Here is a 72,089-nt window from a genome sequence, read left to right as displayed (position 1 = left end):
GGAGCGTTCACCCACTGCCAAAGGAGAAGGGAGCTGTGAAAGCAGTATTCATTTACTTATATCTAGAATTTATATTATTAAATGTAACCTCTATATTCTTTTGTGTGAAATTTTTGCTATGTATTTCTACAAGTGCTAAGCAGAGAGGGGGTCTGATGAATGGTTTCAAAAATGTTTTTAGGAGGGACTGTTAAAGATAAGATTCTAAAATCTACTAAAAAACATTATATGAAACTCTGATGTATGCGAAATATCTATACTTATATTTTGTTATATGTTATCAATCTTGTTTTGCATATATCTGTTATATTGGATATCATTTAGTCATATATACCCTCACTTTAACCCCTTAAGCCCCGGAGCATTTTCCGTTTTTGCATTTTCGTTTTTGCTCCCCTTGTTCCCAGAGGCATAGCGTTTTTATTTTTTGGTCAATATGGCCGTGTGAGGGCTTATTTTTTGCGGGACGAGTTGTACTTTTCAACGCCATTACTAGTTTTACCATATCCTGTACGAGAAAACAGGAAAAAAATTCCAAGTGCGGTAAAATTGCAAAAAAAGTGCAATACCACAGTTGTTTTTTATTTATTTTTTTTACCACGTTCACTGAATGCTAAAACTGACCTGCCCTTCTTATTCTACAGGTCATTACGAGTTCATAGACACCAAACATGTATAGGTTCTTTTATATTTAAGTGGTGAAAAAAAATTTCAAAATTTGGTAAAAAAAGAAAAAGAATAGCGCCATTTTATAAGACCCGTAGCGTCTCCATTTTTCGTGACCTGGGGCTGGTTGATGGCTTATTTTTTGCGCACCGGGCAAACGTTTTTATTGATAACATTTGGGGTAGATCTGATGTTTTGATCGCCCGTTATTGCATTTTATTGCAATTTTGCGGCGACCAAAAAACGTAATTCTGGCGTTTAGAATTTTTTTCTCATTACGCCGTTTACCGATCGGATTAATTCTTTCTTTTATATTGATAGATCGGGCGATTCTGAACGCGGCGATACCAAATATGTGTATGTGGGTTTTTTTTTTATATATTTTATTTTGAATGGGGCGAAAGGGGGGTGATTTAAACTTTTATATATTTTTTTTTTTTACATATATTTTTAAAAACATTTTTTTTTCACTTACTGAATGCTTCAATAGTCTCCATAGGAGACTAGAAGCAGCAGTTGTCTGATCGCCTCTGCTACATACAGGGGACGAGCAGGTCCCCTGCATGCAGCAGAAATGGTCCTGTGCTATGAGCGCCGACCACTAGGTGGCGCTCATAGCGACAAGATCATGACAACCATAGGCGTCTGCTGCAGACCCTGGGTTGTCATGCACGCCCATCGGCGACCCGCGATCACGTGACGGGGTCGCAGGTGGGCGGGGCTTATGACGCGCTACCCGAAAGCGCGCGTTAAATGCTGCTGTCGGAGGTTGACAGCGGCATTTAACATATTAACAGCCGCGGGTGGATTGCGATTCCACCCGCGGCTGTTGCGGGCACATGTCAGCTGTAAGAATCAGCTGACATGTGCTCCGTTCAGTGAGGGCTCAGCGCAGCAGCCCTCACTGAACGGGCAGTACGCAAATATGCGTGCTAATACGTCCCCAGTAAGTAAGGGGTTAATATATATTATGAGAACCTTGATATATATATATCAGATATCTGTACTCGTGTGTCACTATATATATATATATATATATATATATATACCCTGAAAGGATTAGTTGGAATTAGTTATAGAAGTGAACTTTCAAATTGTTTACAAGAAGGAGACGAGACAAAGGATTCAACATGACACCTCCCAAGAGAATATCCTGACGAATGAGGAGAATATCTGGGGGGGGGGACACTTAACCCCATAGGACAACATAATGAGACTTATCTATACCATGGGCCAGAGACCACTGTGATTGCTCAATTGCCTCAGGGCGACACCCTATTGGGACCTTCCTCCATACTGAACATATATATGTTATGCTGGAATAATAAACACATCTTTCCTGCGCCATCTCTCTTCAAGAGAAGTTCAGTATCTGACTCTGTCCGATATCAAAGCTTCACGTATACACTTGAATAAGTTCATTTGGCAAGGGATAAGCAAAGGGTTGGGGTCCTTTGAACCTCACTTCCACAATATCACCAACAACTCGGGGTATTCTGGTGCGGCCAAACATTTTACCATAATACATAAAGGGGACGCCTCGTGTTTATCATTTTTCAGACTCGAAAAGGTCAATTTTGTGGCCTGTGGTGGCAGCTGGAAAAAGCAGCCGGCCCTGAGGGAGGCGTATTGGATCTTGACTTTAAACACAAAGTACCACCATGGTGTGGACTTCAAAAATGATTTGTTTTTCATCTATGAACATTTTCCCCGTTTTTCGGGTTGGCGATGTATATTTAATTTCAATTTTACATCAAAATACTGTGTTTCCTTATTGAGGAATGTGGACATTTAATCTATATAATGTCTAATGATCAGCTGTGATTCACTATATGTATTCCCCAGTAGCACCCTGTGCACACGTTCAGTTTTCTTTTGTAAATGATGTATCTGCTTCCTGTGAATCACTATCTGATTCACCATTCACACTTGTATTTTCTCCTAATAATTCTCTGCCAATGCGTTTAGTAAGAGATGATAAAACTCCCTTATGGACTTTGTATATATTTCCATCTGTGTCTATCGCAGTAGTGTAGACGGCCGGTCCATTGGATCGTTGGCTTTTGTTGTTTTACAATTGTTCACATTCATTCCACTCACCCGCGGCCAAGTTGCAGCATTCAGTTACATTGTCAGCCACGTCTGCTGCAATGGTTCATCGATCAGGACTCCTGGGACCAGTTGTTCCTCAGAGGTTCCAGTATGGTGCCGGCAGATCCGTTCATCCAGGCCACCGGTATAGATTGCTATAATCATTTCACTCACATGTGGCGACGTTGTGGCATTTGAGTTGCATCGCTGGCCATGCTCGCCGTGTCCACATTGGTGGACGTTGTTCTGGGACTGCTGGGACATGTTGTCCTTTAGTGCTTCCATCGCAGAGTCGGTGTATTTGGATGTAGCATCATGTGCCCCTATAAACCGCACTTTATTCCTCGTTGGCTTGGAGTTAGTTACCCTAATCTATACCGCTGATGTCAATACCATGTAGTCTTTTCTTCTAACATTGCTGGTTCTTCTAGTTCATTCTTGGAGTGTAACATGGCGTTTGGCACTTGTGTTGCAGTGTTGGCCATGTCTGCTGTGCTCGTAGTTGTAGACGTCTTTCCGGGATTGCTGGGACATGTTGGTCCTTGGTGTCTTCAGCGGGATATCGGTGGTTTCGTGTGTGGTGCTATGTGCCTCTTTGAGCCGTGCTGCTTCTCTTGGTAGTTGTGAGTCAGTCAGCTAGGATCCATACTTCTGGTGTTAATACAATCTGCCCTTTTTCTTTCCTAAGATCACTAGTTTCTTTAGTCCATTGTTGAGTGTGGCAGGGTGTTTGCTTTTCTCTGGTATCCAGTTGTGTGGTTTTTGGGCTGGTGTTAGATGGTGCTGTGTTTCCCTGCGGTAGTCTTTTTGTTTTTATTTAATATATCTATGTCATTCATGTCAGCTTATAACTAGAGATGAGCGTTGTTCTACTCGAACTGTTCGCCAATCTCAAATTCGAGCTGTTTTGGGCGGTGTTCGAGCCGGTCGGCGAACACGAACAATTTGAGAAAAATTCGGCTGTTCGAGGTTATGTTCGATAACTGTTCGTGCACCAAAATCATAACTGGATTTTTTCTCAGTAATGATGAAAATTAATGTTAATACGCAGTTTGAGTGTACAGCGGGGCGGGGGGAGGGGCAGGGGATGGATCTCTGCAGGAACAATGAAGATCTCCATTTTTTTTTCTCTTTCCCGCATTTGCAGTGGGGAGGTGCAATCTGTCAGCCTATCAGCAGCGCACACACGGAGCGAAGTGCTTTTTTTCACACAAGCAAGGGCATGTGTGATTGGCAGTGTATGTCACATGTCCTTGCCCTATAAGACCAAGCCATTTTCCCCGTCGCCACCATTTTCTCACTGCTGCAGCTGCGTGTTAGACGGCACCGCTGTTGCTGTGTGCGCTATACCTTGTTAATTTCAAGCCAATTTTCGCACAAATATACAGATAGCTTGGGAGTAGGGAATAGTTGTGATTGCAGTCCTTTTAAGGACTAGGTTACAGCATTTCCTACGACTTTTATCAGGCAGGTCTGTGCTCTTAAATAGATAGATTGTGGGAGTAAAGACTAATTGTAATTGGAGTCCTTTTCAGGACTAGGTTACATCAGTTCCTATCAGTTTTTGCCAGGCAGGTCTGTGCCAGTGCTGTGCAAGTTTTTTTCACAGCATTTGGCTGAATCTAGCAAAGCTAATCCTTTTTGGCCTATTGCAGAGTGTGTTAGTCAGTGGAGTAGCCTATCTGTGTTGCAAGATATACCACCTGTGTATAGAATACCAATTTTTTTACTGCACCTAGTGAAGTAAAATCTTTTGGGCATAGCATCATTCTATTAGTCCATCTATACTGACCTCCATCAGGTTGCAAACTGAATATATTTTTTTTCTGCATCTAGCTCTGAAAAAATATTTGGGCTTCTAGCAGTGTGTGGGACTTGGTCTATTAGTCCATCTATACTGACCTCCATCAGGTTGCAAATTAAAAATAATTTTTTTCTTCATTTATCTCTGAAAAAATATTTGGGCTTCTAGCAGCGTGTGGGACTTGTTCTATTAGTCCATCTATACTGACCTCCATCAGGTTGCAAATTAAAAATAATTTTTTTCTGCATCTAGCTCTGAAAAAATATTTGGGCTTCTAGCAGTGTGTGGGACTTGGTCTATTAGTCCATCTATACTGACCTCCATCAGGTTGCAAATTAAAAATAATTTTTTTCTGCATCTAGCTCTGAAAAAATATTTGGGCTTCTAGCAGTGTGTGGGACTTGGTCTATTAGTCCATCTATACTGACCTCCATCAGGTTGCAAATTGAATAAAAAAAATTTCTGCATCTAGCTCTGAAAAAATATTTGGGCTTCTAGCGGTGTGTGGGACTTGGTCTATTAGTCCATCTATACTGACCTCCATCAGGTTGCAAATTAAAAATAATTTTTTTCTGCATCTAACCCAGCCAATAGTTTTGGCCTAATACCACAGTTTGGCCACTCAGCTCTGCTCGGTTACCATCCATTGTTTTTTTGTGCAAACAACTCCAGAGTTGTGAATTAGTTAACCACCAAAATGAGTGGAAAAAGGCCTGCTGCTGGTGGAAAGGGGAATAGGCGTGTTGGGAAGGGGAAAAAAGGTTGTGTCCGTGGGGTAGGTGCAGAAGAAAGACCATCTTCCAGCCAAACTAAAATGTCTACTTCTTTTAGCGGACAATGTGATAAGATCCCTTTCTTACGGCCACGCCAATCGCTACAAATTCCAGATGAGGCACAAAAACAGCAGGTGCTTCAACGGATATCAAGTGCTCCTTTAAGTGGGCTCTCCTCCACATCAACTTCAACATCACAAATACTCCAGTCCTCAAAGGTGTCACCCAAATCGCACTTGCTTCCTCACAGCTCCCAAATCTCCAGCTGCCCGTCTGAGTATGAGGTAGAACAGATGGTTGAGTCTGCAGAGCTGTTTACTCATACTATAGCCTGGGAATCAGAGGTCGACTCCAGCGCTTCTGTGAATCCAGACGAGGAAATGATTTGCACTGATGCCCAGAATCTTTATGAGTCGGATCCAGGACCAGACGCAGAAGGTTCTGACCATAATGTAGACCCTCATTCCCAAACTGTAACTCCTGTTGGTGGAGACAATGAGGAAGACGATGATAAGACTCAAATACCTGATTGGAGCGACAACTTTAGTTTTTTGTCAGGGCAGGAACAGGTTGGCTCTGAGGACGACGGGTGTGATAACGCACAGGGTGATGATGATGAGGTCGGAGATCCCACTTACTGTCAACCCACAGTCAGCCAAGAGATGAGGTCAGCAGAGGAGGTGGAGGAAGATGCTAGTGACGACGAGGTCAGGTTGCGCCTTCCTCGACAGAGACGTAGTACTGGAAGCACGTCAACAACTGCATCCTCAAACACAACTCTGCCTCTCACCACAAGTCGTGGTGGCTCTTCAGGTCGCATGGGTGCTAAGCCTTGCATAGCCTGGGCATTTTTTCAGATCGATAAAGATGACCCAACTCGTGTTATCTGTAACATTTGTCAGCAAAAGCTAAGTAGAGGCCAAAAAATACATAGTTTGAGTACTTCATGCATGAACCGGCACATGGACATGAAGCATAAGTTGCAGTGGGAAGCTCAGTGTGCTACAATGCGGTCTAGCCGGCCGGGCCAACCACCGTCTGCCATATCTTGTGCATCCGCGGCCTCTTCATCCTCTGTGACTGGGGGGACAGCAGTCACACCTGTTTTGGGGCGCAGACCTGCCACCTCTTTACCCGCAACAGCCAGCGTGATTGGCAGGTCATCATTTTCTTTGGAGGTGGTAACACCAGCTGGTCTTGAGCGCTGTCCGACATCGATAGCACCACCTTTGGATCAAGGCAACCTAACATGTCCGCCTGCATCTTCCTCACAGACCGGCAGTTTGCCGGGGACACCCTTATCAACCCCGTCTAAGCACAATAGCCAGCCCTCGGTCCCTCAGATGTGGACAAGTAAAAGACCATTTCCTCCTAGCCATGAGAAAGCTAAGAGGTTGAATTTCACCATCTGCAAGCTCTTGGCTACAGAAATGCTGCCTTTCCGCCTGGTGGACACAGAGGATTTTCGAGACCTTATGTCCGTCGCAGTGCCCCAGTACCAGATGCCCAGTCGGCACTACTTCTCAAAGAAAGGTGTGCCTGCGCTCCACCAGCATGTCGCACACAACATCACCGCTTCTTTGAGAAACTCTGTGTGTGACAGGGTGCATTTCACCACAGACACTTGGACGAGTAGGCATGGACAGGGGCGTTACATGTCGCTGACTAGGCACTGGGTAACTATGGTGACAGCAGGACAAGGGGCTGCTGTCCAAGTCTTGCCGTCCCCACGAGTTGTGCGTCAATCCTCTTTATGTCATTTTTCCTCCACTGCTTCTGCCTCCTCAACCTCCTCTCGGTCTTCCACCTGCACCCAAAGCCTGTCTGGTCATGCCACAAGCTTTCTAACTGCGCAGAAGGGATCCTGCACACCTCCTTACTATGCTGGCAGTAGGGCTCAACGTCATCAGGCGGTTTTTACATTGAAATGTCTGGGAAATGTGAGTCACACAGCTGAGGAGTTGTGGTCAGCTCTGGAGAACCAATTTCATGAATGGTTGTCTCCACTGGACCTGAAACCAGGGAAGGCCGTGTGCGACAATGCTGCAAACCTGGGTGCGGCCCTTCGCCGGGGCAATGTCACACACGTGCCTTGTATGGCTCACGTGTTGAACCTGGTTGTCCAGCAATTTTTAGCCCACTATCCCAGACTAGATGGCCTTCTGCAGAGGGCACGGTCGCTGTGTGCTCACTTCCGCCGTTCGCATCCCGCAGCTCAGCGACTTACATCTCTACAGAAGTCGTTGGGCCTGCCACTTCACCGGCTAAAATGCGATGTGCCTACCCGGTGGAATTCAACTCTGCACATGTTGCAGCGACTGTGGCAGCACCGACAAGCCCTGGTGCAATACGTTCTGACGTATAGCCTGGGCCAACGAGATTCAGAGGTGGGGCAAATCACGCTGGAGGAGTGGTCTCAGATCAGGGACCTATGCACCCTTCTGCACAGTTTTGAAATGGCGACGAAGATGTTTAGTGCTGACGATGCCATTATCAGCATGACAATTCCGGTGATTTACATGCTGGAGCACATGTTAAACAGAATTCGGAGTCAGGTGGTGGCACAAGAGGAGGTGGAGGAAGTAGAGGAGGAGGAGTTGTATGCGGAAGGGCTAACATCTGCAAGGTCCAGACGGTCGGCAGCACCAGGGCGGCAGGCATGTGAGGGTGGGGGAGATGATTTTACCAGGGCGCATGGTAGCAGCCAAACTAGTGAGGAAGGTGCAGGAGCCCAGGAAGAAGTGGAGGACGAACTGATGGAAGACTCATCAGATGAGGGAGACCTTGATCACATTTCTGTTGTGCGAGGTTGGGGGGAGAGGACAGAGGAAGGAAGCATGATTGTTACCTCGCCACCAACACAACAGGGACTTGGTGCTCCTGGATGCGCAACACACATGAGTGCCTTCTTGCTGCACTACCTGCAACATGACCCTCGAATTGTGAGAATTAGAAATAATCCTGACTACTGGGTTGCCACACTGTTAGATCCCCGGTACAAAAGTAAATTTGCAGAAATTATTCCTGCCATAGAAAGGGATGCACGCATGCAGGAGTATCAGCAGAGACTGTTGCAGAATCTTACATGTGCTTTTCCACAAAATACCAGTGGTGCACGTAGTGAATCTCACAGTTCCAACTTGCCAACCGTGGTCTGTATGGAATTGTTCAATAAAGGGCCCAAAATTAAGATAACATAGATGGGAGAGGTCTCTATGAATAGGAATTCCTAAGTATTTGATACCCTGTGAGGGCCAGGCAAAGGGAAAGTTGGACTGGATGGAATCCTATATGGATTTAGGGAGGGAGACATCGAGGGCCTCAGACTTCGCTGCATTGATTTTAAAATTTTACCATGTAACAAAGTGATCTATTTCAGCCATAACAGCAGGGATGGATATATGTGATTGAGTGATATATACTAGGACATCATCAGCAAATAGAGAGCACTTGTACTCGGTGCCTCCCACCTCAATCCACCTAATATTGGGGTTATGGCGAATTGATGAGAGCAGGTGCTCCGTCACTAGGATGTATAAGAGAGGGGACAGAGGACATCCCTGCCTTGTCCCATTGGTGATTGTGAAAGGTGATGAAAATGTTCTGACGCACCCCCTGGGCCTTGGGACACCCGGAGCCGGACCCTTTTTGGTGGATGCTGGTGGTTGTAGTCTTCGTGGCGGCGATCCGGTTCCGTGGCTCAGGGCGGTCAAACCAGTGGCGGAACTATTTATGTGGTTTTGATGTTTAAATGTCTGACTACGCCACCCGTGGATTGCGGTCAGAGTGAACCGCCGCTACAGGGCAGACCGCTAAGGCTGGTGTTGTGGGTGCAGCAGAGCGTAGCATAACTCCCCACGGGAGGAGTATAGCCTCAGGGCAGTGTATGCGGAGGATGGGGGTGATGGTGCAGGGCAGCAGCAGTAACGACACGGAGTCAGTGATGCAGTTCAGGGCCTTTACTCACAGTTCTTATTATCCAGACCACGTCTGCAGGTAACGGCTGCCCACGTCGTACTGTGCTCACCAGGTGAGGGGCTCAGACAACTCCCAGATAACTTTGGAGCGCTTCACAGGACCCCCTTTGTGTGTCCTTTGTCTGGCCTTTCTTACCAACACTTCTGTCCGGCTGCCTCGGGCCTCCTCTTGGTAAACTTGGCGCCAGTTTCCCTGACCCTATGTGGTGCCTTCCTAGCGGGTGGAGCAAGGGGCTGCGCCACATAAAATGTCAGAGCCTCCGTTTTGTAGCTGAGGGTCGTTTCCTGCCTCCACTAGTTCGGGGACCGGTCTCCCCCTTTGGCCTGACCCCTCCACGCAGGTGGATTCGGGCGTGCGGTGGCGACTCGCCCGTCCACACCCCTGGGATCCCTTCATTCCTCGTTCCTGGAGCCTTCTCCGCTCCTCTTCCTTCCTTCTCCCTCTTGCAGGCCTGGGCCTCTGTTACTAGGCCCGCCTCCGGAGCAGAGCTCATGCAGAGCCCCTGCTCCCTGCCACTTCTGCTCAGACTTCTCTGCACTGAACTAAGATGGTGCCCACCTTTTATACTCCCTTCTCAATGCACCCAGGAACTGCTTCCTCCCTGCTCCTGCACTGCAGGGTTCCCCTTCCTCAGTGTTCCCTCCCCCCACTCCAGCCAGGGACAGGGACTGTCGTGCCCATCTCAGGGGCATATTGGTCGCCCTGCCCCACGGCAATGTGGTGTAATGCATGCAGGTGTCGGGTCCTGATCCACACTCCATCCTTATCTGAGAGTGAGATATCACACCTCTGGGTGAGGTGCAATACGTCTGTAGCAACCGAGCCCTCGGTGCTACAGTTCCATTTATCTTCAGCCTAGGTGACGTATTGTGATACAGGGCCGTGATTTTGGCTATAAAAGGGTCCCCTAGACCCCTACCCCAAGCTTTTTAAGAGAATCATATATGGCGTGCCAGGAGACTCTATGGAATGCTTTCTCAGCATCCAACGAGAGTATCTACTTACAAATTTTTAACTGCATCTAGCCCAGGAAATACTTTGTGCCTAGTAGCAGTGTCTGCTAGTCAGCGGATTATCCCGGCTGTTAAGCAAGCTACACCACCTGTAGTTTGGACACTTAATTTTTTCAAAGGAAATGCTTCGGGACCACGGGATACTTAGTGAAGAGCATCAGGAGGCACCCCAAGGCATAGGGGCTGGGACTGGCACTAGGATGCCTTGCGGTGGACAGCCGAGCACGATCCTTATAAAAGCTTTTTAACTGCAGCAGCTTTAGTGGACGCTACTGGAGCTGGAATTACGCGGCTTCTGGCATGAGACTTGCCCTCCAATAGATCCTTGTAAATGGATTTAAAGTGTATTCATTCAAATTAGAGGGACAATTTAAATTAAAAAGCTTAGAGCTGCCTCCACCACAGGGGGGCTCTCTCGACCCACCAGCGGACAGGCACCAGTATTGGGAGAGGGGGGCTGGCCGTCAGGGTTCACCGCGGCTCTGGCACAAACCCGGCGACACGGAGGTGGCACGGGCAGGAGCGGACTGGCCGTCTCGGCTTCTCACTTTTTGGATTTTAGAAGGGCATGACATGCCTATATCTGTGTCTCCCCCTCCTTTTACTCCTCCACCTCTTTTCTTTTCGCATGACTATATGTACTTGTCACTTTTCCATGTGTTAGTTGTGTCTTCTGAGCAGTTTGTCAGCTTTTGGACACCTTTGAAGGTGTTTTCTATGTGTTTCTATGTGTTTTTGTTTGCCTGCCATTGGTTTTAACGGTGTTCGAAGGTGTTCGACGAACAGTTCGACGAACAGTTCGGCGAACACACGGGTGTTCGACGAACCGAACCGAACTCGAACACTACGGGGGTGGCTCAACACTACTTATAACGCCATGTACTCACATTATGTGTATGCAAACACCTGATACCTCAGTATTGATTAATTCATTATCCAGTCAATGGACATTGTTCTTTAAGATATATAGCAGCATTTATGTGTTACCTCTGACATCCTATGACTAAGGGTGCGTTCTGCACCTGAAACGCATCAGGATTTCCTGAGGTTTCTGAATTTATTTCCATGATTTAACTTTTTTCTTCAAATAAAATTTTTTCCCTTTTATAAGTCCTGGTTGGATGTGCCGGTTCTACTTTTTTTTTCTCCATTCATGGTCTGTAATCACCGATGGGTGCGGCGCCCTCAGGATTTCTCCAGCTGAAGTCATTCCTTCTCTCAACATAGTAAGCCTCCACCTTCCCTCCTTCCCTATCCATTGTCTTTTCTCTCAGTCTATCATGTCGAGTCTAATGGTCAAACGGAATGAACCAGGAAATAGAGCAGTATTAGGGATGTTTTGTCTCCTCTAATCAGGAAGACTGACTGGAATTTTTGCCCCTTACCGAGCGTGCTCTAAATAAACATTCCTCTAAAGTTATCGGGACTTTGCCTTTTTTTTAGCTGCGGTAGTTTTCATCCGGTGTTTGGGAATTTTTCAGGATTACAGTCCTCCATGCCAGAAGAGGAGAGATTTTGTTCCCAATTAGTCCACTACTATTAACATTGCCCCTATGGATTTAAATAGTGGCAACAAGTCTTTTTGTAAATACATTGCTTGTTCTTTATTGCCTGTGGGTGGCGCTATCACCAGGCATCACGTGACCCCAGCTGCAGCCGGCTCCGACATCCGCTGATGTCACGTCAAGTTCCGGCTGCAGTCGGGCGTGAGCAAGTGACACACTCCCCCTTGATTGATGGGCTGTGGACGGGATTTCACCGCACGTCACAGCCCAGCATCCACTGCGTGCTTTACCAACGAAAGCAGAGAGGGAAAGACCGCGACACCAGAACCACCACACCTATGAGGGGCAATTATTCTGCATGGAGGACTTTGTGGGGCCCATTATACTGTATGGAAAGCTATGTGGGGCCCATTATACTGTATGGAAAGCTAAGTGGGGCCCATCATACTGTATGGAGTATGGAGGACTATGTGGGGCCCATTATACTGTACACTGGTTGTCTGACGACTTTGTCCACATTTTTCATTTTGGCCGTCTGCATGTTTTGAGTTTTATATCCCTGATGTAGAGAGTCAGTCTGGGTAAATGTGCATGGAAATGGCAATAATGGAAAGCTGCTAATTGGACTTTGCCACAAGCCTCCTAATATAGCTGAACACTTAGAGGATGATATGCTGCAACAAATTAAAAAGGCAACAAAAACATGTCATGGTCAAAAGTGTTGGATCCCTTGAAATTCTCCCAGAAAATTATTGCAATTACACGTTTTGTTATACACGTTTATTTCCTTTGTGTGTATTGGAACAACACAAGAAAATAGAGAAAAAAGGCAAATTGAACATAATTTCACACAAAACCACATAAAATAGGCCGGACACAATTGTTGGTAACTTGCCAAACTTGTGGGTAAATAACTTAGTTTCAAGCATGTGAAGCTTCTTAATATGCAATTGCGGCAAGTAACAGGTGTGGGCAATATGAAAATTACACCTAAAACCAGATAAAAAAGGGAGAAGTTGATTCAATCTTTGCATTGTGTGCATATGTATGCCACACTAAGCATGGAGAAAACAGATAAAGTAGAAGAGAACTGTCTGAGGAGTTAAGAACCAAAATTGTTGAAAAATATCAACAATTTCATGGGCCATCTTCAGAGATCCAGATGTTCCTTTGTCCATGGTGCGCAACATAATACATTTACAACCTATACAGTCAAATATGGTGGTTCAAAGATGTTTTGGGATTGGTTTGCATCATGAAATCTGAAGATTAGCAAAGGATTTTGGGTCACAATGTAGTGCCTAGTGTCAGAAAGCTGGGTTTGCGTCCTAGGTCATTAGTCTTCCAGCATGACAATGACCCCAAATATACTTCAAGAAGCACCTAGAAAATGGAAGGAAACAAAGTGCTGGAGATTTCTGACCCTCAATGAGTCCGGATCTAAATCCCATTGAACACCTGTGGAGAGATCTTAAAATTGCTGTTTGGAGAAAAATATTAAAATTTGAGAGTCATCAGTGGTTGATACCATCTTTTCAGTTAGCCATTAAAAGGTAAGAAATTTCAAGCTTTCGAGACTACTCAGGTCTCTTCATCAGACATAGCATAACACAAAATCTGAAGAGTCACATATTTATACACAACAGGGCACAGGAATAATGCAATAGATAAGACAAGTGACGTGAAGCAGAACTAGGAAAAGGGAGAAGCAGTTGTGGCTGTAATTATTAGAACAGTTCAAAGATAAGGAGTATGAAAGTTTTATTGTCCTATGTCTGAGGTTTGGTTCATGATTGTGATGCCCTTAAATGGTCTGAGGAGCACATACCTTAGCTGATGTAAAAAGACAAATCCATGTGACACATTCATTGCTGCTCTGTGTCAAAGGTTGTCATAACTCTGTCTCGCTGAGATTTGAAGTTACCTTTTAATACAATTAGTTTCATGTCCATGATGCTGTGATCAGGGATACAAAAATGTTTGGTAACAAGTAGGTCTATACTTTTATTGTGTGGCGATGAGAATTCATCCTTGTTCGAAGTTTTTGCCCCATCTCCCCTACATACAGACCCCAGTTGGACATTTAGTACATATAATTAAGTACACTACATTAGATGTGATGCATCTGAAAGTCCCTGGGATCTTGTGGTCCTGATGTGAGTTGGGAATCTTTATCTTGTCCGTGGTCATTATAAATGGACAGTTTTGACATTTACAGTTGGTGAGGATGAATTTTGTAAGTTTCACCACAAAGGTGGAACTATCCTCCCGGTCAGTTTTCTTTCCCTCCCAGTACCTTTTCATTCTAACAATGTTAGGTTTCTGGGAGATTCTACTTGTTCCTTTTATTTTAGGTTCTCCTTAGCTTGCCTTCTTTGCCCTATATGAATGTGTTTTAGGTTCTCACTCAGGGTTTTCATATATTTCTTCATACTTTCCTTTCCCCTTGTTCACAGTGTTGCGACCTCCCCTCTGGTTCCTCAGGAGGCACGAGAAACTCATCAATGGCCAATTAGGGAGTTAGGTCCATGGTGGCGTTTTTAGTTGTGCAGCTAGTGCCTTTCTAGTCTGTATAGAGACTAGTTGGATGTGGCTGCAGCATTCTTACCTGGGTGGTTTCTCCGGTGGCTATCAAGATGCCCTTACTGGTTAAAACATTTTCCACATACTGAACATGAAAAAAGCTTTTCCCCTGTGTGGGTTCTCTGATGTGTATTAAGTTGTGATTTCTGTACAAAACATTTTCCACAATCTGAACATGATAAAGGCTTCTCCCCTGTGTGAGTTCTCTGGTGCTTAACAAAATCTGATTTCTGGTTAAAACATTTTCCACATTCTGAACATGGAAAAGGCTTCTTCCCTGTGTGAGTTCTCTGATGTTTGGTAAGATTTGATTTCTTTGAAAAACATTTCCCACATTCTGAACATGAAAATGGCTTCTCCCCTGTGTGAGTTCTCTGGTGCCTAACAAGATCCGATTTCTGCTTAAAACATTTTTCACATTCTGAACATGAAAAAGGCTTCTCTGCTGTGTGAGTTCTCTGGTGCTTAACAAAATCTGATTTCTGGTTAAAACATTTTCCACATTCTGAACACGGAAAAGGCTTCTTCCCTGTGTGAGTTCTCTGATGTTTGGAAAGATTTGATTTCTTTGTAAAACATTTCCCACATTCTGAACATGAAAATGGCTTCTCCCCTGTGTGAGTTCTCTGATGTGTAATAAGATTTGATTTCTCTGTAAAGCAGTTCCCACATTCGGAACATGAAAATGGCTTCGCTCCTGTGTGGGTTCTCTGGTGCCTAACAAGATCTGATTTCTGGTTAAAACATTTTTCACATTCTGAACATGAAAAAGGCTTCTCCCCTGTGTGAGTTCTCTGATGTGTAATAAGATTTGATTTCTCTGTAAAGCAGTTCCCACATTCGGAACATGAAAATGGCTTCGCTCCTGTGTGGGTTCTCTGGTGCCTAACAAGATCTGATTTCTGGTTAAAACATTTTTCACATTCTGAACATGAAAAAGGCTTCTCTCCTGTGTGAGTTCTCTGGTGCCTAACAAGATCTGATTTCTGATTAAAACATCTCCAACATGTGGAACAAGAAAATCTATTCTTCGCTGTGTGAATTTTTTTATGTTTATGAAAACACTTTTTAAGGGAAAAACTATTCCTATATTCTGAACCTGAAAATGACTTATTTGCTTTAGGAGCAGTTAGTTTTTTAATGCTTATTTTGTGACTTTCATTTTCCTGAGTAGTCTGTAATGAATCAGAAGATAGAACCTGTTTCAAAGGATCAGATGACAGATCTTTGCTGTGAAGGGATGATGGTATATCTGGAGAAATGGCATTAATTTCAATTGTATTCTGTTGGATATCAAAATTATCTGATTTGAAAATTGAAGATGTCAGCTGTCCCTCTGATCTCCTGGTACAGACATCTGCAAATAATAAAACCAATTATTATTTTTTAATAAAAAATTGTTGAATTTTATATTTTTGAACATCTCTACTTAAACTGTCTGAAAAAATGGCAAGTTTTGCAAAAAAATTTACTCCTCACCTCGACAATGACAGTTCACAGTCTAATAGACAACCTCATAGCATGAACCAGTAGAGTGTGGTGTTCAATTGTTTGTTCATTCTGCCTCCCAAATATGGAATAAAAAGCCACCAAACAATGTTATGTAGGCGAAAATAATACCAATAAAAACTTCTACTCATCTCACAAAAAAACAAGTCCCCACTCAGGTCCATCATCTGTCAATGGAAAAACAGAGGTTTCCACATTATTAGTGGCTCAAAGGCTTTTGAAAAGCAACATGGCTTCCATTAACCAATCCAGCAATATCCACTCTCCCAAAGTCAGATCTCCCCCTCGCTTCTGAGCCTTGCAGTGCGCCCAAACCACATTTAGCATCTATGTATTCGGCATTACTATAATGAGAAGAACCCACTTAATTTACGGTTTGTGTGTCTCCTAAAGCACAATCTGGACACTATGTGTTGGGTTATAAAACGACAAATGTGCAATTTTCACTCTACAACATCCGCTGCGTGCTAATTTCAAGAAAGTGACTGTGGAGTCAAAATAGTCACTACTCCTATAGATTATTTCACTGAGGGTTATAATTTCCAAAATGGAGTCACTTCATGGTGATTTATACTGCTCTGGTTTTCGGCCATTTTATAACATTAGGGCTTCTAAAAATGGTGTGTGTCCCATCTCCTCTGGGATCTCCTTGTGCGACGTCTGTTTCTGTCACCAGGAAGCGTCTTATTCAATATGTAGGCGGCGCTGGAGGAGACATCAGAAAAAGAAGCTCTGGGCGGTGCAGGCTCTGTTCAGCCACTAATAGCCCTAGCCCCCTGAGGAAGCCAGACATGGCGAAACTTGTTGGGGAGGATATATATATATATTTTAGTTAGCACTATGGAACCTGTGTATGTCCTAAATAATCTGACCAACCAATCTATGAACTACAGGCATAGAGTAAGACTATAATAAATAAAATGAGCTCATGATATCAGATGTATTCTAATACTATACAGTTTCAAGAGACTTATTATTATAGTAAGGAAAACAAAAGCAGTTGGAGTGCCAATGGGGAAGAGCCTGACGTTTGGGGGGGGGATGAAGGGGGAGGATGTTGTGACCACTCACCTGGTCCTGTTGTGTAAAGGGGCCCCGCACAACAAGGGAAAAAGCTTCCAGGTGGGAGTCTGTAAGATGACCACAGCTTAGCAGAGACTGCTGTAAGGAGTTTCTGTCTGCTTCAGCGGTCACATGACCGGGACCATGTGACCAAAGTGGGCGTTCCACAATGACATCACGGCAGGTCCTGTAGTAGGCTAGTTGTAAACAGAGCAGCTTCCACCGCTCTCCAAAGGGGAGATTAGCAATCAAGAAAGAAGGAATTGTGCGGTGTTAGGGAAGCGCTAGAACAACTAGACAGGGGATTAGGTTATAACACACAAACCTTTTATTGTTTAATACGCTCTCTAACGCCACGACGCGTTTCGATAGCAGAAGCTATCTTCCTCAGGTAGATCAGATAGTATCTAGCTGAGGAAGATAGCTTCTGCTATCGAAACGCGTCGTGGCATTAGAGAGCGTATTAAACAATAAAAGGTTTGTGTGTTATAACCTAATCCCCTGTCTAGTTTTTCTAGCGCTTCCCTAACACCGCACAATTCTTTCTTTCTTGATTATTATAGTAAGGGCACAGACAAACTAGTGTAGTTTTAATTTACTTCTTTAACACATTTTAGTAAAACAGTAATAAAAGTAATGATTTAATATACCCCTCAACCATGGTTTTTTTACACTCTGGGTAATTTGTCAATATGTACAGTACAAACCAAAAGTTTGGACACACCTCATTTAAAGATTTTTCTGTATTTTAATGACTATGAAAATTGTACATTCACACTGAAGGCATCAAAACTATGAATTAACACATGTGGAATTATATGCTTAACAAACAAGTGTGAAACAACTGAAAATATGTCTTATATTCTAGGTTCTTCAAAGTAGCCACCTTTTGCTTTGATGACTGCTTTGCACACTCTTGGCATTCTCTTGAAGAGCTTCAAGAGCTTCAAGAGGTAGTCACCGGAAATGGTTTTCACTTCACAGGTGTGCCCTGTCAAGTTTAATAAGTGGGATTTCTTGCCTTATAAATGGGGTTGGGACCATCAGTTGTGTTGTGCAGAAGTCTGGTGGATACACAGCTGATAGTCCTACTGAATAGACTGTTAGAATTTGTATTATGGCAAGAAAAAAAGCAGCTTAGTAAAGAAAAACGAGTGGCCATCATTACTTTAAGAAATGAAGGTCAGTCAGTGCGAAAAATTGGGAAAACTTTGAAAGTCCCCAAGTGCAGTTGCAAAAACCATCAAGCGCTACAAAGAAACTGGCTCACATGAGGACCGCCCCAGGAAAGGAAGACCAAGAGTCACCTCTGCTTCTGAGGCTAAGTTTATCCGAGTCACCCAGCCTCAGAAATCGCAGGTTAACAGCAGCTCAGATTAGAGACCAGGTCAATACCACACAGAGTTCTAGCAGCAGACACATCTCTTCAACAACTGTTAAGAGGAGACTTTGTGCAGCAGGCCTTCATGGTAAAATAGCTGCTAGGAAATCACTGCTAAGGACAGGCAACAAGCAGAAGAGACTTGTTTTGGCTAAAGAACACAAGGAATGGACATTATACCAGTGGAAATCTGTGCTTTGGTCTGATGAGTCCAAATTTGAGATCTTTGGTTCCAACCACCGTGTCTTTGTGCGACGCAAAAAGGTGAACGGATGGACTCTACATGCCAGGTTCCCATCGTGAAGCATGGAGGAGGAGGTGTGATGGTGAGGGGGTGCTTTGCTGGTGACACTGTTGGGGATTTATTCAAAATTGAAGGCATACTGAACCAGCATGGCTACCACAGCATCTTGCAGCGGCATGCTATTCCATCCGGTTTGTGTTTAGTTGGACCATCATTTATTTTTCAACAGGACAATGACCCCAAACACACCTCCAGGCTGTGTAAGGGCTATTTGATCAAGAAGGAGAGTGATGGGGTGCTACGCCAGATGACCTGGCCTCCACAGTCACCAGACCTGAACCCAATCGAGATGGTTTGGGGTGAGCTGGACCGCAGAGTGAAGGCAAAAGGGCCAACAAGTGCTAAGCATCTCTGGGAACTCCTTCAAGATTGTTGGAAGACCATTTCCGGTGACTACCTCTTGAAGCTCATCAAGAGAATGCCAAGAGTGTGCAAAGCAGTCATCAAAGCAAAAGGTGGCTACTTTGAAGAACCTAGAATATAAGACATTTCAGTTGTTTCACACTTTTTTGTTAAGTATATAATTCCACATGTGTTAATTCATAGTTTTGATGCCTTCAGTGTGAATGTACAATTTTCAGTCATGAAAATACAGAAAAATCTTTAAATGAGGTGTGTCCAAACTTTTGGTCTGTACTGTATATGACCGAAAATACCCAAAAGTGACACCATTCTAAAAACTGCACCCCTCAAGGTGCTCAAAACCACATTCAAGACATGCATTAACCCTTCAGGTGTTTTACAGGAATTAATGGAATGTGGAAGGAAAAAAACATTTAACTATTTTTCACAAAAAATTTAATTTACACCCAATTTTTTTTAGTTTTACAAGGAGACAGGAGACAATGGTTGTGTAAACATAAATCCTCTAAAACGTATAATTTTTGTTGAGATACTATTAAAAATACCAAACCCATGTGATCAAAGGGATAAAAATCATGTCACTGTATGGTGGTCCTACTAAAAAAACAGTGTCCCCATGGGACTAAATAGAGTCAATGTAATACATAAAGACATGAACACAAGTGTACTATATATGATAATCCCGTTAACTTGCCTTGTCTGTAGCCTGTTCTGATACTGCCTATCATGTGGGTTGGCACCCTAGAGAGCGAGTGTGGCGCCCTCGTTCCTCGGCGGTTGTCCCTCACTATCCCTGTCTTGCCCTGATGGAGTGAGCTATATACAGGAAATGAGTGACGGCCTGCTCTAATACATATATAACACTAAACTAGGGCATAACAATAAACATATCCAGATAGTAAAACTTATCTCTTATTCTGGAAATTTCCCCGTTCTGTCGGTTCATCAGGAGGCCATACAGTGAGTGATCCAGAGAGATGTCAATATAAATGCATGGTAGAAGGCAAGCTATATTGATTTGATGGAAGGCTGTGTTTAAATAGGTTAATCCATCCCTCTTTAGTGAGTCCCACATGCTCATTCTCTCTAGCTCTCCCCCTTTAAAAAGGCAGTCTTCTGTCCTCAGATGTGGACTGCGCATGTCACATACCTTTGGGCACTAGAGGCTGCAAATTCAAAAAGGTTTTAAGCGCGTCCATGTCACTTCCGGTCCATTCCGAAAGTGACTGTTGCATCTCACATTGGCGTGCACAGAAGAGATACTGCGCATGCACTAGAACGTCACCTCCACTCCGGAAGTGACCCGTGTGTCTCACAATAGAGCGCAGAGAGAGGTAACACGCATGTGCCATCGCGTCATCTCTGGGATGTGACTTACCAAAAGTGGGGTCCGGATTAGACCAATGCCCCGCATTTGCATACACACCCCCCCGATGTTAGTACAATTTCTCCTTATTTGTAAGAACTGGCCTTTAGGATTACCCTGCTTTAGATTCTCAAGATGATGACTATTCCATTCAAAAGGCTACTTGTTGCAGTAGGTTTGCGATACGTGCATGTGTCTATGGAACCATCCTTCTCCTTTTTTACTTTAACATCTAAGAATATTATGCTGTCTTTATGGCATTCAGATGTAAACCTGAGTCCAAAGGAATTTATGTTGATGGCTTCCATAAATCGCCTAAAGCCGGCCTCTGGCCAGACCAGAACACCAGTATGTCATCGAAGTATCTGGCCCAGCGGCCAACATGGGAGTGCAGCCATCTCTCCTCCTCCCCAAAAATTATGGTTTCCTCCCAGCAGCCCAGGACTGACGTACGTGGGGGCACAGGGGCTCCCCAACACTTTGCCCCTGAGCTGGTGGAAGTACCAAACACTAAGTAGTTATTGGTAAGTGTGAACCGCAATAATTCCTCCACCAGTCTGTTGTGATTGTAGCACTTCACTGCCCTCAATTTTAGGAAATGTCCAACTGTCTGTATCCCCGCCTCATGAGGGATGCTGCTGTAGAGGGCCTCTACATCAATGGAGGCCAGATAGGTGTCCTCCTCCACAGCAACACCCTCAAGTTGAGTAAGCAGGAGAGGTGTATGTCGAACAAATGAAGGCAGGGAGATCTCAAAAGGACGCAATATTCTGTCAATGTAAATACCGATATTTTGTGATAGCGAATCTATTCCAGCAACCATAGGGTGGCCTTTTAATGGACTGAGGACCTTATGGACCTTCGGGAGGGCATAGAAGGTAGGTACTGTTGTTGTTTCAGGTTTGAGATATTCAAATTCATTATTTGATAATAGACCTCTTTTTCTGCCCTCTTCTAAGTTATCAAGCAAGATAACACTTCAGGTGTTTCACAGGAATTAATGGTATGTGGAACGAAAAAAAAAAATGAACATTTAACAATTTTTTACAAAAATTTTAATTTACACCCAATTTTTTTTAGTTTTACAAGGGTAACAGGAGAAAATGGACACCAAAATTAGTTGTGCTTTTTCTCCTGAGCACGCCGACATGGGGGAAACAACTGTTTGAAGTATGGTGAGGACCTTGAACCCCCATGTTCTTCACAGAAGAAGTTTATAATGTTGAGCCGTGAAAATACAGAAAATCTAATTTTTCCCACAAAAATGATTTTTTTGGCCCCAAATTTAGCTTTTTCACAAGGGTAGCAAGGAAAATTGCACCACACAATTTGTTGTCCAATTTCTCCTGAGTACGCAGATACCCCATATGTGGGGGAAAACATGCCACGCCTCAGAAAGGAAGGAGTGACGTTTCTTTGATGGAATGGTCTGTGGGTGTCATGTCATGTTTGGAGAGCCCCTGATGTGCCTAAACAGAGGAAAACCTCCACAAGTGACCCCATTTTGGAAACTAGACCCCTCAAGAAATTTATCTACCATATTTTTTGGACTATAAGAAAAATTAGTTAAAAAGTGTGTGCGTCATAGTCCGGAGGCAGCTTCCTATGATGGATGAGAACGCTGACACCGCGTTCTCCCCGATCACAGAGAGAGCAGCTGTCTACTCTCCTTCTCTGCACTAATCTATGTGATTGCTGCAGAGCAGGAGAGAAAGCTTACGGACAGAACAGAGGCGGCAGGAGCTGAGCAGCTGAAGTACCTTCTGCAACAGGAATTCCACACCTTTCAGGTCATGTGACTGATCACATGTCCTGAAAGGTACTTAACTTAATAAAGTGGAATGCTCTGCAGATGCTCTTCTGTTGCAGCCTCCGTACAGGACCCGATCAGGAACTGCAGGATGTGGTAATGTATAGTGTGTGTGTGTGTGTGTGTGTATATGTGCATACAGTAGAGCTGTTTGTGTGTGTGTATATGTGCATACAGCAGAGCTGTTTGTGTGTGTATATGTGCATACAGCAGAGCTGTTTGTGTGTGTATATGTGCATACAGCAGAGCTGTTTGTGTGTGTATATGTGCATACAGCAGAGCTGTTTGTGTGTGTATTTGTGCATTTGTAAGAGAATGAGAAGTCCTAATATTCTGAACAGCCATGCTAAACCTAGCAGCCATCTTGTTCAGAAGTTTGAGAACTGAGTTTTGCAGCTAATGAGATACATGTCCTACACATGTCCTAGTCACAATGGCGCCATAAAATCATGTCAGTGCCATTAGCAGGTATAGTGGTATACACAAAGGTTAAAGGGAACATCTGCAGATCATTGTGAAAGTAAATAAGTGGTGTTATAGGGTAGTAAATAATGTTATTGTAATTGTATAGAAATGAGGACAATATAGTTGTCAATATGTTATTTCTTAAGTAAGGACATGGGAATTTATGGATTTAATGGAGTTTGGTAAAAATACTCATGAATATTGTCATGTTGCATTATCACATTGTTGTTCTAAAATGCACGTCCTCCCTGCAGTATGATGTTATCATGTATACGCCTTTTGCCGCAATATGTAGTTCCTTTGTTTAAGCTATGCATAAAAAGGCTCTGATACTGTTGTTCGGGGCCATTCTATCGGCAGTCTACAGGCAGTCCATCGCCAAGGCCACACCATGGCCAGACCATCGCCAGATATCCCAATGCTGTTTTGCTTATCTAGACACCTGCGTGTGTCCAGTGTATTCTCCCTGCCTGTATTCTGAACTGTTCTGCCGCATTTATTCCATGGCGCTTTACATGTGAAAAAGGGGTATACATAGCAAATACACTTACAATAATCGTGAACAAAATGAGTTAGCGACTGGTACAGGAGGAGTGAGGACCCTGCCCGCAAGGGCTCACAATCTACAAGGGATGGGTGAGGGCACAGTAGGTGAGGGTAGTGCAGCGTATGGTGGAGCGGTGGGTTTTCTTTTTTCTGCTGTCTAAAGTTGAGGTGCATCTTATGGTAAGGTGCGTCTTATAGTCTGAAAAATGTGGTATATGTGTGGTGAGCACCTTGAGCCCCCAGGTGTTTCACAGAAGTTTATAATATTAAGCTGTGAATATACAGAAAATTAAATTTTTCCCACAAAAATGTTTTTTAGCCTAAATTTTGGATTTTCACAAGTGTAACAGGAGAAACTGCACCATGTAATTTCTTGTGCAATTTCTTCTGAGTACGCCGATACCCCATATGTGGACGAAAACTAATGTTTGGGGGCACGGCAGGACTTGTAAGGGAAGAAGCATCAAAATTGGCTGGAATAATTAGCGGATGCCATGTCGCGTTTGGAGAGCCATTTGACTTGTCCAGAGCCTCTGTGCTTCCAGTAACGTGGAAGCTCCAAAATTTCCATTGACAGATAACGGACCTGAGTGAGGGCTTTTTGTGGATTGATTTGAATCTTTTATTAGGAACATGTTACATAACATTTGGGATCACATTTATCCTACATTCTACACTGAGCACTTTCATCGGGGTTTCCATCTAAATCTCTGAGTGACGGGATTCAGATGAAACCCCCAAGGGATCCATTAACTATAATGAGGCAGCATATTTACTCTGGACTCCGTCTGGCGTCTGTTCAGCGTCATCCCTTCTTTTCAGAAGTGTACAAAACGGTGGCCGACCATACTTTTATGCACGACTAAATAGACAGGATACTGCTGGATCATAGGCTAGACTGCATCCACAGTGCCTTCATCTGCCTCATTACAGGGTGTCTTCCGCCGAGAGTTCTGTCTGAATCACATATTTCAGAGATTTACATGGAAACCCTGGTATAAGCGCTCAGCGCAGGATAAATGTAAGCCAAGCTTTACGGCAATCTTTGAGAGGCAGAATGAACAAATCAGCAGCAGATGAAGAATTGGTTTTATTTATTTTTTACACCGTTCATCGTGCAGCATGAGTGACTAGGCGACATTATTCTTCGAGTCGGTGCGATTACAGCATAACCATATTTATATAGTTTTTTTAAGTTTGGCTTTTGTCACACACTAAAAGATGATTTTTTTGCAAAAACTAGTATCGCCATATTTTTAAAGCTATAATTTTTTCATATTTCTGCCGACAGAGTCATGCAATGGCTTATTTTTTGCAGAACGAGTTGATTTTTTTTATTGGTACCATTTTTGGGCACATAACATTTTTTGATCACTTTCTATTGCATTTTTTGGGAGGCAGAATCAATAAAAAACAGAAATTCAGGAATTGTTTTTTTTTTTAATGTTGTTCCGCATGTGGTAAAATTGATAAGGCAGTATTATTCTTCGGGTCAGTACGATTACAGCGATACCACATTTATTTCTTGTTTTTTATGTTTTGGCGCTTTTACACAATAAAAACTATTTTATAAAACAAAATATTATTTTTGCATCACTTTATTCTAAGAGAGCTATAACTTTTTTAATGTTTCCACTGATGGAGCTGTCTGGCAGATTGTTTTTTGCAGGACAAGATGATGTTTTCAGAGATACCATATTTATTTACATTTGTATTTTTGATCACTGTGAAGAAACAGCACCAGGGGGGCCCCGAGGAATCCCGCTGTCGCAGCTTCTTCTGATGGATCCACACCCCGCCATCCACCTGATGTCACACTACGCCAGACCGAGCACATGATACGGATCTACCCTTTGCACCGTGATGTTCCGCACCCCCCTCAGGGACGTGTAAGGTCAGATCAGCACAGTTCTACACCGTCACCTCCTGTCCACGCGGGTACAGAGAGGCACCAGGGAGTGGGACAAGGTGGTCCACGCAGACGCTGATGTGGCCCCACACCCTCCCACACTCTTGACAGGCTGAGAGGCTCTTTCACTACTCCAGTGAAGCAGAGCCTTGTTGGCCTGGATAGAGCTGCCACCAGTTTCTATTTGATATAACAGACTTATATCGAGCTAGAAACCAGCCCGGTAGTGCATTCGTCGGACCAAACAACAGACGTAAGGTTCATGGTTCGAGATAAAAGAACAGCCCAAGATTAAATTATATATTTAATCGCCATAAGGGCTCACTAAACAATCTACTATATACATCAGGGTTTATATATAGAGTGGGCAGAGTTACAAATACAAAAACATGGTACATCAAGCATAACAGATCTTAAAGTCAACTACCGGTTAGATGGAAAGCATGGCTCAGGGATTGGGTGACATGGGGAAGAATGTGTGCCCTGCTTGGTTGCTGGACTTGTCTCTCAAGTCTGCATGTCACAAGCTTCCCCAGGGAAAAGACAATAGGCTTTTGCTACACAGACCTTCCAACTCACTGGGAACTCCCATTACCTGTCCCTGTTCATCCCAAGTCTCCACCCCCTGTTCCTTCCTGACTAAGAGACTCCCAGAACTAACGTGGCCCATACCTCCGTACTGGATGGTCCCAGGGAACCGATTCTGCTGTCAACGGACCCGGCCGGGCCCCTGCTACGTGTGGATACCAAACAAAGCAGTTGTAGGAGGTTCCAAAAGGCTAAGACGTGCATCTCCTCGTCCCTACACGCTAGAGTGGGCTAGGAAGCAGTCTCGCATTCACTATCTTCCCCTGAGCTAGAAAATCCATTTTGTGAAGAGCTGGGACCTATAGTTCTTCCACTCCACAGCCTGGTATTGAAGTATAGTACCTTACACAACATAGTACATGTTGAGAACAAAGAGAGGATCTCGGCAGGAAGCCTGCCTGTCAGCTCAGCTCAAAGCTGCCAGGGGAGGGGGATTTCTCACCCCCTTTGCTGGCTGCAAAGGAATTCAAAAGAGTCGGATTACACTATGCCTGGAGACCTGACAACCAGGGCACATGTGATTATTCTAGAATATTCTTCACAATCACATTTTACTCCACTTTTTGTTTGGCAGTATGATGATAAAACATCATTTTTTGCCTTGTTTTTTTTAAATTTTTTTTACAGTGTTCAATAAAGGGGTTAACTGGCGGGAAGTTTTATAGGTCGGGTCGTTCCAGACGCAGCAATACCAATTATGTGTACTTTATTTGTTTATTTTTTTATCATAAAAATATTTATGTACAAAATATATATTTTTTGATTTTTTTTTATATTTTTTATATTTTTACAATTTTTTACTTTGTCCCACTATGAAACTTTCACTTTTTGCAGTCTGATCGCTTATAAAAAATAGCAATGCAATAGGTTTGCTATGCTTTACAAACTGTCAGCGCTGCACTGGCAGACAAACTTGCTCTCAGCATGGTGTAATAAGTTTGCTAGCTCTGATGACCCGGATGTCGTCATGATGACATCGGTTCAGCATGACGCGGGGGGCGCCGATTGGAGGGCAGAGGGGGTTCCCTCCTAAATGCTGCGATGGATATCAATAGCAGCTTTAAGAGGCTAAAGTAGCAGGAGCGGTGCATTGAGGGCCGGGTGTCAGATCAGTTATTAACTAATTGTAATAAGGCAAATGATCCCTAACTCAAGATTCTCTATTAATATATAACGTTTATTTACCAATAACAATAAAAGAAAAATTGTGCAATTTTTAAATGACAGTGAATGTGTGGTCTTTATATAGTCTTGATGTAAAGCATTCTAATTTATTGATTTGTCACCAGTGAGAGAAACTATATTATTATCTTTTCCACGTGTTCATTGATAATGAACACATCCACTAGAGGACATCTCCTACTAGTTTGACGTTGTCTCACTGCCAAAATGTATGATTTTTTTAAAGTATGATTGTTTTGCACATTCTGCACTTTAATATTATATTTTATATTGGAGTTCTTGTGCATGCACTATTCACTTTATGTATTATATCTCATACATCATGTTGCACTTTTTGGATCATGTCTAACCATTGCACTATTCACTTTACGAACTGATCTAATGAACACTCAGCTATGCATATCTTGAATTTTTCTTTCATATATTTTGCACATTTAAGTGTCCCTTATCTTATAATTGCACCATAATGTCTATTCTTCAGGCAGTTATGTACGTGATGAATTCTTCTCAAATGCATTCAGTTTATTTGTATCATTCGCTCACTCTTTTGACATATTTGGGCTGGTTTCCCTGGCTACGTGTCCTGCTTTGCCTCTCTCCTCCCGCATTGTGTTTATTGTGGGCGGCTGAGGGGTGACGCAAGTTTATCCCCTCCTACCTGGCCGGGTTGCCATGCTCTGTGTGTCCCTGTCTTTCCTCTCCCCACCCACATTCGGATCTAGTGCGTGGGTGGTATGAGGTGGCTTGGGTCACAGGTCCATTGCTCCCTGCCAGCTGAGCTTCTGTGGTTAGGCGTCCCAGCTTTGCCTCTCCCCGCCCGCACTGTGGTCACGTGTGTGGGAGGGCGGAGGTGACAGATCGCCATGGCAAAGCATCTCTACCTTGTCTCTCCCCGTCCACATCAAAATTTCTTCCGGTGTGGGCGGACGGAGGTGACATGGGAAGCCGACCCTGGTTGTTCCAGCGTGGGATACAGGCAACGTGAACATCTCAAACACCTGTCATTGGTAAGCCATGATATATAAACCTTCTCCTGACACCTTTACATCACCCCTCAGAGGAAGCTGCACGCGAAATGCGCATCAGGGGTGTCCCTTTGGTAGCCACACAGGTCACCTTATCTCTTCATATTTTAGGTATACTCTGGGCCTTTTCTTTACTTGGATTCATCTATATAACATATTTCAGGCAGACATTCAACTCTTTTTACCTAAGTTCCTGTGTCACAACATTTGTGTGTTGTTAAGGACACACTGATTCCTTGCTTTATTTTATTTGACTCACTCAGGTCAGTCGTATATCATGGTTTGGTTTAGTGCATAAGGAAATCTCCTTTGTTAGGATTCATTGCCACCATTGAATTCATTCATTTCTTTATAAGCATGAATATGTAGACCATGCATAGTGTTTTTTTGGGAATCATTGTCTATGACTATGATTGCAGCATTTTTTCCTTCATGATGCTGTTGGTGTCCAACATTCTTCCTGAGTGACATTGCCTATGTCTGATACTCTCTTTTTACCAGTAATGCATTGTGTTATTTGTGTTAATAAACAGCCTTATGTTTGGCTTATACTCCTGTGTATTTATTATGATTTTGTAATCTTTTAATCCCAGGGGGTAGGTGGATCCTCCAGGTTCTAAGTTGTATAGAAAAGGGCTTTCAATGCACAAAGTCATTCGAACAGTTTTGGGTGGAGGAGAATGTTGTGGTCTAGAGGCAACATGGTGGTGCAGTGGTTAGCACTGCAGCCTTGCAGCGCTGGGGTCCTCGGTTCAAATCCCACCAAGGACAACATCTGCAAGGAGTTTGTATTGTTCTCCCCATGTTTGCGTGGGTTTCCTCCAGGTTCTCTGGTTTCCTCCCACACTCAAAAGACATACTGATAGGAAATCTAGATTTTGAGCCCCGATGGGGACAGCGACGACAACGACGATGATGTATGTAAAGCGCTGCGGAATATGTTAGCGCTATATAAAAATAAAGATTATTATTATTATTATTATTATTATGGTGATTACACGATTGTGATACGGCCGGACTACACCACCGATAAAGCATCCAGAGCCGGTGACTGAGAATAATCTGTAAATGTTTTGGATTTTCAGATGATTATGAATTTCAGAAATACCTTATGACAGTTTTTCATTAATACTTTTTATGTTTTTGTCTGATATTTGTAGTTTTTATTTTTTTGTGTTTAAGCTGCAGTACACACTGATGACGGTCTTGAGGACCAAACCGTTTGTACCTGTGTTAGACTGCAATTAAATACTTTAAAATTATGTCTGTTTGATTGCCAAGTTTCATTTGCTATTTGAATGGTTTTAGACCCTACTTGTGCACCTATTCCAGCAGTGCTGCGGTTTTCTACACTATTATCTACTCCAGTACGTAAGCACGCTGAAGTGTCATGTCCTCTTCCAAGTTCTCGTATAATGTTGAGGAAGCATCCAATATCATTGCACAATCTAACCTATTGTGTGATTTCTTAAAAGTCCCTCCGAAGGAGATGCAAGGATGGAACTTAAAGTGAGAATTACGCTACCTCACCAGCATTGAGTTGCATTGTGCCACATTGTTGGAATACTTGAGAGTACAAAGGATCCCAAGGGAATTGAGGGTCCCAATTTGTCCAACCCTGTTTAGCGATCAGTCTGAGTACTGCATAAAATTTGAACATATACTTAATAAATGTTCTTTTGATATTATTACCCTAACAATTGACTACTTACAGAAGGCTATTGTATCTACCAAGGAACAGGTAAAAAATATTGAAACTCAGCTTGCTGCTACTATCTCTACTCAAGAACTCATCACTCTACAAAACAAGATGAGCATCGACGAGATACGGAGAGCAAAAAAAGGAATAAGTTTGCGAGATACTGAAGATTATGAGCAAGACTGGTCTATAGATGGCAAGACAGATACACCTCAAGAAATTATCCTCCCAGATTTGCGAAATCCACTACAGATCCTTCTACCTCCGGTTCGGACACAGACAGGAGGGACCTTTTCACCACTTCTGCTCGTTTTTTTTAGATAAATGAAAAAGATATTCCCAACGCAGAAGAACAGAAGAGGTGGTCAACACAAGGGGAAACACGGACTTCATCTGAGTGACCCACTCCCAGAAATACAGCACCATTGGTGGTAAATATCTCCTCTAGGACTTTGAGTATTGCACAACTTTCTGTACCACAGAAGGGGTTATCTTTTTGTCCCACTAACAAGTACAAAACGTTCAATCTTGATATGGAGTTACAGCGATTTTGTCGCTCACTACGCCTTAGGACACACTTTACCAATGACACACCAGGCAATACCTGGTCTATTCCCTCTACCCTCTCTGATGTTAATACCTCCATCATGGCGCCAGTCTCGGCCTACGCTCCAAAAGTGCATACAGACCTCCACATGACTCACATGCGCTCGAGACTTTCATTGGTTGCGTGGATAGTGCCTTTACAGACTTACATTCCAAGGTAGACAAAGGGCTGCTTCATTACCAGTCCAATCTTTCTCCCCTTGACCTTCAGGCCCTCAGAAGCCTTCAGGAAGAGAGTAATCTTATCATCAAACTGGCAGACAAAGGGGACACCATAGTAGTGATGAATAAAGGGGATTATCTCCTGGAAGTCAATAGACAACTTAACGCCACATACTGTAGACTACCCCATGACCCAACACACCAAGTCAGGACTGCAATAGCATCTGTGTTGGAACATTTTCTCGCCAGAGGAGTGATTGATAGTAAGACACGTGATTTTCTCACTAAGCAACATCCTATCACACCTGTCTTTTATGTACTCCGCAAAATTCACAAAAGCCTTGACCATCCTCCCGGTCGTCCTATAGTAGCCTCGACAGACTCGCTTCTTTAACCTTTATCAATTTTGTTAGAGAAAATATTGATACCATTGATTAAAAAAGTCCCTCCTTTTTACTAGATACAGGAGCTTTTCTCAGTTTTAATCACTGACCTAAAATGTGTCCCCCCTGAATCAGTCTTGGTTTCTTTTGAAGTAAACAGACTCTATACGTGCATTCCACACTCTGAAGGTATACGTGCTTTACACAGTCTGTTGCTTGAGTCACAGACAGATCCCCTTATCATTGAACTTTGCATTGAACTCCTGACGTTAGTTCTTACCAAAAATAATTTCTTGTTCTAAGATACTTACTTCCTACACACTAAAGGGACAGTGATGGGCTCTAACGTGGTCCCCCTTATGCAAACTGTTATATGGCCACCTTTGAGGCCCTAGTAATTTACTCCAATCCATTTTTTGCAAATGGGGGTGCCCACAGGAATCTCTAAATGAGTTCTATGACCTTCTGAATTCCAGACCTGGGCTTTACCATGACTCACAGTTCTCATCAAATCAGTTTCCTGGATACCATGGTCCTCAAGGACCAACTTTTACACAAAACCTACCGATCTAAACGGTCTCTTACACTTTACGAATAATCACGCATTACAAATGAAACGGTCAATTCCAAATCCCAGCTCCAGCGGGTAAATAGGATAGTGGCAATGATCAATTACGCTCAGAGAGGCAACAGGAAATGTGCCACAAATTTGAGAAAAGGGGCTAGTCCCCCAAAATCTTACACCAACATAACACACCTTCAGCCCACACCCGTCCTAAACCCATGAACCGGATTCTGTTTGTCCACACTTACCATCCGTTCCCATACATCTTGCACAAAACCATCCTGAGAAATTGGAACATCCTACAATCCGCTTATCCCCACATCCCAGATTTCCAACAACCATTTTTTCCGTGTTTCAAACGGGTGCCCAGTCTCAAGGATTCATTACTTCGTGCCGATGTGGACCCCACACGTACAGGGGTCAAACAACGTTTTTTACTAATTCCTAAGAGGGGGACCTTCCCCTGCTTGCAGTGCCACCAATGTAACAACGTCGTATATGGGAAAACCATTTACCATCCCCATACCGGTAAACAATACCCGGTCAAAGGGTGTTTTACGTGTTACACCAACTTCGTAGTATACCTCATTAAATTCCCTTGTGGTCTGGCATACATTGATGAGACAACACAACCACAAGCATAAGTCCACAATTAGATGTAAGAATCTACTACTACTCTTGCTACAACATTTCTTTACATTAGGCCATAACATATCTCAACTTAAGTTCCAGGTCATTGAACAGGTGCTTCCCCCTACATGAGGAGGTGAACGTGTACGCCTACTGAAGTAAGGGAGGCCTTTTGGATCCATGACCTTCAAACCCTTACCCCCAGAGGGCTCAATATAGATTATGTTTTATTGTCATTCCTGTGATAATTTTAGGGAGAACTGCATAAGACGTAGCACATTGTTGTTGTTAACTTTGAGTTTTTCACTGTGGAGTGTACATATATGTGTTTTGAGATACAGTATTTGCATGTCATTTAAGAGAGATTAACTTTCTTTCATTATCATGGTCTTTATTTTGTATTCTTTATGTTGCAGAACGGCTTCTCCTTATTGTAATCACTGATTATTATCCTCCACTGCCCACAGGCTGCTCTACTTACACCTGTTCGCCTCCGGTCACATTTCCAGGCTTATTATTCTTTTCTCCACTTCCGGGAACGTTGCACTAGCGGTTCACCCTGATTGGTCTCCTGGGACATTAGGTCCCGCCCTCTGCCCACATATACCAGGCTTTCTCCTCCTTTGACATGGCGACCTTAGGAACCAGTGGCGGATACCACGTTCCCTGCCTGTCACACTTCCTACACTCACTACTGGGTATGTTTCTACATATATCTGCTGGTCCCTATTGGATAATTTCCTATGAGGCTGGTGTTCTTATGGCTGTCTCCCTAGATCCTGTCTTTCCACTGAGACACTGGAATATAGCTAAAGGTGAAAGCATGAAGGACACAAACAGTCTAGTAGGTCACACTTATTATACCGCTATTATGTGCTCTCTATTGCAATGTTTTGGATTTTCAGATGATTATGAATTTCAGAAATACCTTACGACAGTTTGTTTCTAGTACTTTTTATGTTTTTGTCTAATATCTGCAGTTTTTCTTTTTTTGTCATTATGCTGCAGTACATTCTGATAAAGGTCTTGAGGACCGAAACAATTGTACCTGTGTTGGACTGCAATTAAATACTTTAAAATTATGCCTGTTAAGGCCCCGTCACACTTAGCGATGCTGCAACGATCCCAACAACGATACGTCCTGTCAGGGATCGTTGCTGCGTCGCTATGTGGTCGCTGGTCAGCTGTCAAACAGGCAGGCTCACCAACGATCAGGGGAGCAGCGACATCATGGAAAGAATGTTTCCACGATGTCCTGCTCCTGGTTGCCAACTTGCTGAAGCAGGAGCAGGCTGGTAACCATGGCAAACATCGGGTTACTAGGGGCACACGCGCACCTAGTAACCCGTTGTTTATCATGGTTACCACTCTGCTACAGTGAGCGGGAGGTTACCGCTCACTTTAGCAGGCTCGTAACCATGATAAACAACGGGTTACTAGGTGCGCGTGTGCCCCAAGTAACCCGATGTTTATCATGGTTACGAGCCTGCTAAAGTGAGCGGTAACCTCCCACTCACTGTAGCAGAGTGGTAACCATGATAAACAACGGGTTACTAGGTGCGTGTGTGCCCCTAGTAACCCGATGTTTATCATGGTTACCAGCCTGATCGCTGCTCCCGCTGGTCACACACAGCGATGTGTGCTCACCAGCGGGAGGGCAACGACCAAAAAATGGTCCAGGACACTTTGCAGCGATCAGCGACCTCACAGCAGGGGCCTGATCGCTGCAAAGTGTCACACATAGCGACATCGCTGGTGAGGTCGCTGTTGCATCACCAAAACCGTGACACAGCAGCGATCTCGCTAGCGATCTCGCTATGTGAGACGGGGGCTTTAGAGTGGCAAGTTTCATTTGCTATTTGAATGGCTTTGGACCATACGTCACCTATTCCAGCAGTGCTGAGGTTTTCTACACTATTATCTGAGAAGAATGTGACTTCTCTGCATTTAGTGGTTACTACTCACCTGGGTAGTCATATGTCGGAATCTCCTCTTTACACCGCTCATCATCCCTCACATATGTCTCTGTAGTATTAATATGGGTCAGATCTTCACCCTGAAACAAATATTATAAAAGTCACAGACAGATGGAGAAGTCCCATCTATGATCAGCTCTAATCCTGCCATCTCCACCGTTCTCATTACACAAGTATAAAACATAATACTGGTGGATAAAACAAGACTGAGCACAAGACCTTCACAGCCGTCTACACATCATAGGGGAGATCTCATGACATCTTCTCTCCATCTACCTGATGATCCTGGGGAACATTGGGGTATTCTTGTTTACAGTCCTGTGGAAGAAGAGGACGGGGACATCTCTCTGGTGTTGTCCTCTTACTGAATAGAGCTGGAGGAAACACATACAGGGACTGAATTCATTCTTTACGTACAGATAATTATAGGCCGTGTGTATTTAGCCCTTTATATTACCTGGTGATGTGAGGGGCTGGAGAACCTCCATCATGACGTCCTTGTACGGATCTTTGGGTCCTTCTAAATAGTCCCACTCCTCCATGGAGAAATAGACGGCGACATCCTGACACCTTATAGGAACCTGACACATACAATGATACCGTCATCCCCCCGATCCCTTCATAGCGTTGCTGTATAATGTCCCAGCATTCCCAGCAGTGTCACCTATCCAGTCAGCAGCTCAATCATCTTGTAGGTGAGTTCTAGGATCTTCTGGTCATTGATGTCCTCATGTATCAGGGGGTGTGTGGTGGAGGCCCTGTGACTGGGCTCAGGGGTCTTCCCCATCCCTCAAACACAGGGTCCTGACAGCGCTCACTAGAGGTCTTCTTCACTACTGTGTAATCCTGGTTATGGAGAGACACATTAACAAAACTCCCTCCAGACATTTCCAGAGTCCTCACCTCTCCAGTTCTGTTCATCTGTTATTCCCATAGATAAAAATGATGTAATATGACGTCATCAGAATCTCTCACCTCTCCAGTAAGCCGGAAGAGGATCTCTAGGGTGAGGTGTAATATCCTCTCCGCCATCTTGTCCCTGTCCATATCCATGCTTAATGAATGAATCAGAAAAATTTTCTTATTTAGGGGATCCGATATTGTAGAGACCTGAATAAGAAGATGATGAGCCGATGTAAATTCATAAAAATCTTGTGTAATAATTAGTGTTGAGCGAGCATGCACAACACTGCTCGGTACTGTTATGATCTGCAACATAAACTAAGGAAAGAATGGGAAAAGCTGTCCCTACCGTAAGACTAAGCTGAATCCCTATGATGTAGCGGGCAGCCTGTTCCTTGTGAACAGACCCGCATTCGTCCTAGGCTAGTCTAGAGACCTATAGAATAAAGGGAGGGGTCTCTAAAGAAGTAAGGACTGGGACAAAAAATGGGACACTTCCTAACAGAAGTTGTTGCAGAGCAAAAAGACAAACTGACAAAAAGTACTAGAGGTCCCAGAGGACCAGGCAATCTAGACAGAGATGGGCACCGAAGCACCTGGCTAGAGAAACAGGCAAAAAACACTGAAGTCCAGCAAAGCCAGAAGGGCGGAGCTGGAATATATAGGCAGCTGGTCATGTGACCGCAAAACACAAGATAGCAAAAACTAACAGGAGGGTTCTAACTAGAGATGAGCGTTGTTCGACTCGAACTGTTCGCCAATCTCAAATTCGAGCTGTTTTGGGCGGTGTTCGAGCCGTTCGGCGAACACGAACGATTTGAGAAAAATTCGGCTGTTCGAGGTTATGTTCGATAACTGTTCGTGCACCAAAATCATAACTGGATTTTTTCTCAGTAATGATGAAAATTAATGTTAATGCGCAGTTTGAGTGTACAGCGGGGTGGGGGGAGGGGCAGGGGATGGATCTCTGCAGGAACAATGAAGATCTCCATTTTTTTTTCTCTTTCCCGCATTTACAGTGGGGAGGTGCAATCTGTCAGCCTATCAGCAGCGCACACACGGAGCGAAGTGCTTTTTTTCACACAAGCAAGGGCATGTGTCATTGGCAGTGTATGTCACATGTCCTTGCCCTATAAGACCAAGCCATTTTCCCCGTCGCCACCATTTTCTCACTGCTGCAGCTGCGTGTTAGACGGCACCGCTGTTGCTGTGTGCGCTATACCTTGTTAATTTCAAGCCAATTTTCGCACAAATCTACAGATAGCTTGGGAGTAGGGAATAGTTGTGATTGCAGTCCTTTTAAGGACTAGGTTACAGCATTTCCTACGACTTTTATCAGGCAGGTCTGTGCTCTTAAATAGATAGATTGTGGGAGTAAAGACTAATTGTAATTGCAGTCCTTTTCAGGACTAGGTTACATCAGTTCCTATCAGTTTTTGCCAGGCAGGTCTGTGCCAGTGCTGTGCAAGTTTTTTTCACAGCATTTGGCTGAATCTAGCAAAGCTAATCCTTTTTGGCCTATTGCAGAGTGTGTTAGTCAGTGGAGTAGCCTATCTGTGTTGCAAGATATACCACCTGTGTATAGAATACCAATTTTTTTACTGCACCTAGTGAAGTAAAATCTTTTGGGCATAGCATCATTCTATTAGTCCATCTATACTGACCTCCATCAGGTTGCAAATTGAATATAATTTTTTTCTGCATCTAGCTCTGAAAAAATATTTGGGCTTCTAGCAGTGTGTGGGACTTGTTCTATTAGTCCATCTATACTGACCTCCATCAGGTTGCAAACTGAATATAATTTTTTTCTGCATCTAGCTCTGAAAAAATATTTGGCCTTCTAGCAGTGTGTGGGACTTGTTCTATTAGTCCATCTATACTGACCTCCATCACGCTGCAAATTCAAAATAATTTTTTGTCTGCATCTAGCTCTGAAAAAATATTTGGCCTTCTAGCAGTGTGTGGGGCTTTCTCTATTAGTCCATCTATACTGACCTCCATCACGCTGCAAATTCAAAATAATTTTTTTTCTGCATCTAGCTCTGAAAAAATATTTGGCCTTCTAGCAGTGTGTGGGACTTTCTCTATTAGTCCATCTATACCAGGGGTCTCAAACTCGGCTGGGTATATGGGCCGCACATGGAAAAAATTTGAATTTGGGGGGCCGCATTCTTTGTTCAATGTGACATTTTTAGTGATACCATTTTTTTTGTATACACCTTTTGAACATTTTTGCCGTGTTTATTTTTTTATGGCTTGGGTCGTTATGGATGTGGCGATAATAAACGTGCACTTTTTTGTGTTTACTTTAGTTTACATATAAAACAGCATTTTTAGTGCCCAATATTTTTTCATGCTTTATTTTATTTTTTATTTTTTTTACAATTTTATTTCCCCCAATTGGCCACATACAGTAATATTGTCTTACAATTAGCATCATATAGTAATAATGGAAAACATCTTGTAGTAATGTTCCCCATCCAAGTCCCCATCTTGTACTAATGTGCCCCATCCAGGTCCCCATCCTGTGGCAACGTTCCCCATCCTGGCGCCCACCTTGTACTAATGTGCCCCATCCAGGTCCCCATCCTGTGGCTATGTGCCCCATCCAGGTCCCCATCCTGTGGCAACGTTCCCCATCCTGGCGCCCATCTTGTACTAATGTGCCTCATCCAGGTCCCCATCTTGGGGCTATGTGCCCCATCCAGGTCCCCATCCTGTGGCAATGTTCCCCATCCAGGTCCCCATCTTGTGGCTCTGGTCCCCATCTTGTGGCTCTGGTCCCCATCTTGTGGCTCTGTGCCCCATCCAGGTCCCCATCTTGTGGCTCTGTGCCCCATCCAGGTCCCCATCTTGTGGCTATGTGCCCCATCCAGGTCCCCATCCTGTGGCAACGTTCCCCATCCTGGCGCCCATCTTGTACTAATGTGCCTCATCCAGGTCCCCATCTTGGGGCTATGTGCCCCATCCAGGTCCCCATCCTGTGGCAATGTTCCCCATCCAGGTCCCCATCTTGTGGCTATGTGCCCCATCCAGGTCCCCATCTTGTGGCTCTGTGCCCCATCCAGGTCCCCATCTTGTGGCTATGTGCCCCATCCAGGTCCCCATCTTGTGGCTCTGGTCCCCATCTTGTGGCTCTGTGCCCCATCCAGGTCCCCATCTTGTGGCTCTGTGCCCCATCCAGGTCCCCATCTTGTGGCTATGTGCCTATCCAGGTCCCCATCTTGTGGCTCTGGTCCCCATCTTGTGGCTCTGTGCCCCATCCAGGTCCCCATCTTGTGGCTATGTGCCCCATCCAGGTCCACATCTTGAGGCTATGTGCCCCATCCAGGTCCCCATGTTGTGGCTCTGGTCCCCATCTTGTGGCTCTGTGCCCCATCCAGGTCCCCATCTTGTGGCTATGTGCCCCATCCAGGTCCACATCTTGAGGCTATGTGCCCCATCCAGGTCCACATGTTGTGGCTCTGGTCCCCATCTTGTGGCTCTGTGCCCCATCCAGGTCCCCATCTTGTGGCTATGTGCCCCATCCAGGTCCCCTCTTGTGGCTATGTGCCCCATCCAGGTCCCCTCTTGTGGCTATGTGCCCCATCCAGGTCCCCTCTTGTGGCTATGTGCCCCATCCAGGTCCCCATCTTGTGGCTATGTGCCCCATCCAGGTCCCCATGTTGTGGCTCTGGTCCCCATCTTGTGGCTCTGTGCCCCATCCAGGTCCCCATCTTGTGGCTATGTGCCCCATCCAGGTCCACATCTTGAGGCTATGTGCCCCATCCAGGTCCCCATGTTGTGGCTCTGGTCCCCATCTTGTGGCTATGTGCCCCATCCAGGTCCACATCTTGAGGCTATGTGCCCCATCCAGGTCCCCATGTTGTGGCTCTGGTCCCCATCTTGTGGCTCTGTGCCCCATCCCGGTCCCCATCTTGTGGCTATGTGCCCCATCCAGGTCCACATCTTGAGGCTATGTGCCCCATCCAGGTCCCCATGTTGTGGCTCTGGTCCCCATCTTGTGGCTCTGTGCCCCATCCAGGTCCCCATCTTGTGGCTATGTGCCCCATCCAGGTCCCCTCTTGTGGCTATGTGCCCCATCCAGGTCCCCTCTTGTGGCTATGTGCCCCATCCAGGTCCCCTCTTGTGGCTCTGTGCCCCATCCCGGTCCCCATGTTGTGGCTCTGTGCCCCCTGTGCTGTTCTTCACACACATAAAATAGAAAAAAAAAAGATGATTCTCACCTGTCCTCCGTTCCCTCGGCGGCCTTCCTGCAGATGTGGCCCGCAGGCACCACAGAGTCCGACCCCTTGACGATCCCGACCTGGTCCAAGAGGAGCCGCCGACAGCAGCGCTGCATTGCCGCACAGAGACTGTCTCCCAGCACAGCATTTTCAATGTCAGCCGCCGGCCAATCAGAGGCCAGCAGCTGACATCTGCATATGGCAATGACGTCATACTCGCTGCGCCGACACGCAGATATCAGCTGCTGGCCTCTGATTGGCCAGCGGCTGGCATTGGAAATGCTGTGCTGGGAGACTGTCTCTGCGCTGCAATTCAGCGCTGCTGTCGGCGGCTCCTCCTGGACCAGGTCGGGATCGTCAAGGGGTCTGTGCCTGCGGGCCGCATAAAGCAGCCTCAGGGGCCGCATGCGGCCCGCGGGCCGCGTGTTTGAGACCCCTGATCTATACTGACCTCCATCACGCTGCAAATTCAAAATAATTTTTTGTCTGCATCTAGCTCTGAAAAAATATTTGGCCTTCTAGCAGTGTGTGGGACTTTCTCTATTAGTCCATCTATACTGACCTCCATCAGGTTGCAAATTAAAAATAATTTTTTGTCTGCATCTAGCTCTGAAAAAATATTTGGCCTTCTAGCAGTGTGTGGGACTTTCTCTATTAGTCCATCTATACTGACCTCCATCAGGTTGCAAATTCAAAATAATTTTTTGTCTGCATCTAGCTCTGAAAAAATATTTGGCCTTCTAGCAGTGTGTGGGACTTTCTCTATTAGTCCATCTATACTGACCTCCATCAGGGTGCAAATTAAAAATAATTTATATCTGCATCTAGCTCTGAAAAAATATTTGGCCTTCTAGCAGTGTGTGGGACTTTCTCTATTAGTCCATCTATACTGACCTCCATCAGGTTGCAAATTAAAAATATTTTTTTGTCTGCATCTAGCTCTGAAAAAATATTTGGCCTTCTAGCAGTGTGTGGGACTTTCTCTATTAGTCCATCTATACTGACCTCCATCAGGTTGCAAACTGAATATATTTTTTTTCTGCATCTAGCTCTGAAAAAATATTTGGCCTTCTAGCAGTGTGTGGGACTTTCTCTATTAGTCCATCTATACCAGGGGTCTCAAACTCGGCTGGGTATATGGGCCGCACATGGAAAAAATTTGAATTTGGGGGGCCGCATTCTTTGTTCAATGTGACATTTTTAGTGATACCATTTTTTTTGTATACACCTTTTGAACATTTTTGCCGTGTTTATTTTTTTATGGCTTGGGTCGTTATGGATGTGGCGATAATAAACGTGCACTTTTTTGTGTTTACTTTAGTTTACATATAAAACAGCATTTTTAGTGCCCAATATTTTTTCATGCTTTATTTTATTTTTTATTTTTTTTACAATTTTATTTCCCCCAATTGGCCACATACAGTAATATTGTCTTACAATTAGCATCATATAGTAATAATGGAAAACATCTTGTAGTAATGTTCCCCATCCAAGTCCCCATCTTGTACTAATGTGCCCCATCCAGGTCCCCATCCTGTGGCTATGTGCCCCATCCAGGTCCCCATCCTGTGGCAACGTTCCCCATCCTGGCGCCCATCTTGTACTAATGTGCCCCATCCAGGTCCCCATCCTGTGGCTATGTGCCCCATCCAGGTCCCCATCCTGTGGCAACGTTCCCCATCCTGGCGCCCATCTTGTACTAATGTGCCTCATCCAGGTCCCCATCTTGGGGCTATGTGCCCCATCCAGGTCCCCATCCTGTGGCAATGTTCCCCATCCAGGTCCCCATCTTGTGGCTCTGTGCCCCATCTTGTGGCTCTGGGCCCCATCTTGTGGCTCTGGGCCCCATCCAGGTCCCCATCTTGTGGCTCTGTGCCCCATCCAGGTCCCCATCTTGTGGCTATGTGCCCCATCCAGGTCCCCATCTTGTGGCTATGTGCCCCATCCAGGTCCCCATCCTGTGGCAACGTTCCCCATCCTGGCGCCCATCTTGTACTAATGTGCCTCATCCAGGTCCCCATCTTGGGGCTATGTGCCCCATCCAGGTCCCCATCCTGTGGCAATGTTCCCCATCCAGGTCCCCATCTTGTGGCTATGTGCCCCATCCAGGTCCCCATCTTGTGGCTCTGTGCCCCATCCAGGTCCCCATCTTGTGGCTATGTGCCCCATCCAGGTCCCCATCTTGTGGCTATGTGCCCCATCTTGTGGCTCTGTGCCCCATCCAGGTCCCCATCTTGTGGCTCTGTGCCCCATCCAGGTCCCCATGTTGTGGCTCTGGTCCCCATCTTGTGGCTCTGTGCCCCATCCAGGTCCCCATCTTGTGGCTATGTGCCCCATCCAGGTCCACATCTTGAGGCTATGTGCCCCATCCAGGTCCCCATGTTGTGGTTCTGGTCCCCATCTTGTGGCTCTGTGCCCCATCCAGGTCCCCATCTTGTGGCTATGTGCCCCATCCAGGTCCACATCTTGAGGCTATGTGCCCCATCCAGGTCCCCATGTTGTGGCTCTGGTCCCCATCTTGTGGCTCTGTGCCCCATCCAGGTCCCCATCTTGTGGCTATGTGCCCCATCCAGGTCCACATCTTGAGGCTATGTGCCCCATCCAGGTCCCCATGTTGTGGCTCTGGTCCCCATCTTGTGGCTCTGTGCCCCATCCAGGTCCCCATCTTGTGGCTATGTGCCCCATCCAGGTCCCCTCTTGTGGCTATGTGCCCCATCCAGGTCCCCTCTTGTGGCTATGTGCCCCATCCAGGTCCCCTCTTGTGGCTCTGTGCCCCATCCCGGTCCCCATGTTGTGGCTCTGTGCCCCCTGTGCTGTTCTTCACACACATAAAATAGAAAAAAAAAAGATGATTCTCACCTGTCCTCCGTTCCCTCGGCGGCCTTCCTGCAGATGTGGCCCGCAGGCACCACAGAGTCCGACCCCTTGACGATCCCGACCTGGTCCAAGAGGAGCCGCCGACAGCAGCGCTGCATTGCCGCACAGAGACTGTCTCCCAGCACAGCATTTTCAATGTCAGCCGCCGGCCAATCAGAGGCCAGCAGCTGACATCTGCATATGGCAATGACGTCATACTCGCTGCGCCGACACGCAGATATCAGCTGCTGGCCTCTGATTGGCCAGCGGCTGGCATTGGAAATGCTGTGCTGGGAGACTGTCTCTGCGCTGCAATTCAGCGCTGCTGTCGGCGGCTCCTCCTGGACCAGGTCGGGATCGTCAAGGGGTCTGTGCCTGCGGGCCGCATAAAGCAGTCTCAGGGGCCGCATGCGGCCCGCGGGCCGCGTGTTTGAGACCCCTGATCTATACCGACCTCCATCACGCTGCAAATTCAAAATAATTTTTTGTCTGCATCTAGCTCTGAAAAAATATTTGGCCTTCTAGCAGTGTGTGGGACTTTCTCTATTAGTTCATCTATACTGACCTCCATCAGGTTGCAAATTAAAAATAATTTTTTGTCTGCATCTAGCTCTGAAAAAATATTTGGCCTTCTAGCAGTGTGTGGGACTTTCTCTATTAGTCCATCTATACTGACCTCCATCAGGTTGCAAATTCAAAATAATTTTTTGTCTGCATCTAGCTCTGAAAAAATATTTGGCCTTCTAGCAGTGTGTGGGACTTTCTCTATTAGTCCATCTATACTGACCTCCATCAGGGTGCAAATTAAAAATAATTTATATCTGCATCTAGCTCTGAAAAAATATTTGGCCTTCTAGCAGTGTGTGGGACTTTCTCTATTAGTCCATCTATACTGACCTCCATCAGATTGCAAATTAAAAATAATTTTTTGTCTGCATCTAGCTCTGAAAAAATATTTGGCCTTCTAGCAGTGTGTGGGACTTTCTCTATTAGTCCATCTATACTGACCTCCATCAGGTTGCAAACTGAATATATTTTTTTTCTGCATCTAGCTCTGAAAAAATATTGGGCTTCTAGCTGTGTGTGGGACTTGTTCTATTAATCCATCTATACAGACCTCCATCAGGTTGCAAACTGAATATAATTTTTTTCTGCATCTAGCTCTGAAAAAATATTTGGCCTTCTAGCAGTGTGTGGGACTTGTTCTATTAGTCCATCTATACTGACCTCCCATCAGGTTGCAAATTAAAAATAATTTATATCTGCATCTAGCTCTGAAAAAATATTTGGCCTTCTAGCAGTGTGTGGGACTTTCTCTATTAGTCCATCTATACTGACCTCCATCAGGTTGCAAACTGAATATATTTTTTTTCTGCATCTACCTCTGAAAAAATATTTGGGCTTCTAGCTGTGTGTGGGACTTGTTCTATTAGTCCATCTATACTGACCTCCATCAGGTTGCAAACTGAATACAATTTTTTTCTGCATCTACCTCTGAAAAAATATTTGGGCTTCTAGCTGTGTGTGGGACTTGTTCTATTAGTAAATCTATACTGACCTCCATTAGGTTGCAAATTGAATATAATTTTTTTCTGCATCTAACCCAGCCAATAGTTTTGGCCTAATACCACAGTTTGGCCACTCAGCTCTGCTCGGTTCCCATCCATTGTTTTTTTGTGCAAACAACTCCAGAGTTGTGAATTAGTTAACCACCAAAATGAGTGGAAAAAGGCCTGCTGCTAGTGGAAAGGGGAATAGGCGTGTTGGGAAGGGGAAAAAAGGTTGTGTCCGTGGGGTAGGTGTTAAAGCAACAGTAACATCTGCAGAAGAAAGACCATCTTCCAGCCAAACTAAAATGTCTACTTCTTTTAGCGGACAACGTGATAAGATCCCTTTCTTACGGCCACGCCAATCGCTACAAATTCCAGATGAGGCACAAAAACAGCAGGTGCTTCAACGGATATCAAGTGCTCCTTTAAGTGGGCTCTCCTCCACATCAACTTCAACATCACAAATACTCCAGTCCTCAAAGGTGTCACCCCAATCGCACTTGCTTCCTCACAGCTCCCAAATCTCCAGCTGCCCGTCTGAGTATGAGGTAGAACAGATGGTTGAGTCTGCAGAGCTGTTTACTCATACTATAGCCTGGGAATCAGAGGTCGACTCCAGCGCTTCTGTGAATCCAGACGAGGAAATGATCTGCACTGATGCCCAGAATTTTTATGAGTCGGATCCAGGACCAGACGCAGAAGGTTCTGACCATAATGTAGACCCTCATTCCCAAACTGTAACTCCTGTTGGTGGAGACAATGAGGAAGACGATGATGAGACTCAAATACCTGATTGGAGCGACAACTTTAGTTTTTTGTCAGGGCAGGAACAGGTTGGTTCTGAGGACGACGGGTGTGATAACGCACAGGGTGATGATGATGAGGTTGGAGATCCCACTTACTGTCAACCCACAGTCAGCCAAGAGATGAGGTCAGCAGAGGAGGTGGAGGAAGATGCTAGTGACGACGAGGTCAGGTTGCGCCTTCCTGGACAGAGACGTAGTACTGGAAGCACGTCAACAACTGCATCCTCAAACACAACTCTGCCTCTCACCACAAGTCGTGGTGGCTCTCCAGGTCGCATGGGTGCTAAGCCTTGCATAGCCTGGGCATTTTTTCAGATCGATAAAGATGACCCAACTCGTGTTATCTGTAACATTTGTCAGCAAAAGCTAAGTAGAGGCCAAAAAATACATAGTTTGAGTACTTCATGCATGAACCGGCACATGGACATGAAGCATAAGTTGCAGTGGGAAGCTCAGTGTGCTACAATGCGGCCTAGCCGGCCGGGCCAACCACGGTCTGCCATATCTTGTGCATCCGCGGCCTCTTCATCCTCTGTGACTGGGGGGACAGCAGTCACACCTGTTTTGGGGTGCAGACCTGCCACCTCTTTACCCGCAACAGCCAGCGTGATTGGCAGGTCATCATTTTCTTTGGAGGTGGTAACACCAGCTGGTGTTGAGCGCTGTCCGACATCGATAGCACCACCTTTGGATCAATGCAACCTAACATGTCCGCCTGCATCTTCCTCACAGACCGGCAGTTTGCCGGGGACACCCTTATCAACCCCGTCTAAGCACAATAGCCAGCCCTCGGTCCCTCAGATGTGGACAAGTAAAAGACCATTTCCTCCTAGCCATGAGAAAGCTAAGAGGTTGAACTTCACCATTTGCAAGCTCTTGGCTACAGAAATGCTGCCTTTCCGCCTGGTGGACACAGAGGATTTTCGAGACCTTATGTCCGTCGCAGTGCCCCAGTACCAGATGCCCAGTCGGCACTACTTCTCAAAGAAAGGTGTGCCTGCGCTCCACCAGCATGTCGCACACAACATCACCGCTTCTTTGAGAAACTCTGTGTGTGACAGGGTGCATTTCACCACAGACACTTGGACGAGTAGGCATGGACAGGGGCGTTACATGTCGCTGACTGGGCACTGGGTAACTATGGTGACAGCAGGACAAGGGGCTGCTGTCCAAGTCTTGCCATCCCCACGAGTTGTGCGTCAATCCTCTTTATGTCAAAGTTCCTCCACTGCTTCTGCCTCCTCAACCTCCTCTCGGTCTTCCACCTGCACCCAAAGCCTGTCTGGTCATGCCACAAGCTTTCTAACTGCGCAGAAGGGATCCTGCACACCTCCTTACTATGCTGGCAGTAGGGCTCAACGTCATCAGGCGGTTTTTACTTTGAAATGTCTGGGAAATGTGAGTCACACAGCTGAGGAGTTGTGGTCAGCTCTGGAGAACCAATTTCATGAATGGTTGTCTCCACTGGACCTGAAACCAGGGAAGGCAGTGTGCGACAATGCTGCAAACCTGGGTGCGGCCCTTCGCCGGGGCAATGTCACACACGTGCCTTGTATGGCTCACGTGTTGAACCTGGTTGTCCAGCAATTTTTAGCCCACTATCCCAGACTAGATGGCCTTTTGCAGAGGGCACGGTCGCTGTGTGCTCACTTCCGCCGTTCGCATCCCGCAGCTCAGCGACTTACATCTCTACAGAAGTTGTTGGGCCTGCCACTTCACCGGCTAAAATGCGATGTGCCTACCCGGTGGAATTCAACTCTGCACATGTTGCAGCGACTGTGGCAGCACCGACAAGCCCTGGTGCAATACGTTCTGACGTATAGCCTGGGCCAACGAGATCCAGAGGTGGGGCAAATCACGCTGGAGGAGTGGTCTCAGATCAGGGACCTATGCACCCTTCTGCACAGTTTTAAAATGGCGACGAATTTGTTTAGTGCTGACGATGCCATTATCAGCATGACTATTCCGGTGATTTACATGCTGGAGCACATGTTAAACAGAATTCGGAGTCAGGTGGTGGCACAAGAGGAGGTGGAGGAAGTAGAGGAGGAGGAGTTGTATGCGGAAGGGCTAATATCTGCAAGGTCCAGACGGTCGGCAGCACCAAGGCGGCAGGCATGTGAGGGTGGGGGAGATGGTTTTACCAGGGCGCATGGTAGCAGCCAAACTAGTGAGGAAGGTGCAGGAGCCCAGGAAGAAGTGGAGGACGAACTGATGGAAGACTCATCAGATGAGGGAGACCTTGATCACATTTCTGTTGTGCGAGGTTGGGGGGAGAGGACAGAGGAAGGAAGCATGATTGTTACCTCGCCACCAACACAACAGGGACTTGGTGCTCCTGGATGCGCAACACACGAGTGCCTTCTTGCTGCACGACCTGCAACATGACCCTCGAATTGTGAGAATTAGAAATAATCCTGACTACTGGGTTGCCACACTGTTAGATCCCCGGTACAAAAGTAAATTTGCAGAAATTATTCCTGCCATAGAAAGGGATGCACGCACGCAGGAGTATCAGCAGAGACTGTTGCAGAATCTTACATGTGCTTTTCCACAAAACACCAGTGGTGCACGTAGTGAATCTCACAGTTCCAACTTGCCAACTGTGGGACCGTCAAGTGTTCAGCACTCAAACCGTAACAGAACCACAGTATCTGCTGGTAACATCAATTTTGCGGAATCATTTCACCACTTTTTTAGCCCATCCTTTGCAAGGCCACAGGAGACAAGAAGTCTGACACATAGTCAACGCCTAGAGACGATGGTACAGGAGTATCTTCAAGTAAACATTGAAGCCATGACTGTGTCACTGGACCCTTGCTCTTTTTGGGCTTCCAATCTGGATAAATGGCCGGAGCTAGCCACTTACGCCTTGGAGATCTTGTCATGCCCCGCAGCCAGCGTTCTGTCTGAACGTGTGTTCAGCGCTGCTGGTGGTGTGCTGACAGATCAGCGCACGCGGCTCTCCACTGATAATGTAGACAGACTCACGTTCATAAAGATGAACAAATCATGGATCCCAAACGACTTTTCTACCCCTGTGTCATCCTGGGGAGAGTAAAAGCTTGATGATTGGTTAAAATCACCCTACCAACCGTTTTAAGCTTTCAAATTACTAATCATGTTTATCTGTATCTTGGCTGGAAAATAATTTGAGCTTTGTAGCAGTGTGCAGCACTGATTCTATTAGGCCATCTATAATAAGCTCCACCAGTTTTAAAATTACTAATCATGTTTATCTGTATCTTGACTGGAAAATAATTTGGGCTTTGTAGCAGTGTGCAGCACTGATCCTATTAGGCCATCTATACTAAGCTCCACCAGATTTAAAATTAATAATAATTTTTAGCTGCATCTAGCCCGGAAAATAATTTTGGGGCTCCGAGATGCGCAAGACACATAAGTGCCTTCTTGCTGCACTACCTGCAACATGACCCTCATATTGTCAGAATTCGAAGTAATCATGACTACTGGGTTGCCACACTCTTAGATCCCCCAAACTTTTCGATCAACCTTTTCATTTTAATAAAGACCAAAAAAATGGTCATTTTTGAAATTATAAGCATTAGCAGGTTATTAGAAACTGAAATCAAACAGTTTTCAACTCAAAACTTTATTCTAGGTGATGTTACATTTTCACATAGGACCCCTTGATCGAAAGGAGCTTCTGAACTCTCTCGTCCATTGAATTTGTCAGGTTTTGGATTGTTTCTGCTTCAATTGTTTTGCATGAGGACAGAATACCCTCCCAGAGCTGTTGCTTAGATGTGAACTGCCTCCCGCCATCATAGACACTCCTTTTGATGATGCTCCAGAGGTTCTGAATGGGGTAGAGGTCAGGGGAGCATGGGGTCACACCATAAGTTTGTCCCCTTTTATGCCCATATCAGCCAGAGATGCAGATGTTTTATGTGCAGCATGAGATGGTGCATTATCATGCAAAAAATGATCTTGCTGTGAAATACACGGTTCTTCTTCTTGAACCATGGCAGGAAGTGCTGTTTGAGAAAATCCACATACATTATGGAGTTCATCTTTAGCGCCTTCAGGGATCCTAAAGGGGCCGACAATCTCTCTCCCCATGATTCCAGCCCAAAACATTACTCCACCTCCTCCTTGTTGGCGCTGTAGCCGTGTTTGCATGGGGTGTCCATCAACCAGCCATCCTCCACTCCATCCATCTGGACCATCGAGCGCTGCACGGCACTCATCCGTGAACAAAACAGTTTTGAAATCAGTCTTCATGTAATGTTTGGCCCACTGGAGCCGTTTCTGCTTGTGTGAAGTGGATAGAGGAGGTCGACAGGATGGCGTATGCACAGCTGCAAACCTCTGAAGGACCCTGCATCTTGTTGTTCGGGGGACGTTGGAGGCACCAGCAGCTTCAAAAACTTGTCTGCTGCTATGACAAGGCTTTTTTGCCGCTGCTCTTTTAACCTGACGTAATTGCCTGTAGGAAAGAGTCCTCAATTTGCTCTTATCAGCACGCACACGTGTGTACTGTGAATCAGCTACATACTTCTTGATTGCCAAGACACTTCATCCTGATCATCGCACAATGTTAATTGTAGTCATGCCTTGACCTAAACACTCCACAATTTGTTGCTTCTCAGCAGCCGACACATCCTTTTTCTTTCCCATTTTGGCAGAAAATGTAGGCTGCTTAATAATGTGAGACAGCCTTCTTAAGTAGTCTTGCCTTTCATTGGACACACCTGCCAAACTAATTAGCACAGGTGTCTGCAATTGCTTACAGTGATATAAAGAGCCCTGACACACATCACCATCAATGAGTTTAACTGACAAACAAACAAATTCTTCCCTTATCACTCCTAAACACTTTTTGCATAATAATTTGGAACACAGTGTACATGTGCTTTTCCACAAAACACCAGTGGTTCACGTAGTGAATCTTACAGTTCTAACTTGCCAACCGTGGTCTGTATGGAGTTGTTCAATAAAGGGCCCAAAATTAAGATAACATAGATGGGAGAGGTCTCTATGAATAGGAATTCCTAAGTATTTGATACCCTGTGAGGGCCAGGCAAAGGGAAAGTTGGACTGGATGGAATCCTATATGGATTTGGGGAGGGAGACATCGAGGGCCTCAGACTTCGCTGCATTGATTTTAAAATTTGACCATGTAACAAAGTGATCTATTTCAGCCATAACAGCATGGATGGATATATGTGATTGAGTGATATATACTAGGACATCATCAGCAAATAGAGAGCACTTGTACTCGGTGCCTCCCACCTCAATCCACCTAATATTGGGGTTATGGCGAATTGATGAGAGCAGGTGCTCCATCACTAGGATGTATAAGAGAGGGGACAGAGGACATCCCTGCCTTGTCCCATTGGTGATTGTGAAAGGTGATGAAAATGTTCTGACGCACCCCCTGGGCCTTGGGACACCCGGAGCCGGACCCTTTTTGGTGGATGCTGGTGGTTGTAGTCTTCGTGGCGGCGACCCGGTTCCGTGGCTCAGGGTGGTCAAACCAGTGGCGGAACTATTTATGTGGTTTTGATGTTTAAATGTCCGACTACGCCACCCGTGGATTGCGGTCAGAGTGAACCGCCGCTGCAGGGCAGACCGCTGAGGCTGGTGTTGTGGGTGCAGCAGAGCGTAGCATAACTCCCCACGGGAGGAGTATAGCCTCAGGGCAGTGTATGCGGAGGATGGGGGTGATGGTGCAGGGCAGCAGCAGTAACGACACGGAGTCAGTGATGCAGTCCAGGGCCTTTACTCACAGTTCTTATTATCCAGACCACGTCTGCAGGTAACGGCTGCCCACGTCGTACTGTGCTCACCAGGTGAGGGGCTCAGACAACTCCCAGATAACTTTGGAGCGCTTCACAGGACCCCTTTTGTGTGTCCTTTGTCTGGCCTTTCTTACCAACCCTTCTGTCCGGCTGCCTCGGGCCTCCTCTAGGTAAACTTGGCGCCAGTTTCCCTGACCCTATGTGGTGCCTTCCTAGCGGGTGTAGCGAGGGGTTGCGCCACATAAAATGTCACAGCCTCCGGTTTCTAGCTGAGGGTCGTTTCCTGCCTCCACTAGTTTCGGGGACCGGTCTCCCCCTTTGGCCTGACCCCTCCACGCAGGTGGATTCGGGCGTGCGGTGGCGACTCGCCCGTCCGCACCCCTGGGATCCCTTCATTCCTCGTTCCTGGAGCCTTCTCCACTCCTCTTCCTTCCTTCTCCCTCTTCCAGGCCTGGGCCTCTGTTACTAGGCCCGCCTCCGGAGCAGAGCTCATGCAGAGCCCCTGCTCCCTGCCACTTCTGCTCAGACTTCTCTGCACTGAACTAAGATGGTGCCCACCTTTTATACTCCCTTCTCAACGCACCCAGGAACTGCTTCCTCCCTGCTCCTGCACTACAGGGTTCCCCTTCCTCAGTGTTCCCTCCCCCCACTCCAGCCAGGGACAGGGACTGTCGTGCCCATCTCAGAGGCATATTGGTCGCCCTGCCCCACGGCAATGTGGTGTAATGCATGCAGGTGTCGGGTCCTGATCCACACTCCATCCTTACCTGAGAGTGAGATATCACACCTCTGGGTGAGGTGCAATACCTCTGTAGCAACCGAGCCCTCAGGGTGCTACAGTTCCATTTATCTTCAGCCTAGGTGACGTATTGTGATACAGGGCCGTGATTTTGGCTATAAAAGGGTCCCCTAGACCCCTACCCCAAGCTTTATAAGAGAATCATATATGGCGTGCCAGGAGACTCTATGGAATGCTTTCTCAGCATCCAACGAGAGTATCTAATTACAAATTTTTAACTGCATCTAGCCCAGGAAATACTTTGTGCCTAGTAGCAGTGTCTGCTAGTCAGCGGATTATCCCGGCTGTTAAGCAAGCTACACCACCTGTAGTTTGGACACTTAATTTTTTCAAAGGAAATGCTTCGGGACCACGGGATACTCAGTGAAGAGCATCAGGAGGCACCCCAAGGCATAGGGGCTGGGACTGGCAGTAGGATGCCTTGCGGTGGACAGCCGAGCTCGATCCTTATAAAAGCTTTTTAACTGCAGCAGCTTTAGTGGACGCTACTGGAGCTGGAATTACGCGGCTGCTGGCATGAGACTTGCCCTCCAATAGATCCTTGTAAATGGATTTAAAGTGTATTCATTCAAATTAGAGGGACAATTTAAATTAAAAAGCTTAGAGCTGCCTCCACCACAGGGGGGCTCGCTCGACCCACCAGCGGACAGGCACCAGTATTGGGAGAGGGGGGCTGGCCGTCAGGGTTCACCGCGGCTCTGGCACAAACCTGGCGACACGGAGGTGGCAGGAGCGGACTGAACGTGTCGGCTTCTCACTTTTTGGATTTTAGAAGGGCATGACATGCCTATATCTGTGTCTCCCCCTCCTTTTACTCCTCCACCTCTTTTCTTTTCGCATGACTATATGTACTTGTCACTTTTCCATGTGTTAGTTGTGTCTTCTGAGCAGTTTGTCAGCTTTTGGACACCTTTGAAGGTGTTTTCTATGTGTTTCTATGTGTTTTTGTTTGCCTGCCATTGGTTTTAACGGTGTTCGAAGAACAGTTCGACGAACAGTTCGGCGAACACACGGGTGTTCGACGAACCGAACCGAACTCGAACACTACGGGGGTGGCTCAACACTAGTTCTAACAGGTACTCGCCGGAGCATCACACTACTCGGGATGTTCGGCGAGCACCGAGCATTTCCGGGTTATTCGGGCGGGAGCTCGGGTCTCCGCCCTGCATGTGTGGCGCTCTTTACAGAGCCAATGAACATGCAGGGATTGCCAGCCAGTCACTGTAATGCCGCAGCCATGTTGGTTGTGGGCATTACATTGATTGGCTGGCTGCACAGCGTCACCTCGAGTATTTAAAACCGGGCGCCGCCATCTTGGACACAGACGGCCGGGATCAGACAATGTAGGGACAGCGCTGCTGAGCTAGGGAGAGATTTATAGTGCGAAATAGGTAGTGTAGGGTCTCTAAAGCCTGCCAAATCAAACAAACAGTCCTTCTCAGGACTAATATCTATCCCAGATATCAGGCAGGCAGGCTGTATAGGAGACGCAGTGGTTATACCAGCAAACGCTGCATTACAGTCCTGTGTGGTGCTGCTCAAATCGCTAGAATTAGCTCCAGGTCTCGGGGGCCAGAAAAAATCTTTTTTTTTTCATCTAAATCCTCTCTTTTTTTTTCCTTCTTCACACTGTACATATACCCATTTTATTAACCTTTTGGTGCACCCCCCCCCCCCCAAAAAAAAGAAAAAAGTGTGTCTGTGACAGTTCAGACACAAATATATCTGTTTAAAAGAGTCTAGTGTAGGCCCGGGAAATAGAAGTGTGGTTTTGCTGTTCCACAGGTCAAATCTCTGTATTATCCTGCTTTTGGCATTTTTTGCCATAAAGAAAGTAATAGTGTCTCCTGATTGTTCAGACACAAATATATCTGTTTAAAAGAGTCTGGTATACACCAGTAAATTATAACTGTGGTTTTGCCGTTGCACGGTAAAAAAATGTCTATTATCCAGCTGTTGGTATTTTTTCCGTAAAGAAAAACAGTAATAGTTTCTCTCTGATTGTTCAGACACAAATATATCTGTTTAAAATAGTCTGGTGTAGGCCAGAGAAATAGAAGTGTGGTTTTGCAGTTCCACAGTTCAAACCTCTGTATTATCCACTTTTGGGCCATTTTTTCCCTAAAAAAAAAACAGTTTGAGTGTGTCGCTCACTGTTCAGCCGCAAATATATCTATTTAAAAAAGTCTGGTATATCCCAGTAAGCAAGATCATTTTCATGCATGATAATGCCCCGTCTCATGCAGCACATAACACATCTGCATCTCTGGCTGCTATGGGCATAAAAGGGGACAAACTTATGGTGTGGCACCCATGCTCCCCTGACCTCAACCCCATTGAGAACCTCTGGAGCATCATCAAAAGGAGTGTCTACGATGGTGGGAGGCAGTTCACATCTAATCAACAGCTCTGGGAGGGTATTCTGTCCTCATGCAAAACAATTGAAGCAGAAACCATCCAAAACCTGACAAATTCAATGGACGAGAGAGTTCAGAAGCTCCTTTCAAACAAGGGGTCCTATGTGCAAATGTAACGTCACCTAGAATAAAGTTTTGAGTTGAAAACTGTTTGATTTCAGTTTGTAATAACCTGCTAATGCTTATAATTTAAAAAATGACCATTTTTTTTGTTCTTTATTAAAATGAAAAGGTTGAAAACTCTGCTGTGCATAATAATTTGGAACATGCATTTTGAGGGCAGTTTGAGTTTTTTATTTTTTTAAAAATATACTGTTATCATAGGCAGTTTGTACAAAAACCTTTCAATTGTACTCTAATAGTTATTTGACTGGAAAATTATAATGACTGCAATTCATATAGGTAATTTGGGAAAATCTGAGAAAATATTATTTGCATAATAATTTGGAACACAGTGTATGTTACACTGCCTTAACCGTGACCCTCGCGTTGTCAAAATGTTGGGTGACAGTCATTACTGGTTGGTGACACTTTTAGACCCCCGCTACAAGGAGAACTTTCACTTTCTTATTCCTGAGGTGGAGAGGTCTACAAAAATGGGGCAGTACCAGAAGGCCCTTGCTGCAGAACTGTTAAAAAAATTCCCATCTGAGCACGCTAGCGGCAGAGGTCACAGTTCGTTGCCCAACCAAGGCGTACAGGCGAGAGAGACGCAACTCCAATTCAGCAGAGGCAGGGGAACACTGTCAACATTCTTGGAGAGTTTTCTCAGACCCTCCCTTCGGACAGGCCCTGAGGCGCGGGGTACTCTCACAAGGAGTGGAAAGTTTCAAAAGATGGTGAGGGAGTACCTTGCCGACCGTACCAGTGTCCTCCGTGATTCCTCTGTGCCTTTTAATTATTGGGTATCCAAGCTGGACACTTGGAATGAACTCGCTCTGTACGCCTTGGAGGTCCTGGCCTGCCCTACCGCTAGCATGTTATCGGAGCGTGTTTTTAGTGCCGCTGGGGGAATTATAACTGATAAGCACGCTCGCCTGTCAACTGACAATGCTGACAAGCTGACCCTTATCAAAATGAACAAGGGCTGGATTGGGCCAGACTTCTCATCACCACCAAATGACAGCAGAGTAACATAAAGTCAAATCCACTGTGTTATTTCGGGAGGTGTATTCACATGCACCGCTTCACACCCACACATGGGTATACGCTTCCTCATTTCGGCTGTTTTATGCTCTTCTCCTTATCCTCAGCCTCCACCACCACTATTCAACCAGGGTGACCGTGGTCCGTGTTGCCAGCATTGCAAGTTCCTCCGTCCTTATTTTTGGCAGCTTTTGCTTGGAAGTCATAAGCAAAGACTATGGGAGACCCACTCCCCAATAATGGGAATAATGTTTTTAAGATGCTGTACTGTATGGCTCTTGTAAGGGGCATTGCAAGTTCCTCCATCCTAATTTTTGGCAGCTTTTGCTTGGAAGGCATAAGCAAAGACTATAGGAGACCCACTCCCCAATAATGGGAATAATGTTTGTAATATGCTGTACTGCATGGCTCTTGTAAGGGGCACTGCAAGTTCCTCCGTCCTAATTTTTGGCAGCTTTTGCTTGGAAGGCATAAGCAAAGACTATGGGAGACCCACTCCCCAATAATGGGAATAATGTTTGTAATATGCTGTACTGCATGGCTCTTGTAAGGGGCATTGCAAGTTTCTCCGTCCTAATTTTTGGCAGCTTTTGCTTGGAAGGCATAAGCAAAGACTATGGGAGACCCACTCCCCAAAAATGGGAATAATGTTTGTAATATGCTGTACTGCATGGCTCTTGTAAGGGGCATTGCAAGTTCCTCCGTCCTAATTTTTGGCAGCTTTTGCTTGGAAGGCATAAGCAAAGACTATGGGAAACACACTCCTCAAAAATGGGAATAATGTTTGTAATATGCTGTACTGCATGGCTCTTGTAAGGGGCATTGCAATTTCCTCCGTCCTAATTTTTGGCAGCTTTTGCTTGGAAGGCATAAGCAAAGACTATGGGAGACCCACTCCCCAATAATGGGAATAATGTTTGTAATATGCTGTACTGCATGGCTCTTGTAAGGGGTATTGCAAGTTTCTCCGTCCTAATTTTTGACAGCTTTTGCTTGGAAGGCATAAGCAAAGACTATGGGAGACCCACTCCCCAAAAATGGGAATAATGTTTGTAATATGCTGTACTGCATGGCTCTTGTAAGGGGCATTGCAAGTTCCTCCGTCCTAATTTTTGGCAGCTTTTGCTTGGAAGGCATAAGCAAAGACTATGGGAAACCCACTCCTCAAAAATGGGAATAATGTTTGTAATATGCTGTACTGCATGGCTCTTGTAAGGGGCATTGCAATTTCCTCCGTCCTAATTTTTGGCAGCTTTTGCTTGGAAGGCATAAGCAAAGACTATGGGAGACCCACTCCCCAATAATGGGAATAATGTTTGTAATATGCTGTACTGAATGGCTCTTGTAAGGGGCATTGCAAGTTCCTCCATCCTAATTTTTGGCAGCTTTTGCTTGGAAGGCATAAGCAAAGATTATGGGAGACCCACTCCCCAATAATGGGAATAATGTTTGTAATATGCTGTACTGCACGGCTCTTGTAAGGGGCATTAAAACCGTCTTGTTAAGCTACTGTGACCTCCACCACTTTTTCAAGGGGCATTAAAACCGTCTTGTTAAGCTACTGTGACCTCCACATCTCTTCAAAGAGGCATTAAACCGTCTTGTTAAGCCACTCTGAACTCCACAGCTCTAACCAAGGGGCATTGAAATGTTGTTTTTAATTGCCTCTAACCTCCACGACTCTTCCAACGGGCATTGCATTTCCTCCTAATTTTAGTCAGCTTTTGCTTTCCAATGCAAAGACGAAAACTAAGGGAGACCCACTCCCCAATAATGGGTAGAACGTTTTTAGTACGCTGTAATCCACGTCTGTTTCAAGGAGCATTGCAGTTTCTCATAATTTTTGGAAAGCCTTCCATTCACTGCTTAGGCCAACAGTGTACAGGAGACCCAGTTGCTATAAATGGAAAAAACGGTTTAGTTAAGGCCCTCTGACCTCCATGTCACTTCCAAGGGGCATTGGAGTGCCTCAAAATTTTTGGTAGGCATTGCACTCACTGTATGCCCTATAACTGTGTAGCCGAACCGCTCCTTTTGGTACAGAAACATATCCTACAAGACATGTGTGGTTGACTGGCCTGATATTGATGTGAATGGTCCCTGTTCCTCCTGCTCTTTCTCCTTTGCCACCACGTCATCCATCATTTATCACCTGAAGCTTTGTTTTAACAGGAGTCATAGAACTGGGATAGTAGCAGGAAAACCTCAGGCCTAGCTGTTACTACATACATGCGCTTGCATTCCAAGAAAACAAAGCAGATGCTAACTTCTATCATCATCATCATGCTCCTCACCTTGGCACTCTCAACTCCCCTGATGGAGAAGCCAGGGCCCACCGGAGGAGTCTGGTTCTCTGGTGGGCTCGTCCAATGCTGCCCTAAAGCAGGCCAGGCTAAGAAAAGTGTGGGGGAAGTTCTCAGGAGAAATAGGGGTGGCTGGGGACCATTAATGGACACCCGGCCGCCGCCAGGCGGCTGGGGATCGTGTGTTGACACCTCGCTGCCGAAGCAGCCATGAGGTAGTGGCCAGCTTCGGCCTCCTCCAAAACTAAAACGCCCCATTTCAAGTGCAAGCTAGCAGTATGGTATTGCAGCCTGCGGGTGGGTGGTTGGCTACATATTTGCGCTTACATTGCAAGTAATGGGGGAGGTACAATTGAACACTGCCCTGGGACAAGGACTTGCACGGGGATAGCTGCAAGCCTGCATCTTCTGATGCGGCAAGGATCACTTCTGATGGGCACACTTTTAGGCAGTGACCTGGGAGTCAGAGATGCTTCCAGGGGTCTTCCCCATGCTGTTCCCATGTCTTTTCAGCATTGTATGCATGTGTCACACAGCACATGGCCAGATAAGGTTGTAAAATGTTAAAATTACATTTTCCGGTGAATGCATTTGTCACAGTTGAAAGCAATACAAAAGTGCAAAAACGCATAAAAAATGCTACTTGTGAACATAGCCCAAGGTGTGGAGGAGTATTTTTGTTTTTGGTTATTTATTTTACCTTATACACAAGTCTTTACCCTGGAAAGGAAATTCCTTAACATATTTCACAGGAAAACCGTTTCAGTTTCGCTTTTGAACGTTTTATTGTGAGACATAAAAGTGGCTTAATACCTCTGACCACATTGTTGACAGCAGTCACCTGGGGGTCAGAAATGCTTCCTGGGGTGATCCCCATGCTGTCCCCATGTCTTTTGAGCACTGTCACTATCGTTTTGGACACTTTTTAGGCTTTCTACAGACTGCCGGTGGTGCCGCCGCAAAAATGCTTGGGTCTCCCATAGACTAACATTGGGCTCGTTGCTCGGGTCGAGCACCCGAGTATCACGGTGAGCTCGGTCCGAGTTTCGAGCACCCGAGCATTTTAGTGCTCGCTCAACACTAGTAATAATACAATCACTGGAGATAATAAGGGAAACATATGAGATTTACTATTTTCTACTAATTTGTTTTCTTCTTTACATCTAGTAATAAAACCTATATATTTTAGGCCACAGACAACAAGCAGTTTCTTCCTTGGAGTCTGCAGCTGAATACGTTTCTCATAGACTCATCTTCCTTATTGCTAATTCTCGTCTCATTTACCGACACTGCAATCGGCATTAGCAATACTGCAGGAGATATTCATTACACGTGACATGAGAAATAACTACTTCATGATGAGGACGACATTTTGATCTTCAACTACGGCTTTAGAAACATATTTGGCCACAGTCCGTCACTGACTACATCACCACCGGCCGTTTATATGAATATTTCCAGACTGTAATCTTCTATCATGTTAGATCTCATGTCTGATTCACACACAGAAGTTTGAGACATTTATAAAAGCTTGTTTGTAAGAACACCAACACAAGAGGTATTTGATGCCAAATTCTCCATGTACAATGTATTTTTTTTCTCTGGATATGATGGGAATTTTTTAGCATTTTCATGTAGGTTTCCATAGATTACATGAAAAACACCCCCAAAAAATAAAATTGGGGATGGAGGTACTGGGGAAACATTATACAGTGTGTGGGTGGATGGCGATACTAGGGGAACAGTATACTGTGTGTGGGGGCCAAGAAAGGGGCACTGTACTATGAGATCAATACATGATTCCTTCACAAAAACACCCTAAACATAACATTTTTAAAACAACCTCACAATTTGTGAATCTTCAGGGTAAATCACTATCTAACCATTTGATTAGAGCTGATACTATTAAGCTCAAGTGTCTAAACAGACTTTCTTTCAAATCCATAAAGGGGCACTTTTCCATGTTTGTCATGCAAGAACTGTTGGAAGATTATTAAAGGTGATAGTTTTCCCATCAATTAGAAGGGACACCTGTGGATATTGGTGGTTTTTACCTGCTACATTTCTGGTGTGATTTACTCGGTAAAGTGCCCTTGTGTTAAAGGGGTTGTCCACTACTTTATATGATCCCCCAATGTATTCCCCCGGGGCCCATAAGTGTTTCTCTAAATACTTTGTGGTGCCTTTTCTGCCTGTGAGTGGCGCTATCACTGGCCGCTCACAGGCATCACGTGACCCCTGGCTGCAGCCGGCTCTGACATCCGCTCATGTCACGTCAAGTTCCGGCTGCACCAGGTGGTACTCACTTCTGCGTTTCACGGTGGACGCTGGGCTGTGGCGTGGGTTACCCAGCACGTCCCACCCTGCATCCACTGCACGCTCTTCCTCTCCTCATTCACTGGGAAAGCGAGCGGTGGATGCTGGGTGTGACGCACGGGGTAACCCCGCCCACAGCCCAGCATCCACCGCGGTGAGCGCGTCACTGATGTCACGCCTCACTTGACGTGACATCAGTGACGGGTCATGTGATGCCTCTGAGCGGCCAGCGGTAGCGTCGCAAGGAGGCAGAAAGGCACCACAAGGTATTTACAAAAACACTTCTGGGCCCCGGGGGGTACATTGGGGGGTTCATAAAAAGTAGTGGACAAATTCTTTAAAGTGGACATTGGACAAACGTCATGATCAATTACAATCAGACTGAAGGAACATGGCTCCTCTATTCGGCTCTATGAGTCTAGGATGAAATCCACTGCGGCCCCTGCAAGAAAAAGAATGAAGAAGAGCAGAAGTTTGGGGAGACCACAATGGCCAGACATTTCTCAGAGATGGTGATAAAAGTTCTGATCTCCGATGGTCGGTGTTAGAAGAGGCGACCGCAGCGGATTCACAATCACAACGCTGTAAACTTCTACAGAGACGTGTTCTGGATTTACTCCCTGGAATCACTTTCTCTCAGAGGGTTAAATGACGTCTGTAACTTCATTGTCTTTCTATGAAGCTTCTTCTCTGAACTTTATTCCTCTGCTGTCTGCTGGGAAGTTGTTTTATAAAAAAATATATTTGTGTTTATTTTCTTTCAGTTTACTGGGTTAGTAATGGGGGTGTCTGATAGACGTTTCTCCAATACTAACTGTTAGGATTGATAACAGTTGACAATACACAACTGACATAAACCACAAAAATATTACCCCGGTTGCCAACATACCAGGGCAATTGGGAAGAGGTAGACAAAGTGCCAAAATTTGTCGCATCTAATGTGATTTGACAATTCTGAGGCTGCTGCGGACGGGTATTTTTAGGCTGGAAGGGGCCAATATCCATGGACCTTCCCAGCAGGATAATATCAGCCCAAAGCTGTCTGATGTACCTTAGCCGGTTATCAAAAATAGGGGGGGACTCCATGTCATTTTTTTAAATTCATTATTTATTTACTAGGTTTAACCCCTTCATGACAGGAGCATTTTCAGTTTCTGAGTTTTCGTTTTTGCTCCCCTTCTTCCCAGAGCCATAGCCCTTTTATTTTTCAGTCAATATGGCCGTGTGAGGGCTTATTTTTTGCAGGAAGAGTTGTACTTTTAAACGCCATTACTAGTTTTACCATATCATGTACTGGAAAACGGGAAAAAAATTCCAAGTGCAGTGAAATTGCAAAAAAAATGCAATTCCACAGTTGTTTTTTGTTCTTTTTTCTTTCCACATTCACTTAATGCTAAAACTGACCTGCCATTATTATTCTCCAGGTCATTACAAGTTCGTAGACACCAAACATTTATAGGTTCTTTTTTAATTCGGTGGTGAAAAAAAATTCCAAAGTTTGCTAAAAAAAAAAAAAAAAAAATGGCGCCATTTTCCGAGACCCGTAGTGTTTCCATTTTTCGGGATCTGAGGCCGGGTGAGGGCTTATTTTTTGCGTGCCAGGCTGACGTTTTTATTGATACCATTTTGGGGTAGATCCGATGTTTTGATCGCCCGTTATTGATTTTATTGCAATGTTGTGGCGACCAAAAAAACGTAATTCTGGCATTTGGAATTTTTTTCTTCTTATGCCGTTTACTGATTGGATTAATTATTTTTTTTATATTGATAGATCGGGTGATTCTGAAAGCGGTGATACCAAATATGTGTATATGGGGTTTATTTTTTATTATTTTATTTTGAATGGGGCAAAAGGGGGTGATTTAAACTTTTAAAAACTTTTTTTTTTTACACTTTTTGCTTGCTTCTATAGTATCCATAGGAGACTAGAAGCAGCAACTGTCCGATCGCCTCTGCTACATAGAGGTGATGAGCAGATCACCTCTATGTAGCAGAAATGCTCCTGTGCTATGAGTACCGACCACTAGGTGGCGCTCATAGCAATCTTTACCTGACAACCACTGGGGTTTGCTGCAGACCCAGGGCTGTCATGCCCACCCATCAGTGACCCGCGATCACGTGACGGGGTCACCGATGGGTGGGGTAAGTGACGCGCTTCCGGCGCGGCGCTGTTAATGAGATTGACAGCAGCATTTAACTAGTTAGTAGTCGCGGGCGGATCTGTAATAATCAGCTGCCATGTGCTCGGTCCAGTGCGGGCTCAGCGCCGGAGACCCCGCTGAACCGGCCTTTCTGACGTTGTGCGTACTATTACTGACCATGTCGGAAAGGTGTTAAAAAAGGTGAAATACACCCTTTAGTGCCACATGGAAGGCAGCTTTATAATATTTAGAAGGGAGATGACATTAATCTAAGCACTCCCTCCTATAACAACTCTCCTTGAACTACTGTACTTTCTGAGGACAGTGGGCCAAGCATCGCATCGCGGGGTCTTCTGTAAGGCCCAATAACTAGCGAATGGTCTTTGGATAAGGTGTTAACCGAGCACAACCGAGTGTCATCGGAGTTCTCGTATATCATGTTCGAGTCCCTGTGTCTGCATGATTTGCGGCTGTTAGACAGCCTCAACACATGACGGGATTGCCTGTTTATTAGGGAATCCTCACGTGTTGAAGCTGTTTAACAGCTGCAAATCATGCAAACGCAGGGATGCGAACATGATATACAAGCACTCTCCGATGATACTCAGTTATGCTCCAGCGTGCTCGGTTAACCCCTTATCGGAGCACGTTCCCTCATCACTACCGATAACAAGATGCGACCGGCCAATCGCAGTAATGCCAGTAGAAAACATGGCTACAGCACTACAGTGTATGGCAGGCAATGCCCGAATGTATATTGGCCGTATAACAGACACAAGACATACGGGGCGCGGACTAGAACTCCCCCGATACTCGTAATGGAGAGATAATCACCAGTATCTACATTACTGTGCTGGAGCTAGGAGAGGAATAATGGCGTTGTGTGAGGACTTCTCTGGGCTTCTGTCCTTCATCCTGCAGTCGTCTGAATGGATCTAATGTGGACGGGAACCAGCAAAGCCGCATTCTGCCCACAGCTGTTACCTCACTGTTCACACCACACAAGACCCCAAAAGAGTCTCGGTGCTGAAGGGGTTAATGCCCAGTAATGGGGAATCTCCACATACCTCCACCTGCAGAGCCGCCACCACATATATGGCTGCTCTGTGCGCACAGGAGCTGTGATGAGGTCACAGGAGGGGAGGAGTCAGGGGTCACATGATCAGGGGTCTCAGTGGATGCAGGACTCTGGTGTGCTGGTTGTCATGGTGCTGGATGAGCTGAAGTTTATGTGTGGGGTCAGGAGGGGTTTACAGTGTGGATGTAGCAGAGCCGCGTGTGTACGAGGTGTACGGAGCGGAGCCGTACGTGTACGAGGTGTACGGAGCGGAGCCGCGCGTGTACGAGGTGTACGGAGCAGAGCCGCGCGTGTACGAGGTGTACGGAGCAGAGCCGTGTGTGTACGAGGTGTACGGAGCAGAGCCGCATGTGTACGAGGTGTACGGAGCAGAGCCGCGTGTGTACGAGGTGTACGGAGCGGAGCCGCGCGTGTACGAGGTGTACGGAGCGGAGCCGCGCGTGTACGAGGTGTACGGAGCGGAGCCGTGCGTGTACGAGGTGTACGGAGCAGAGCCGTGTGAACGAGGTGTACGGAGCAGAGCCGTGTGTGTACGAGGCGTACGGAGCAGAGCCGTGTGTGTACGAGGTGTACGGAGCGGAGCCGCGTGTGTACGAGGTGTACGGAGCGGAGCCGCGCGTGTACGAGGTGTACGGAGCGGAGCCGTGTGTGTACGAGGCGTACGGAGCGGAGCCGCGCGTGTACGAGGCGTACGGAGCGGAGCCGCGTGTGTACGAGGAGTACGGAGCAGAGCCGTGTGTGTACGAGGCGTACGGAGCAGAGCCGTGTGTGGACGAGGCGTACGGAGCGGAGCCATGTGTGTACGAGGCGTGCGGAGCGGAGCCATGTGTGTACGAGGTGTGCGGAGCAGAGCCATGTGTGTACGAGGTGTGCGGAGCAGAGCCATGTGTGTACGAGGTGTGCGGAGCCGCGCGTGTATGAGGTGTACGGAGCGGAGCCGCGTGTGTACGAGGTGTACGGAGCGGAGCCGCGTGTGTACGAGGTGTACGGAGCGGAGCCGCGTGTGTACGAGGTGTACGGAGCGGAGCCGTGTGTGTACGAGGTGTACGGAGCGGAGCCGCGTGTGTACAATGTGTACGGAGCAGAGCCGTGTGTGTACGAGGTGTACGGAGCGGAGCCGCGCGTGTACGAGGTCACTGGTAAATATATGAATACAGTAAGGTCCAGAAGTATCTGTATAGTGACAGAATCTTCATGACTTCAGCTCTGCAGGCCACTAATTTGGATTTAAAATGAAACAACTGAGATGTATTTGAAGTGGAGACTTTCAGGTTTAATTAAAGGGGTTGACCAAAAATGTCCCGTGAAACGTTTAAAAATTGCAGTCATTTTTCTACAAAGCCTCCTCATTTAGGGTCAGAAAAGTAATTGGAGAAATTAACTTTACCATAAATAAAAGGTTAATTAATACTTAGCAATAATATCATTAGAACAGAAAACATTATTTTCAAAATATGTTCAGGGCCCATATGCCTGCCGGCCTAAAGGTAAGCAGAATGGACACTTTGTTATGACCTGCAACATAAACTAAGGAAAGATAAGGGAAAGCTGTCCCTACAGTAAGACTAAGCTGAATCCTTACGATGTAGCGGGCTGCCTGTTCCTTGTGAACAGACCCGCCTTCGTCCTCGGCTAGTCTGAACGGAGACCTATAGAATTAAGGGAGAGGTCCCTAAAAGAACTAAGGACTGGGACAAAAATGGGACACCTCCTAAACAGAAGTTGTTGCAGAGCAAAAAGGACAAACTTACAAAAAGTACTAAAGGTCCCAGAGGACCAAGAACTGACAGAGATGGGCACCGAAGCACCTGGCTAGAGAGACAGTCAAAACAACACTGAAGTCCAGCAAAGCCAGAAGGGCGGAGCTGGAATATATAGGCAGCTTGCCACGTGACCGCAAAACACAAGATAGCAAAAACTAACAGGAGGGTTCTAATCATGATTAAGGCTAACACTTAGCTGAAACGCGTTGGTACTACCATGCTCTGTGGATTAGTATTCCGTGTTTTGTCCTTGTGACATGGCTGCTTTTATACGTTTCCAATAAAAGCTATATTTTAATGAAGATCCGCTGGATATCTGGTGCTCTCTTTTTCCTTGCTCTATATTCCAAGTGATTGCCTGGAACCAAGGCTATTCCGCTGTCGGATCACCTCCAACCAGGGTGGATAAAAATCAATGTTTTTTTTTTAAAAAATCAAAAACGGATTTTTTTGATTTAAATCGGATTTTTTTGATTTAAATCGGAGTTTTTTCAATACACTGCTTTTTGAGGAAAATATTTTACCATCCAAAGGTTCTTCCATCATGAGATAAAGCTGAGTTGTTTAACTCAGTAGAATAAAGGCTGTATATGTGTAACATTCACAATGCCATGCTCTTCCAGAGGTTTCTGTAGGATTAGTGGGCAGTTTCTCTCCTATATTATCACAGACGCTCGCTTTACTTACGCAGTTCTCAAAACTGAATTTGACTCCGCAGAGGTCCCAGCCTCTTCTTCACGGCAAAAATGTTACAACATGAACAGAGTTGAGAAAAAGACCTTAATCCTATTGTTCTACAAACCTATGAATACAGAATCAACCCCTTCAGTGCCAAGTCCAAGAAGTTAGACAATATGTTTCTGATTGTTTGGAGTGGAATAGATCTGCACAACACAAGAAGAATGTGAATCTAAGTGTGAGGAGGAGGAAGGGCAAGCAGACAAGAAAATGAAAGTGAAACTTTGAGCACAATACTGCAGCATAGCCACAGACAGACAAGTCTGGATCTGTTTGTGTGTACGATCTGAGGTTTATTACATTCTTTCCTTATAATGGCAGCAGGCCGTAAAAGAGACCCAGTTTGGGAATATTTTAATGAAGCTCCTTCGCCTATCGGTAAGGCAGTCATGCGTGCAAAATGCAAACGATGCAACAAAGAGATGCAAGGCCTGGTGGCGCGAATGAGGCAACATCATGAGAAGTGCGGTGATGAAGATGACCAAAGAAACACTTCTGAACAGGCAGGATCTGTTGGTAAACATTTTTATTGAATCCTATTTCTAAAAACTGAACTGTCATGTGTTAGAAAAATTATATTTCTTATTATTACTGCATGTTACTGTCATTTGGTACAGTTATGAAGAAAAACAAATATTCCTTTTGGGGCAGGGGCAGTGATGTGTTGTGTACAATAATCAGAAATTGTATAAACAATAAAATAACAGCATTGACTTTTTTTGTTTAGGGGAATTCATGGATTCCGGAAACTATCCACCTCCAAGATCACCATCATCCTGTTCTACAGTTTCAGAGTTATCCATCCAGGATAGTGCTTCATTAGCAGCAGCATCATCATCAGACACCCACAGCCACATATCACCATCACCCAAAAGGAAGAAAAAACCTTTACCTCCTGGAACCACCATAGATGGGTTTGTGATAAGAACTAGCAGATTAGAAAAAGAGTTGATTGATGAAAAAATTGCCCAGTTTATTTATGCAACGAACTCTTCTTTCCGTCTGACTGAGAACCCACATTTCATTAATATGGTTCAGTCACTGAGACCAGGATACAGTCCACCCAGCAGAGCTGATGTTGCTGGGAAACTGCTGGATCAAGTGTATGACAGAGAAATGGAGCAATGTGCAACAGCTCTGGAGGGTAAAATTGTTAACCTAAGTATTGATGGGTGGAGTAATGTCCACAATGATCCTATTGTATGTGCTTGTATAACAACAGAAGAAGGTAAAGTCTTCCTTGCACAAACAACTGATACGTCAGGAAATGCACACACAGCAGAATACTTACAAGAAGTGGCAGTAAAAGCTATAACAACATGTGAACAAAAATTCAAATGTCTAGTACGCAGTTTGGTCACTGACAATGCTGCAAACGTATCCAAGATGAGAAGAAATTTAGAAGAGGGAATACAAAGCTGCTAATAACATATGGTTGCAGTGCTCATTTGCTGCACCTCTTAGCCAAAGACTTAAGTGTTCCAGAAATAAAGGCTAATGTTGTTGAAATTGCTAAATACTTCCGTAATAATCATTTTGCTGCAGCAGCTCTGAAAAGGATGGGTGGAACCAAGCTAACGCTCCCACAAGATGTTAGATGGAACTCTGTGGTGGACTGTTTTGAGCAGTATATCAAAAACTGGCCTATTCTGATGACACTTTGTGAAGAAAATCGAGATAAAATAGATGGCACTGTCACGGCCAAAATCCTCAACATTGGGCTTAAGAGAAATGTTGAACATATGCTGAGCTTCCTGAAACCCATCTCTCAAGCTTTAAACAAAATACAGAAAAATAGCTGTTTTATTGCGGATGCTGTTGAAATTTGGAAGGAACTGAGTGAACACTTAAAAACAGAACTACACATGGACAGAATTAAGTTACAAGCAGTAAACAAACGAATGGGACAAGCACTGACTCCAGCTCATTTTTTGGCAAATATTGTCAATATCCAATATCAGGGTCAAAACCTAAGTGCTGAGGAAGAGGAGTTAGCTATGACATGGGTATCCAGCAATCATCCATCTTTAATGCCAACTATAATAAACTTCAGAGCTAAGGGGGAACCATTCAAGAAATATATGGCTGCTATGGGCATAAAAGGGGACAAACTTATGGTGTGGCCCCCATGCTCCCCTGACCTCAACCCCATTGAGAACCTCTGGAGCATCATCAAAAGGAGTGTCTATGATGGCGGGAGGCAGCTCACATCTAAGCAATAGCTCTGGGAGGGTATTCTGTCCTCATGCAAAACAATTGAAGCAGAAACCATCCAAAACCTGACAAATTCAATGGACGAGAGAGTTCAGAAGCTCCTTTCGAACAAGCGGTCCTATGTGCAAATGTAACATCACCTAGAATAAAGTTTTGAGTTGAAAACTGTTTGATTTCAGTTTGTAATAACCTGCTAATGCTTATAATTTCAAAAATGACCATTTTTTTGTTCTTTATTAAAATGAAAAGGTTGAAAACTCTGCTGTGCAGAATAATTTGGAACATGCATTTTGAGTGCAGTTTGAGTTTTTTATTTTTTTAAATATACTGTTATCATAGGCAGTTTGTACAAAAACCTTTCAATTGTACTCTAATAGTTATTTGACTGGAAAATTACAATGACTGCAATTCATATTGGTAATTTGGGAAAATCTGAGAAAATATTATTTGCATAATAATTTGGAACACAGTGTATACAGACCACAAAGTATGGCAGTATCAGCGATCAAGCAGACAAGGGCTGGAGAGAGCAGGAGAGACGCTCGAGAGAGAGAGAGCAGGAGAGACGCTCGAGAGAGAGAGCAGGAGAGACGCTCGAGAGAGAGAGAGCAGGAGAGACGCTCAAGATCAGGAGAGACGCTCAAGATCAGGAGAGACGCTCGAGAGAGAGCAGGAGAGACGCTCGAGAAAGAGAGCAGGAGAGACGCTCAAGATCAGGAGAGACGCTCGAGAGAGAGAGCAGGAGAGACGCTCGAGAGAGAGAGCAGGAGAGACGCTCGAGAGAGAGAGCAGGAGAGACGCTCGAGAGAGAGAGAGAGCAGGAGAGATGCTCAAGATCAGGAGAGACGCTCGAGAGAGAGAGAGCAGGAGAGACGCTCGAGAGAGAGCAGGAGAGACGCTCAAGATCAGGAGAGACGCTCGAGAGATAGAGAGCAGGAGAGACGCTCGAGAGAGAGCAGGAGAGACGCTCGAGAGAGAGAGCAGGAGAGACGCTCGAGAGAGAGAGAGCAGGAGAGACGCTCGAGAGAGAGAGAGCAGGAGAGACGCTCGAGAGAGAGAGAGCAGGAGAGACGCTCGAGAGAGAGAGACGCTAGAGAGAGAGAGCAGGAGAGAAGCTCGAGAGAGAGAGCAGGAGAGACACTCGAGAGAGAGAGCAGGAGAGACGCTCGAGAGAGAGCAGGAGAGACGCTCAAGAGAGAGCAGGAGAGACGCTCGAGAGAGAGAGCAGGAGAGACGCTCAAGAGAGAGAGAGCAGGAGAGACGCTAGAGAGAGAGAGCAGGAGAGACGCTCGAGAGAAAGAGCAGGAGAGACGCTCGAGAGAGAGCAGGAGAGACGCTCGAGAGAGAGAGCAGGAGAGACGCTCGAGAGAGAGAGCAGGAGAGACGCTCGAGAGAGAGAGCAGGAGAGACGCTCGAGAGAGAGAGAGCAGGAGAGACGCTCGAGAGAGAGAGCAGGAGAGACGCTCGAGAGAGAGAGAGTAGGAGAGACGCTTGAGAGAGAGAGCAGGAGAGACGCTCGAGAGAGAGAGAGCAGGATAGACGCTCGAGAGAAAGAGCAGGAGAGAAGCTAGAGAGAGAGAGCAGGAGAGACGCTCGAGAGAGAGAGCAGGAGAGATGCTCGAGAGAGAGAGCAGGAGAGACGCTCGAGAGAGAGAGCAGGAGAGACGCTCAAGATCAGGAGAGAAGCTAGAGAGAGAGAGCAGGAGAGATGCTCGAGAGAGAGAGCAGGAGAGATGCTCGAGAGAGAGAGCAGGAGAGACGCTCTAGAGAAAGAACAGGAGAGACGCTCGATAGAAAGCAGGAGCAACTGTCAATCACTTCATCACTATATGACTCAGTAATGATACCTATAGCATATTACTCAGGGTGACAACATGGCAGGTCACAGAGTTACTTTCATGATCTAGATTTGCTAAATTGGAGACATATCATGATACAGAGCCCATGTCCATGACTTATGTCAGCTCCAAAGTGAAATATGTATTGAAAAATTTTTTAAAAAATTATACATATACACACACATATACATACACTGCTCAAAAAAATAAAGGGAACACTCAAATAACACATCCTAGATCTGAATGAATGAAATATTCTCATTGAATACTTTGTTCTGTACAAAGCTGAATGTGCTGACAACAAAATCACATAAAAATCATCAATGGAAATCAAATTTATTAACTAATGGAGGCCTGGATTTGGAGCCACCCCCAAAATAAAAGTGGAAAAACACACTACAGGCTGATCCAACTTTGATGTAATGTCCTTAAAACAAGTCAAAATGAGGTTCAGTATTGTGTGCGGCCTCCACGTGCCTATATGACCTCCCTACAACGCCTGGGCATGCTCCTGATGAGGTTGCGGATGGTCTCCTATGCGATCTCCTCCCAGACCTGGACTAAAGCAGCCGCCAACTCCTGGACAGTCTGTAGTACAACGTGACGTTGGTGGATGGAGCGAGACATGATGTCCCAGATGTGCTCAATCGGATTCAGGTCTGGGGAACGGGCGGGACAGTCCATGGCTTCAATGCCTTCATCTTGCAGGAACTGCTGACACACTCCAGCCACATGAGGTCTGGCATTGTCCTGCATTAGGAGGAACCCAGGGCAAACCTCACCAGCATATGGTCTCACAAGGGGTCTGAGGATCTCATCTCGGTACCTAATCGCAGTCAGGCTACCTCTGGCGAGCACATGGAGGGCTGTGCGGCCCTCCAAAGAAATGCCACTCCACACCATTACTGACCCACTGCCAAACCCGTCATGCTGAAGGATGTTGCAGGCAGCAGATCGCTCTCCGCGGCGTCTCCAGACTCTGTCATGTCTGTCACATGTGCTCAGTGTGAACCTGCTTTCATCTGTGAAGAGCACAGGGCGCCAGTGGCGACTTTGCCAATCCTGGTGTTCTGTGGCAAATGTCAAGCGTCCTGCACAATGTTGGGATGAGATCACAACCCCCATCTGTGGACGTCGGGCCTTCATACCACCCTCATGGAGTCGGTTTCTAACCATTTGTGCAGACACATGAACATTTGTGGCCTGCTGGAGGTCATTTTGCAGGGCTCTGTCAGTGCTCCCCCTGTTCCTCCTTGCACAAAGGCGGAGGTAGCGGTACTGCTGCTGGGTTGTTGCCCTCCTACGGCCCCCTCCTTGTCTCCTGGTGTACTGGCCTGTCTCCTGGTAGCACCTCCAGCCTCTGGACACTACGCTGACAGACACAGCAAACCTTCTTGCCACAGCTCGCACTGATGTGCCATCCTGGATGAGCTGCACTACCTGAGCAACTTCTGTGGGTTGTAGAGTCCGTCTCATGCTACCACGAGTGTGAAAGCATAACCAACATTCAAAAGTGACCAAAACATCTGCCAGAAAGCATTGGTACTGAGATGTGGTCTGTGGTCCCCACCTGCAGAATCAATCCTTTGAGGGTGTCTTGATAATTGCCAATAATTTCCATCTATCGTCTATTCCATTTGCACAACAGCATGTGAAATTGATTGTCAATCAGTGTCGTTTCCTAAGTGGACAGTTTGATCTACTTGGAGTTATATTCTGTTGTTTAAGTGTTCCCTTTATTTTTTTGAGCTGTGTATATATACAGTACAGACCAAAAGGTGGACACACCTTCTCATTTAAAGATTTATCTGTATTTTCATGACTAAGAAAATTGTACATTCACACTGAAGGCATCAAAACTATGAATTAACACATGTGGAATTATATACTTAACAAAAAAGTGTGAAACAACTGAAAATATGTCTTATATTCTAGGTTCTTCAAAGTAGCCACCTTTTGCTTTGATGGCTGTTTTGCACACTCTTGGCATTCTCTTGATGAGCTTCAAGAGGTAGTCACCGGAAATGGTTTTCACTTCACAGGTGTGCCCAGTCAGGTTTAATAAGTGGGATTTCTTGCCTTATAAATGGGGTTGGGACCATCAGTTGTGTTGTGCAGAAGTCTGGTGGATACACAGCTGATAGTCCTACTGAATAGACTGTTAGAATTTGTATTATGGCAAGAAAAAAGCAGCTAAGTAAAGAAAAATGAGTGGCCATCATTACTTTAAGAAATGAAGGTCAGTCAGTCCGAAAAATTGTGAAAACTTTGAAAGTGTCCCCAAGTGCAGTTGCAAAACCCATTGTGTCACCCTGGCCTGGATGCCACAAAATGTAATAAAGCTGTGTCTGAGAGCAAGGGGGAGGTTCTCTAGTCAGGGGAACATTAGCATGCAGTACCTCCTGTCTCAGGCCAGTAGGGGGAGCAGGCTTCCCCTATAAAAGCTGGTGCTGGGGGCAGGGTTAAAGAGAACTGCATGGCCTGTCTCAGCACTGAGACATGTCCCGGAGCAGAGCAGGGACAGAAAGTTGTATTGCACCTAAGAGGAAGTGTGGCAGGAGGAGAGCCACAAGCCAGAGACAAGAGGCGAAGTGAGCCTGTCTTGGCAGATAGAGGACTTAATCTACCAGACTTTGGTGTCTGAGGCTGGGAGGATTCCACATCCTACAGCAGATAACCAGTCCGCAGGGGACTGTTTATTCCTTGGCCTAAGAAGCCTGGAGGCCCTGCCACAACAGAAGGGACCAGCAAAGCCGTACAAGGCTGGGAGCAGAAAGGAACCCACGTCGCAGGCCATACAGGCGAGAATACACGGAGAGCTCGGAAACGTGGGCTGTTACCCTATAAAGAGGAGATAGCCAGAAGGAGCACAGAAAGCACGGTAGGCCTACACCCTCACCCTGACCAGGGCCAATTTCCCCGTTGCTCTCAGACATCCAGGTCCCCTCCTAGCCGGGACTGTTTGTGGGTCAATTTACCTGTTCTAGTAAAGACCTTGGACTGCAACCTGTTGTCTGCGTGCTCCTTGCTCCTCCAGCACTATCAGCACTGGGACTCTCACCACCATCACTCCCACCATCCATTATACTGCCCTGGGGCCGCACTCTTCCCGTGGGGAGTCACACTACCCTAGCTGCACACCTCATCAGCCCCAGCGGTCTGCATGCAGCGGCGGTTCCTAATAGCCGCAATCCACGGGTGGCGTAGTCGGACATAATCAACAGCACTTAGCAGACTACCACTGGCCTGACCACCCTGAGCCACGGAACCGGGTTGCCACTACTAC

General features: G+C 45.6%; 1 protein-coding gene across 1 annotated transcript; it reads right to left on the bottom strand.

Moving 5' to 3' along the window:
• Positions 1–14,427: 14,427 nt before the first annotated feature.
• LOC141192375 (uncharacterized) lies at positions 14,428–61,611 on the bottom strand. Its single transcript, XM_073661892.1, has 2 exons — positions 61,485–61,611; positions 14,428–15,338 (listed from the first exon to the last, which is right to left on the bottom strand). The coding sequence occupies exons 1-2, from the start codon at positions 61,609–61,611 to the stop codon at positions 14,473–14,475; spliced, it is 993 nt and encodes a 330-aa protein (XP_073517993.1). The 3' UTR covers positions 14,428–14,472.
• Positions 61,612–72,089: the final 10,478 nt, after the last annotated feature.

The sequence above is a fragment of the Phyllobates terribilis genome, unplaced genomic scaffold (assembly GCF_046119375.1).
Source record: "Phyllobates terribilis strain yellow unplaced genomic scaffold, ASM4611937v1 Scaffold_60__1_contigs__length_8166268, whole genome shotgun sequence".
Taxonomy (NCBI): domain Eukaryota; kingdom Metazoa; phylum Chordata; class Amphibia; order Anura; family Dendrobatidae; genus Phyllobates; species Phyllobates terribilis.
The sequence above is the reverse complement of the archived record's forward strand: the minus strand, read 5'-3'. Positions and strand labels throughout refer to the sequence as shown.

Excerpts from the sequence above, each read along its gene's own strand:
- LOC141192375 (XM_073661892.1), bottom strand. The coding sequence starts at position 61,611 with ATGATATACGAGAACTCCGATGACACTCGGTTGTGCTCGGTTAACACC. Across the intron at positions 15,339-61,484 it reads TGGCCCACTGTCCTCAGAAA|AATGTGAAAAATGTTTTAAC; the intron begins GTACAGTAGTTC and ends TTTCATGTTCAG.